This window comes from Bombina bombina, chromosome 1 (assembly GCF_027579735.1).
Source record: "Bombina bombina isolate aBomBom1 chromosome 1, aBomBom1.pri, whole genome shotgun sequence".
Classification (NCBI taxonomy): Eukaryota; Metazoa; Chordata; class Amphibia; order Anura; family Bombinatoridae; genus Bombina; species Bombina bombina.
The window spans coordinates 854,525,569-854,597,657 of record NC_069499.1 but is presented as its reverse complement, the minus strand read 5'-3'; the positions used below and the strand labels follow the sequence as shown (position 1 = coordinate 854,597,657).

General features: G+C 39.7%; 1 long non-coding RNA gene across 3 annotated transcripts; it reads right to left on the bottom strand.

Annotated features, from left to right (window-relative positions):
- Positions 1 to 40,794: 40,794 nt before the first annotated feature.
- On the bottom strand, positions 40,795 to 65,660 carry LOC128640167 (uncharacterized). 3 transcript variants are annotated; one of them, XR_008399302.1, is made up of 9 exons: positions 65,592 to 65,660; positions 62,726 to 62,867; positions 60,044 to 60,150; positions 56,981 to 57,064; positions 56,442 to 56,617; positions 56,009 to 56,084; positions 48,690 to 48,810; positions 42,389 to 42,476; positions 40,795 to 41,001 (listed from the first exon to the last, which is right to left on the bottom strand). It is a non-coding gene; the product is annotated as an uncharacterized LOC128640167 (long non-coding RNA). The 3 variants fall into 3 exon arrangements; XR_008399304.1 differs by having other exon boundaries at positions 56,509 to 56,617; XR_008399301.1 differs by lacking the exon at positions 56,442 to 56,617.
- Positions 65,661 to 72,089: the final 6,429 nt, after the last annotated feature.

The following is a 72,089-nucleotide window of genomic DNA, read 5'->3' as shown; positions in this document are numbered from 1 at the left end:
GATAGCTCCTGCATGGCCACGCAGGACTTGGTATGCAGACCTGGTGAATATGTCATCGGCTCCACCATGGAAGCTACCTTTGAGACAGGATCTTCTAGTACAAGGTCCATTCGAACATCCAAATCTAGTTTCTCTGCAGCTGACTGCTTGTAAATTGAACGCTTGATTTTATCCAAGCGTGGGTTTTCGAATTCTGTGATAGATACTCTGGTCCAAGCCAGAAAACCTGTGACTAGAAAGATTTTTTTTTTTTTTTTTGGTTTTAAAAAGCTTTATTAATGATTAGAAATATGAACAGTACATGCATTGAAAAAGAAACGGTAATGTACATAATATAAGAGCTCATTTTACATCCCTCTGTGTACAGCAGAACTGTGATAATCATGAAAAGTCCTTAAATAATGTGGAGATGATGAGCAGGGCGATACCAAGTCTAGTTTCGAGCTCATGCATGCATTGATGGGTAACAGACAGTAGGAAATAATTTTACAACTGTTTCATAAAACATATCATGAGCAAGTACGGGTAAGGTGAATAGAGAAGATGTGGGTCCCCATATCAGTCCTTGGGAACCCTAGGAGTGAAAGAGAAAAGAAAAGGAGAGAGAGAGAAAAAAAAAAAGGGGGGGAGCGAGGGTGGGGGGAGGTAGAGAGGGGAGGGGAGGTAGGTGGGGGCATCCGGGTTAACCATTGTGTGGCGATGACCGCCTACTAGTAGATTATCTGTGTTGTCTTTATGGATTTGCGTCAGGGGCCTCTTATGTTTGTTTCCAGCGATCTAACATATATTCATGAGTTTCTATCTTATCTGCTCTTAGGAATTTGTATCTCTCTAGCGATAAGTATCTTTCTACCTGGGAGGTCCACTCCCCAAATGTGGGGGCTGTGACGCTCTTCCATCTCCTCGGGATGAGAGACTTAGCGCTGTTGATCATTATGAAGAACAGCTGTTTTGTTGGTTTATCTCTGAATTTAGGGAGTGTGTGATATAGTAGCAGATTAGGTGACCTAGGTACAGGTGAGCCAAGTATCGTTTCCATTCTGTCCAAGATTGAGTGCCAGAATGGTTCTATGTGTTTACATGTCCACCAAATGTGTATGAGGGAGCTGCGCTCTCCACATCCGCGCCAGCACCTCCCATCTGTCTGTTTATATATTTTCTGTAATCTATCAGGTGTGAGGTACCACCCGGCTAAATATTTGTAGTTTGTTTCAAGAACTCTTGCCGAGATCGATGCTTTCTTATGGGCCCTAAAGATTTTGTTCCACTCATCAGCGGAAGGAGGTGGTGTGAGTTCCCTATTCCACCGTCTTGTGAACCCTGGAAGCGGCAAATCCCTGTGGGCAAGAAGCAAACGGTAAGCTATGGAAATCATGTGTCTAGGTATGTGTGGTAATAGGCAAAGTGATTCTAGTGTTGTCATTTGCCTGGCTATCTGTCTATTGTTTTTGCTGGTCGATAAAAAATGTTGGAGTTGCGTGTGAAAGTACCATGAGAGCTCTAGTCCCGAGTGGTCCAGTTCTGATCTACTCTTAAGTTTCTGGTCCGAGATTAGTCTTTGGAAGGACACCTGTGATATTTGTGTTTTATCAATTCTTGACTTTTGTGTATAAGTGAAGGGCAAGTCTGGGTTGTCCAAGAATGGTGTAAGGGGGGACGGATTCGAGGTTATATGAGGGTACTCTGTCATTATGCGGTCCCAACATACAAAGAATTCACGAAGGAGTGGGTAGTTGTGTATCAGTTTTGGCCTAAGTTTGGGTGATATCCAACCCAAGATGCCCACATTTTGTGTTCCTAGAATTGACTTGCAAATTTGGATCCAGGTTTTCTCTTTAGAATCATGACTCCACTCTACTTGATGTTGGAGTGTGATTGCTTTCCTGTATGTGACCAGGCTGGGGACTCCCAAGCCTCCCCTGTCCTTAGGCAAATACAGAGTTTTCCGCGCTACACGCGGTCTTATTCCCTTCCAGATAAACTCCTCTATCACGCCCTGCAGTTTGTTCAGGTAGTGAGTAGGCAGAGGTATCGGGAGGGTCTGGAGAACATACAATATTCTGGGCAGAATATTCATTTTAACTATGCTGATTCTTCCAAGCCAGGAGATCGGTTTGTTTCTCCAGGAAGACAGATCTCCCGTGATTATAGATAGTAGATTTAAGTAATTTGCTTCATAGAGTGTATCAACAGATGGGGTGAGGGAAATCCCTAAATATTTAAGGGAACGAGTCTGGATACGCAGGGGGCTCAGTGAGGCGACCTGACTGAGTTCTTGCTGCGAGAGATTAATGTTTAATAGTTCAGATTTAGTTTTGTTTAAAAGAAAATTTGAGAACCTACCGTATAACTCAAATTCTTTGAGCATTTCTGGGAGTGATATCAAAGGGTTCGATAAAGAGAGCAAAACGTCATCCGCATACATGGATAGTTTGTGCTCCTGGTCTCCTATTAGGATACCAGAGATATTATCGTTGTTCCTGATTCTCTGAGCCAATACCTCCATAACCAAGGCAAAGAGCAGTGGTGACATGGGGCACCCCTGCCTAGTGCCGTTTGAGATGTTAAGTGGGCCTGAGAGGATGTTATTAACTCTAATCTGTGCTGAAGGGGTTGCATAAAGTGAAAAAATTCTATGTATGAAGGCCGGACCAAACCCCATCTTCGACAGGACCGCCTTCAAAAAATTCCAGCTGATCCTGTCGAAGGCTTTCTCTGCATCCGTAGACACAAGAATCGCCGGGATCCCATTGTTTTGTGCAAAGTTGACAAGAAGGGCTGCTTTCATGGTGTTATCCCTGGCCTCTCGGCCAGGCACAAAGCCCACTTGGTCAGGTGAGATCAGTTGGGGCAAAAGTTTATTTAGTCTGTTGGAGAGAACTTTTGCAAATATCTTTATGTCTACATTTAGCAGAGAGATTGGTCGAAAGTTCTTGGGTTTGTTAGGTGTTTTACCTGGTTTTGGGATGGTCGTGATGTGAGCCATAAGCATGGAAGGGGGGAATCCCTGCAAAGTATCCACAGAGTTGAACAAGCGGGCGAGATGAGGTGATAGTATGGGTTTGAAAAGTTTGTAATATTTGGTACTGAAACCATCTGGGCCGGGGCTTTTGCCCACCGGTAGGTCGTCAATTACGTTGGAAACCTCCTCTGAGGTGATCAGAGAGTCAAGTGTCTCCCTATCCGTTAGTGAAAGTGATGGTAAAGTTATAGAGTTCAGGTAGGAATCTTGGTTTGGGAAAGGGCAGTCTCCACCTCCCTCCATGGAGGGACCTGGAGAGTTCTGGATGTTATAGAGTTCCTGATAGTAAGTACGAAGAGTTTCAGCAATATCTGGGCTGTTGGTATGTGTGGATTTATGTCTATCTTCTATGCAATGTATATGAGTTTTCAATGATTTTCTCTTAATGGCTCTCGCCAGAAGTTTTCCGGGTTTGTCCCCGAATTCATAATATTTCTGCTGGTTCCTAAGTGCCATCTTTTGGTACTCTATGGTATGTAGATTCTGAATTTCTTCCCTGGCCCCCCTCAACTCTGCCATTAATTGTGTGTCTGATGGTGATGTTTTGTGTTTTTTTTCTAGAGTGCGTATAGTAGATAGTAATGTTGAGAACTTGTCTCTAGTCTGTTTAGCCAAGAAGGCTTTTTGTTTAATTAATTCCCCTCGCAAAACACATTTATGCGCCTCCCAAATAGTGTGTGTTGGTAATTCACCGGTATCATTTAGGAGGAAGTAATCGGTGAGCGCAGTCTCCATCTTACCCTTAAGTGTTTGATTATTGAGCATGTAATCATCGAATTTCCAGAGAAAGGGGCGGTCCGGGGTCGTAGGCCAGTTTAGTTTACATAGGACAGGGGCATGGTCAGACCAGGTCATGGGAAGTATTTGTGTGTGTGCTATATGGGCTAATGTCAGTTGGTCAGTGAAAATGTAGTCAATCCTTGTGTACAGGTCATGAGGGTGTGAGAAAAACGTGTAGTCTCGTCTCATGGGATATTGGGTCCTCCAGACGTCGTGTATCGCTATCTCTTCTAGTCTGGCGTTACATTGTTTGATGATCTTTTTTGGAACTGAGGTTACTCCTTTAGAAGTATCGAGTTGTGGATCTAGTGGCATGTTAAAGTCTCCAGCAAGGAGCAAAGCTCCCCTCTGTAGCTCCAGAATTTTATTAGTTAATTTTGTCATAAATTTGTTTTGATCTTGGTTAGGGAAGTATGCATTCACTAAGGTCACAGGTTTATTATGTAGGGAACCCACTACTATCAGATATCGGCCCTCTGGGTCTCTTTCTTCGTGTGTCAACTGAAAAGCTGTCGAGTGTTTTATGAGAATTCCCACCCCATTTCTTTTAGTAGGGCCAGATGCAAAGAACATTAGTGGGAAAGTGAGTTTCTTGCAGGTAAATGATGTCACAGTGTAGTCTAGTCACATCTCTTATTAAATTAGATCTTTTTTCAGGTATGTTAATACCCTTAACGTTGAGTGTCAGAATAGTTAGGTTGTGTGCAGGTTGGGACGCCATCTTATATTGTGTATGTATGATTGAGGGGGTAGGGAGAAGCGGTGGGACAAAGGGAGAAAGGGTAAATGGGGAGATAAGAAAAAAAAAAAAAAGAAAAGAATTAAAATTAAAAAGTAAAGAAGTTCAGTAAGCCTGGAGAAATAAAACAAGAGGAAGGAGAGAGAAAAGAGAAAACACTCGTACTATTCTTCCCGTAGAAATATAGAAGAACAAGGAAGGATAGCAAAGTTGGCGTGGGGTCTGTATCCGCACGCCCGGTCAAAAAGTGAAGAAGAGAGGAAGAAAAGAAAAGAATGAACATTATCTCATCTCAGAGGAACAAATATCATAACAGGTGTATAAGACAACAGGAACAAACATATTCAACATTTCAGAGAGTAACCCCCCAGATAAAGCTGGGTAATCATTAGTCAAGCTGTTAAGAAACCTCAAAATTGGATTTTTCCCTCTCACTTAGTGGTGTTTTCAGTATTGGGTCTAATTTGTCCTTAATGTGTGTATACTGCATAATCTTAAGAGGTGTTACAGTGCTAGTTCCTTGTCCCCTTTGTGATGGTTGATTTATCTATTGTGGTATGGTGTAAATTGGTAGAGGTTATTTGAGTTCAGCTTTGAGGCAGTGTAGTAACATGAGATAAACATTAATAGGCATCTAAACAACACAACATGACATAACAATCCTATATTTCAGCATAACATAGTAATCTTATGTATCAGCAATTATAACAATACGTAGTTCCTCTCAGGAAAGTCAATTCTCCCATTTAGGGAGAGTGCCTGTAGGGCATCCTAAAAAAAAAGAAATACAAATAGAAAACCAAAAACGGACAGTCATACTTATCAGTGCCTCCTGGTGTGTCATTTAACTACAACAATGGGCTGACGGTTTTTCTCAAGTGTTCTGTGCCCGAGCAGTTTCTCCGGCTCTCTGTGGAGGAGCGCTGCAAGATGGTTGTTCTCCTTGCTCAGGGTGAAGAATGTTGATCCCAAGAGCTCTACAGAATTCTGGAAGGTCAGGTGGTGATCTGTAGATTGCCTGTGTTCCGTTTTTAGAGGCCACAATGCAAACCGGAAAACCCCATTTATATTGTATTCCATGTGCTTGAAGTTCGGCAGTTATGAATTTTAGGTCCCTTCTTTTTTGAAGAGTGAGCAAGCTTAAGTCCGAAAATATCTGTAGGGGGATCCCCGCATGTGTTACATTCTTGAGTGTTCTCGCCCTCTGGGTAATGGACTCCTTATCCTTGTAGCTTAGAAATTTGACAATAATGTCTCTTGGTGGGGCTTTAGGAGGAGGCCTAGGTCTCAAGGCCCTATGTGCCCTTTCAATAGGGATGTTTGCAGACTCCGGTGTCCCTTTTAGGGTACGAAATAGGTCCTGAAGGTATCCCTCCAGGGCCACATTAGAAACAGATTCTGGCACCCCCCTGATTCTGATGTTATTCCGTCTGCCCCTATTGTCTAGATCCTCCATCTTGGAGAGTAGGAATTGTATATGTTCTTCGTGTTCCTGGATCTGTTGAGAATTGTCTTTGACGGTACCCCGAAGAGATTCATGTTTGGTTTCTAGTGCCTGTACCTGTTGTGTAACTTGGGTGATGTCTTTTTTCAAATCCCCAAACAGGGATCTCATCTCAGAGAGGACTTTATCAATATCATCTTTTGAGGAAATAGTGTCAAGATCTCTTCGTGTAAGGTACTCCTGCTGTTGTGTGTGGTCAGGCAATGTCATGTCTGAAGTGCAGCTGACAGGGGATGGAGGCCCTGTATTTGATATTTCAGAAGGAGGTAGGGAGGCCTTAAGGTAGTTTGTAAGGCTTGTTGATTTATGTCCCTTCTCAGGTTTGTTATTTTTTCTTTGCGACATAATATGTGAGAGGAAGTGTCACAAAAAGCTTTTAATAAGATAGGTCTTTGTAATTAAGTGTCTTTAGTTAATATAAATCCTTGAATTATATGACTTATTGATCAAGGAGTCTCTAAGCTGGGTAATGTCACCACTAATTATATTTGCCTCCTATTGTAATCTGGCTGGGGTGTAATATTGAAGAGGGTACTTATTTAGTTAGCAAGAGTCGCACTGTTAGGTAAAGAATGGCGACAGGAGCAGTTTCTCTCCAGCGTTTGCAGCCATGTGGGTGTTCTCCTACAGGTGTCAGTGACTTTTACAACAGAAGTGAGGAGTAGAGCACCAATCCCCACAATCACTATCCCCCTTAGGTGAGATGATAAGGATTAAAGTTTACACTCACCAGTGATCTGTTTCGTGAGTGTAATTAGGAATGTCCTCCTCGTTGTTCCTCCTGTGCCGCCATCAAACTCTCGAGTTGTTTTTTGTTAGCTCACGCCTGCAGCCTGTGTCAGTGATGGCGTTCTTTGAATAGCGGTGCTGTCCGGGATTCTCCCCGCCGCTCAGGCAGAGAGGGCTATTGGGTCTCCCGCTGCGTGAGAACGGGTGTTCGGCAGTTCAGGTAAGGGCCGCAGGGTTTCTTTCAAGGGAGGTGGCAGGCAGCACAACGAGCTATACTTCCCCCAGGCCCCGCAAGTGTAAGCTGTCAGCGTCCCTCAGAGAGGAGTCAGATCTTCCAAGTATCAGGTTTTAAAGCTGCAGGGTACTATATGTATTAAGTTCCTGTGATTATATAGTAAAATTTATGGCATTATTCTCTTGTAAAGTGATTTTGACCGGGCGTGAGGCATCAGAGCAAATTTCTAGGCAGCCATCACCCTGCGTGGCCAAGCTCCGCCCCCCGTGACTAGAAAGATTTACCATAAAATATGGAAAAAATATATCTGCTGGTGTGAATCCAAGGGATTCTCCTGGAGTAAGATTAAAATTCCAAAGATTCTCTCCTTTCTCCAAGAAGGTTTGGATAAAGGGTTGTCAGCTAGTTCTCTAAAAGGACAGATTTCTGCTTTATCTGTCTTGTTACACAAACGACTGGCAGCTGTGACAGATGTACAAGCTTTTGTTCAGGCTATGGTCAGAATCAAGCCTGTTTACAGACCCATGACTCCTCCTTGGAGTCTAAATTTAGTTCTTTCAGTTCTTCAAGGGGTTCCATTTGAACCTTTACATTCCACAGATATTAAGTTATTATCTTGGAAAGTTCTGTTTTTGGTTGCTATTTCTTCTGCTAGAAGAGTTTCTGAATTATCTGCTTTGCAATGTAATCCACCCTATCTGGTTTTCCATTCAGATAAGGTTGTTTTGCGTACTAAGCCTGGTTTTCTTCCAAAAGTTGTTTCCAACAAGAATATTAACCAGGAAATAGTTGTTCCTTCTCTGTGTCCGAATCCAGTTTCAAAGAAGGAACGTTTATTACACAATTTAGATGTTGTTCATGCTTTAAAGTTCTACTTAGAAGCAACAAAAGATTTTAGACAAACCTCATCTTTGTTTGTCGTTTACTCTGGTAAGAGGAGAGGTCAAAAAGCTACTGCTACCTATCTCTCTTTCTGGCTGAAAAGCATTATCCGATTGGCTTATGAGACTGCCGGACGGCAACCTCCTGACCGAATCACAGCTCACTCTACTAGGGCTGTGGCTTCCACTTGGGCCTACAAGAACGAGGCTTCTGTTGATCAGATATGTAAGGCAGCGACTTGGTCCTCTCTGCACACTTTTGCCAAATTCTACAAATTTGATACTTATGCTTCTTCGGAGGCTATTTTTGGGAGAAAGGTTTTGCAAGCCGTGGTGCCTTCCATTTAGGTAACCTGATTTGCTCCCTCCCTTCATCCGTGTCCTAAAGCTTTGGTATTGGTTCCCACAAGTAATGGATGACGCCGTGGACCGGACACACCAATGTTGGAGAAAACAGAATTTATGCTTACCTGATAAATTACTTTCTCCAACGGTGTGTCCGGTCCACGGCCCGCCCTGGTTTCCTAATCAGGTTGAAATTTTTTTTCTTTATACACTACAGTCACCACGGCACCCTATAGTTTCTCCTTTTTCTCCTAACCGTAGGTCGAATGACTGGGGGGCGGAGCCAGAGGGGGAGCTATATGGACAGCTCTTGCTGTGTGCTCTCCTTGCCTTTCCCTGTGGGGGAGAATATTTCCCACAAGTAATGGATGATGCCGTGGACCGGACACACCGTTGGAGAAAGTAATTTATCAGGTAAGCATAAATTCTGTTTTTGTGGGATTTTGGTAATTTAGGCAATCACTGATTTCATTTAAATTATACCTAAGTTATTACATAGTGTAAATATTTGTGTTCAACACGAAGCTATCTTGGGACAACTCCACCAAATATTCAGATCTGACCCTCGTTCTCAGCCCTTCCTCCAGCATGCAGAGGAATGGGTTGGACACATTTGTGAAAGTCTTAAAGGAGTGTAGTGCCAGACTTTCTGCGTTTTATTAGCTGTAGTTTAAGTTTCGGAACAAGGCCAAGGATTTTATTTCATAATTTGCCATTATTTTCCAGTCTAATTATGTCTCTCAGAGTTCCTATTTTTAAAATAGTAGCAATCTGGACAATATTAACCCTTGTTTAACAAGGCCAATTTATGTGTATGTTTAATTTGAAGGATGCCTTCCTTCCTATTCCTAGTTTATCTCCAGCTTCTCAGAATCGCCTTTCAGGACAAACCTTTTCAGCTTGTGACTCTTCAGTGGCTCTATACCTGGACAACATATTTGTTCAGGCTCCATTTTTTCCTTCAGCTATATTTCAGGCAAACATTCTATTGTTTTATTCACATACATGGTTGGAGAATTAATTTAAAGGGACACTCAGGTTAAATTCATTTTTCATGATTCAGATACAGCATGTAATTTTAAACAACTTTCCAATTTACTTCCATTAAAAAAAATGTGCACAGTCTATTATATTTACACTTTTTGAGTCACCAGATCCTACTGAGCATGTGCAATAATTCACAGACTATACATATATGCATTTGTGATTGGCTGATTGCTATCATATGGTACAAGGGGAGTGGAAATATACATAACTTTGAAATTTGTTATAAAAAAATCTACTACTCATTTGAAGTTCAGACTAAGTGCTATTGCATTGTCTTGTTATCTTGCATTTGTTGATTATGCAAATCTAATGTGTTGACTGGTCCTTTAAAAGTGTTCTCTTTCTCATTTATCAAGTGTCTTTTTTCTTGGAGTCATTATAGACTACGTGATTATGCAGATTTCTCTCAGGGATAAAAGTTAGTCAGTTTGTTCATAACTACACTAAATTTCCAACTCATCTGTAGCTCAATGTATAGAAGTGTTAGGTCTGATGATTGTAGCATCAGATGTGGTTCCTTTTGCCCGTTCCAAATTAGACCTCTTCAACATTGCATGCTTCGACAATGGTGCAAAAATGTACTTAACTATATTAAATAACTATTATTCTGGATGCGTCCTTTATTCGTCCAACTTGGAAAATAACACCATTCTCTGGGATTGGGATTCAGTCTGGAGATCCAGGAGAGCACAGGGAGTTTGGTTTCCTTAGGAGGCAAGGTTACCAATAATTATATTGGACTCAATCCTATTCTGAAAGAAGAAACATATTAGAAACATATTGGAGTTTTAATTCAGACAAATGGTATAGCTGTAGCTTATATCCATCATCAAGGGGGAACATGCAGTTCCTTAGCAATAATTTAGGAAGTCTCAAGGCTTTTTGATAGCACACAACATTTTTCAAAATTTTGCACAGCAATTTTGGAAGCAGATTTCCTTAGTAGGTAATCCCTTCGACAGAAATGTTTTCTCCTTCAACTAGTTTTCTATTCGATTGTGGAACTTTAGAGTCTCTCAGAGATAGACCTGATGACCATAAATAAAAAGAGAGAAGAGCTCAACCAGGGAACGAACAATAGCATAATAGCTTGCTCTATGGCTAGTTACCACCCAAGAAGCAGCCTCTTTTCGCTCAAAATGTGCTTTTCACAGAGAAGAACTTTCCTGAAGCATATCAGTCTGATCCTGACTTCACAGTACAGTCCAGCCCCGAAATACCAGGCAATCCCTCTCTGAACAAGAGAAACAGCAAACCCCCAGACGTACATTTCGGCCTATTGTGGGCCTCGTCAGTGAGGTGCAGCCATATCCCTCTAGGCACACTGAGCAACGGGTCCACATCTGAATTCCCGCATCACACTTAGGGAGACTTCCCAAAATGTCATAATTTGCATAAATAAAAAGAGAAAAGCGCTCAACCAGGGAACGAACAATAGCATAATAGCTTGCTCTATGGCTAGTTACCACCCAAGAAGCAGCCTCTGTTTGCTCAAAATGTGCCTTTCACAGAGAAGAACTTTCCTGAAGCATATCAGTCTGATCCTGACTTCACAGTACAGTCCAGCCCCGAAATACCAGGCAATCCCTCTCTGAACAAGAGAAACAGCAAAACCCCAGACGTTGAGCAAAAAGAGGCTGCTTCTTGGGTGGTAACTAGCCATAGAACAAGCTATTATGCTATTGTTCGTTTCCAGGTTGAGCGCTTCTCTCTTTTTATTTATAGACCTGATGACATCTGTTTCCAAGAGTTATAGTTCAAATACAAAAGAACTTTCTTCATTAATCTTAATGCTCCAGTCAGACCCTGCAGAACTTGGTTTGGGAATCTGATTCTCCAATTATCAGGATCTCGAGTCTTGATGGATTATAGATTGTATATCTATTTTTTTATAATAAAGAGTTTTATTGATTTTGTATTTAACATCTGATATTAGGCCATAAAGTAAAATTTCTTAAATGATTTGGGAAGTTGTTGCTTTTAAAAACTAAGGTTTTAGCTGGCATTCTTTTAGAATTCCAAGAATTCTTCTTATTGTAAGTAAGTTCAGGACAACTGCTAAGTGTCTTGACATCAAGGCTTTGTTCATGCTTAAGGCCAGCAACGAAAGAAATCACACAAAATCTTTGGGATTTTTTTTTACCTTGAATTGTAACATAGGAGTCTCTGTTTCACATAAAGAACACTATATAGCAACATAAACATTTCTTAAGGGGGACGGAACTAGCAGCGAGAGTGAGCAGACATGTATCGGCTGAGCTCCGTCCATAACTAGCTTTCCTTTAGTTTTATTTTCATATATACTCTTGTTTATTCTTTTTTATCTTTGCCTGACAACACCCTGCATTCACTCTGAGATAAAAGAGACTGAGTTCGCAGTTACACAGCCCGTGAAGTGCTGCTACCTTCCAAGGCTCTCATCAAAGCTCAGGACAATCTACACTAGAGACTGCATATCAAATCCTACATCTACCTATTGGGCAAGAAGCTTGCCCCACTGCGGCCCAGAGGACACTTATTGCGGCCACTCTCTCCCCTCAGCATCCAGGAGGCTTCTATGGCAGGTCACAGAATAAGGCCTGGAACTACAGCAAAGCTTACACACTAAGGCCTAGATTTGGAGTTTTGTCGGTAATGACCCGCGTAGCTAACGCCGGCTTTTTTCTGGCCGCACCATAAAAATAACTCTGGTATTGAGAGTCCACATAAAGGCTGCGTTAGGATCCAAAAAAAGAGCGTAGAGCATTTTTAACGCAGCTTCAACTCTCGATACCAGAGTTGCTTACGCAAGCGGCCAGCCTCAAAAACGTGCTTGTGCACGATTCTCCCATAGAAAACAATGGGGCTGTTTGAGCTGAAAAAAAACCTAACACCTGCAAAAAAGCTGCGTTCAGCTCCTAACGCAGCCCCATTGTTTGCTATGGGGAAACACTTCCTACGTCTGCACCTAACACCCTAACATGTACCCCGAGTCTAAACACCCCTAACCTTACACTTATTAACCCCTAATCTGCCGCCCCCGCTATCGCTGACCCCTGCATATTATTTTTAACCCCTAATCTGCCGCTCCGTAAACCGCCGCTACTTACATTATCCCTATGTACCCCTAATCTGCTGCCCTAACATTGCTGACCCCTATATTATATTTATTAACCCCTAATCTGCCCCCCACAACGTCGCCTCCACCTGCCTACAATTATTAACCCCTAATCTGCCGAGCGGACCTGAGCGCTACTATAATAAAGTTATTAACCCCTAATCCGCCTCACTAACCCTATCATAAATAGTATTAACCCCTAATCTGCCCTCCCTAACATCGCCGACACCTAACTTCAATTATTAATCCCTAATCTGCCGACCGGAGCTCACCGCTATTCTAATAAATGTATTAACCCCTAAAGCTAAGTCTAACCCTAACACTAACACCCCCCTAAGTTAAATATAATTTACATCTAACGAAATTAATGAACTCTTATTAAATAAATTATTCCTATTTAAAGCTAAATACTTACCTGTAAAATAAATCCTAATATAGCTACAATATAAATTATAATTACATTGTAGCTATTTTAGGATTAATATTTATTTTACAGGCAACTTTGTAATTATTTTAACCAGGTTCAATAGCTATTAAATAGTTAAGAACTATTTAATAGTTACCTAGTTAAAATAATTACAAAATTACCTGTCAAATAAATCCTAACCTAAGTTACAATTAAACCTAACACTATACTATCATTAAATTAATTAAATAAATACCTACAATTACCTACAATTAAACCTAATACTACACTATCAATACATTAATTAAATACAATACCTACAAATAACTACAATGAAATAAACTAACTAAAGTACAAAAAATAAAAAAGAACTAAGTTACAAAAAATAAAAAAATATCTACAAATATAAGAAAAATATTACAACAATTTTAAACTAATTACACCTACTCTAAGCCCCCTAATAAAACAACAAAGCCCCCCAAAATAAAAAATGCCCTACCCTATTCTAAATTACTAAAGTTAAAAGCTCTTTTAGCTTACCAGCCCTGAACAGGGCCCTTTGCGGGGCATGCCCCAAGAAGTTCAGCTCTTTTGCCTGTAAAAAAAACATACACTACCCCCCCCAAACATTACAACCCACCACCCACATACCCCTAATCTAACCCAAACCCCCTTAAATAAACGGATGGAAGACCTCTTCTGCCCCGCTTGGATGAAGACTTCTACCGGATCATGGACATCTTCAGCCCCCCGCTTGGGCTTGGATCAGGACATCGGAGGAGCCCTTCAGGACCGATCGGTGAACCTGGTATGGTGAAGACAAGGTAGGAAGATCTTCAGGGGCTTAGTGTTAGGTTTATTTAAGGGGGGTTTGGGTTAGATTAGGGGTATGTGGGTGGTGGGTTGTAATGTTGGGGGTGGGTATTGTATGTTTTTTTTTTACAGGCAAAAGAGCTGAACTTCTTGGGGCATGCCCCGCAAAGGGCCCTGTTCAGGGCTGGTAAGGTAAAAGAGCTTTTAACTTTAGTAATTTAGAATAGGGTAGGGCATTTTTTATTTTGGGGGGCTTTGTTGTTTTATTAGGGGGCTTAGAGTAGGTGTAATTAGTTTAAAATTGTTGTAATATTTTTCTTATGTTTGTAAATATTTTTTTATTTTTTGTAACTTAGTTCTTTTTTATTTTTTGTACTTTAGTTAGTTTATTTCATTGTAGTTATTTGTAGGTATTGTATTTAATTAATGTATTGATAGTGTAGTGTTAGGTTTAATTGTAGGTAATTGTAGGTATTTTATTTAATTAATTTAATGATAGTATAGTGTTAGGTTTAATTGTAACTTAGGTTAGGATTTATTTGACAGGTAATTTTGTAATTATTTTAACTAGGTAACTATTAACCCCTTAATGACCACAGCACTTTTCCATTTTCTGTCCGTTTGGGACCAAGGCTATTTTTACATTTTTGCTGTGTTTGTGTTTAGCTGTAATTTTCCTCTTACTCATTTACTGTACCCACACATATTATATACCGTTTTTCTCGCCATTAAATGGACTTTCAAAATCTACAATTATTTTCATCATATCTTATAATTTGCTATAAAAAAAATACAAAATATGATGAAAAAAAAAAACACTTTTTCTAACTTTGACCCCCAAAATCTGTTACACATCTACAACCACCAAAAAACACCCATGCTAAATAGTTTCTAAATTTTGTCCTGAGTTTAGAAATACCAAATGTTTACATGTTATGTACTTTTTTGCAAGTTATAGGGCAATAAATACAAGTAGCACTTTGCCATTTCCAAACCACTTTTTTTCAAAATTAGCGCTAGTTACATTGGGACACTAATATCTTTCAGGAATCTCTGAATATCCATTGACATGTATATATTTTTTTTTAGAAGACATCCCAAAGTATTGATCTAGGCCCATTTTGGTATATTTCATGCCACCATTTCACCGCCAAATGCGATCAAATACATTTTTTTTTTCACTTTTTCACAAATTTTTTCACAAACTTTAGGTTTCTCACTGAAATTATTTACAAACAACTCATGAAATTATGGCATAAATGGTTGTAAATGCTTCTCTGGGATCCCCTTTGTTCATAAATAGCAGACATATATGGCTTTGGCTTTGCTTTTTGGTAATTAGAAGGCTGCTAAATGCCACTGCGCACCACACGTGTATTATGCCCAGCAGTGAATGGGTTAATTAGGGAGCATGTAGGGAACTTCTATGGTTAATTTTAGCTCTAGTGTAGTGTAGTAGACAACCCCAAGTATTGATCTAGGCCCATTTTGGTATATTTCATGCCACCATTTCACCGCCAAAAGCAATCAAATAAAAAAAAATTGTTCACTTTTTCAAACTTTAGGTTTCTCACTAAAATTATTTACAAACAGCTTGTGCAATTATGGCACAAATGGTTGTAAATGTTTCTCTGGGATCCCCTTTGTTCAGAAATAGCAGACATATATGGCTTTGGCGTTGCTTTTTGGTAATTAGAAGGCCGCTAAATGCACATGTGTATTATGGCCAGCAGTGAAGGGGTTAATTAGGTAGTTTGTAGGGAGCTTGCAGGGTTAATTTTAGCTTTAGTGTAGAGATCAGACTCCCACCTGACACATCCCACCCCCTGATCCCTCCCAAACAGCTCTCTTCCCTCCCCCACCCCACAATTGTCCCCGCCATCTTAAGTACTGGCAGAAAGTCTGCCAGTACTAAAATAAAAGGTATTTAAAAAAAAAAAAAAAATTTACATATGCTGCTATGTAGGATCCCCCCTTAGCCCCCAACCTCCCTGATCCCCCCAAAATAGCTCCCTAACCCTCCCCCTCTGCCTTATTGGGGGCCATCTTGGGTACTGGCAGCTGTCTGCCAGTACCCAGTTTGCAAATAAAAATGTTTTTTTATTATTTTTTTTTATTTGTTTCTGTAGTGTAGCTTCCCCCCCACAGTCCAATATCCCCCCAGCCAAACCGATCACCAAATAAAATAAAATCCCCCCCTTGATCCCCACTTCTAGGTAAAAATATTCTGTAGCGTAGTGGTTCCCACCCGCTCCCTCCCCGTGCACGCGTCCGCCCGGCCTCCCCGTGCGCGCCCCCCCGGTCGTCCCCGCCTCCTATCCCGCCCCCCTCCGCATCACAAAGGCCATCGATGGCCGCCACCCGCCTCCCACACCAGCTCCCACCCACCAACGAACTTAGCCGTTAATGTCCGGTGCAGAGAGGGCCACAGAGTGGCTCTCTCTGCATCGGATGGCTAAAAAAATGGTTATTGCAGGATGCCTCGATATCGAGGCATCACTGGAATAACCGGAAAGCAGCTGGAAGCGCGCAGGATCGCTTCCAGCTGCTTTCCACACCGAGGACGTGCAGGGTACGTCCTCAGGCGTTAACTGCCTTTTTTTTGAGGACGTACCCTGCACGTCCTCAGTCGTTAAGGGGTTAAATAGTTCTTAACTATTAAATAGCTATTGTACCTGGTTAAAATAATTACAAAGTTGCCTGTAAAATAAATATTAATCCTAAAATAGCTATAATATAATTATAATTTATATTGTAGCTATATTAGGATTTATTTTACAGGTAAGTATTTAGCTTTAAATAGGAATAATTTATTTAATAAGAGTTAATTAATTTCGTTAGATGTAAATTATATTTAATTTAGGGGGGTGTTAGTGTTAGGGTTAGACTTAGCTTTAGGGGTTAATACATTTATTAGAATAGCGGTGAGCTCCGGTCGGCAGATTAGGGGTTAATAATTGAAGTTAGGTGTCGGCGATGTTAGGGAGGGCAGATTAGGGGTTAATACTATTTATTATAGGGTTAGTGAGGCGGATTAGGGGTTAATAACTTTATTATAGTAGCGCTCAGGTCCGCTCGGCAGATTAGGGGTTAATAAGTGTAGGCAGGTGGATGCGACGTTGTGGGGGGCAGATTAGGGGTTAATAAATATAATATAGGGGTCGGCGGTGTTAGGGACAGCAGATTAGGGGTACATAAGGATAACGTAGGTGGCGGTCGGCAGATTAGGGGTTAAAAAAAATTAATCGAGTGGCGGCGATGTGGGGGGACCTCGGTTTAGGGGTACATAGGTAGTTTATGGGTGTTAGTGCACTTTAGAGCACAGTAGTTAAGAGCTTTATAAACCGGCATTAGCCCAGAAAGCTCTTAACTACTGACTTTTTTCCTGCGGCTGGAGTTTTGTCGTTAGATGTCTAACGCTCACTTCAGACACGACTCTAAATACCGGAGTTAGAAAGATCCCATTGAAAAGATAGGATACGCAATTTACGTAAGGGGATCTGCGGTATGGAAAAGTCGCGGCTGAAAAGTGAGCGTTAGACCCTATTTTGAGTGACTCCAAATACCGGAGGTAGCCTAAAACCAGCGTTAGGAGCCTCTAACGCTGGTTTTCACGGCTAACGCCAAACTCCAAATCTAGGCCTAAGACTCTACACAGCGGCTGATTGCGAACTGTAAGTGGGCACTGTGCCGACCTAAAAACCTGCCACCTAGTTAGCTCCAACAGGGAAAACGGCTACCTTACAAGTCCCCCCCCCCACACACTATATACCAAGGCCTACGTTAACACCGGCTACATGGGTCTGTTAGGCCTTAGAGCACAGCAGCATTAAATTAACATCAGCCTGATATTCTCAGCCCAGCAATAGTTGCCTACCCAGCTGTTGTTTATGTACCTCCCTATTTCCAGACAGGTCACTGCTACTGGAACTTTGATCCTAAAGCGCGGTCCGGTGCCTACAACTACAACAGCACTTCTAACTCTGTTCCTAGCTATCTTATGAGGACATCTGCACTTGAGAAGACACAATCCTATATATTCTATTATCTCATACATCACATAGATCACAAGTGTCTGGGAATATCAATGTGAGAGGCAGCTAACTCTCTGGACTGCAATCCACATGGCCTCAGTTTCTCTTACTCCACCTCAGCCTAATTCTACCTCTTTGCACAAGACCTGCAGTTTATGTAGTGATAACCTTTTGGTGACACAAGAGTCTGTCTCTACTATTTAAGCCACAAACCATTGCCAACTCTATTTTATTCTCGTGGCACTAGTGTCTGCTCTCACCCTTTCCCGCTCCACTAGTTGTAGCGGGTCATATCCACTTTCCATTTTCCGACTTCGTCCAATGGGGACATGATAACCTGAAAGGAGGCACATTATATTGAGCATATCTCAACATACTTGTCTGCACCCTTCTCTAATTTGTTTTTTATTTTTTCTTCAATGGAACATTCCAATAATACTAAGATTGCAGCCTAGACCGCTCTGGCATTTCCTACCTAGGGGACTACTCAATTGCCTCAGTGTTTAAAGTGACACAGTCACAGCTTCCACAATTCCGAAAAAGTCTCTGGCAAACCACTTCAAGATTACCCCTCAAACGGATAATACGTCTACTGCTGTAGACACAACCTTGCAGATTGCAGCTACAATTAATGCTTTGAGCTCTTCCCAACAACAGCTATGGAGGAGGTCGCTGCCACTGAAATTGTAGAAACACTGACCAAGAGGCTCAATACACTGCAGAACTCTCTCACTAAAGCTATTAGAGGTTCCGTTGCTGAGCTAAGGATGGACTAAGGAGCTATAAATAAACGCACAGAAGCTTTAGAGCGCAAGCAAGAAGATTTAGCGATTGAACAAGCAAACTTTGCGGCCCATTCCCAAAACCTAGTGGATCACATAGACTCTTTAGAGGCAAAAATTGCTGACCTAGAAGACCACTCATATCGCAATAATCTTAGATTCAGAGGAATTCCTGAAGACATCTTCTCTGAGTTAGAGGCCTTTATTCTAGAATATTGTCGACATTTGAAACCTCCAAAAACTCCATCTGAATCTTTGATTGACCGGATCCACAGAATTCCTAGAGGTAGGAATATTCCTGGTCGACAAACCATGCGATGTCATTGTGAGTTTCCACTACTTTACCTACAAGGAACAGCTCCTTAGTGCGGCCTTCTCTGCTCCATCCCTACCCACTGGAGTTCAGCATATCTAGATTTATCCTGACCTCTCTCAATTCACAATGAGGAAACAGGGAACTTTCCGAGAAATCACAGCGACCCTCAGACAGCGAGGGATGAGATATCGTTGGGGTTAGCCAACCAAACTACTAATACACAAAGATGGTCCTCTCATCTCTTTAGATTCCCTGGCCAAAGGCGGTGAACTGCTTAAACAATGTGAAATACCCTTACGTTCCCCACCAGACCTGCCAAGGCACAGAGAGGAATCATGTGATACCCCTATTTTGAGAAAAGAGGGACTTAGACCCACTGCTACAAAATGGAATCCCCTACCCCAGAGATCCCAATCAGCTAAAATACATAATTTGGGTATGGTCTCCTTACTTGATGATCCAAACTAAGCTATACCCTATATAGTATGTGTAATTTCAGCTATTGGTCTACCTAAAGGCTCTTAAATCTTTATAAAACATGCCATGTTTATTCTGTTCAATTTTTTACTACAAGGTGGCCATATTTCTGTTTAGTTATATGTTTATTAAAGGGACAGTCAACACCAGAATTTTTGTTGTTTAAAAAGAAAGATAATCCCTTTATTATCCATTCCCCAGTTTTGCATAACCAACACTGTTATAAAAAAAACAACACTTTTTACCTCTGTGATTACCTTGTATCTAAGCCTCTGCAAACTGCCCCCTTATTTCAGTTCTTTTGACAGACTTGCATTTTAGCCAATCAGTGCTCACTCCAGGGTAACTTCACGTGCATGAGCTCAATGTTATCTATATGAAACACATGAACTAATGCCCTCTAGTGGTCAAAATGCATTCAGATTAAAAGCAGTCTTCAAGGTCTAAGAAATTAGTATATAAACCTCATAGGTTTAGCTTTCAACTAAGAAACCAAGAGAACAAATCAAAATTGGTGATAAAAGTAAATTGGAAAGTTGTTTAAAATTACATTCCCTATTTAAATCATGAAAGTTTTTTTTGGACTTGACTGTCCCTTTAACTAATATACACTGTTACACCCCCAATATGTGGTCATTTCTCTTGCTTCGTTCAGGTTACACTACCAGTTATTACTTTAGTTACATGGTTTCTGAAGACCCCCATAGACAGATTTTCTCATAGATAAAAGCGACACCTCCATGCAAACCCCTCCACTATAGTGATTAACTATAAACTGTTAAACATGTTTTTAATTTTTTTCTCCTCTCTAGTGGATGTGGCTAGGAGTGTCAGGACGGGCCCTCTTTTTCTCCCTGCCGACCTTCCCCATTCCCTTCTCCCTCCCCCCTTTCTTTGTCTTTTCTCTCCAGTCCCTTTAACCCTACTAAAAGTCACACCGAAGCATCACATTTTAATTTTTCTCTACCTGGGAGATTGGCCTAACCCCTATTACATTTCACACTTCTCACCTACAGCTACCCAACCCAAACTACCAACCTCTGGTTGCTGGCCTGCCCCCCCCCCACCCCAAAAAAAACCAAAAAGAAAACAGCGTACTTGGTAAGCAAAGGAAAATATATCCTATGGATTTCTTGCATAGATGTTTGTTTGATTTTATACTGCTGAAACTATTGATCTACCTTAATTTCAGTGATTGTTTGTACATTATATAGTTTAAGCAAAGGTTCTAACTATATTTCTCTACAGGTGACTTACCTATTTGTAGCTAATACCTAACCGCTGCTCCTTAACTCGTATACCTCCTCTGAGGATGCAGACATCAATCTGCCTGATCTCAAATGATTGACACCCCCTGCTAGTGGCCAATTGGCCGTGAATCTGCAGGGGGCGGCATTGCACAAGCAGTTCACCTGAACTGCTTGTGCAATATTAAATGCCGACAGTGTATGATGTTGGCATTCAGCGATGTCGGGCGGACATAATCAGCTACAGCAGATCATGTCTGTCCGACTGTTAATAAATCGGCCCAGTGTCTACAAAATTATTAAACATTCTATACAAAACTACCTTTAGCTTGAGTGTATAAGCTGTATTATGACGTCATTATTGTCTACAAGACATAAGATGTTGTGTACACTTGGTTCCGTCACATCTCTAAACTGCCATTTTACACGTACAAACATACAAATATCTGATATGCAAACTTATTCTGGTCCCAAGCAGTTTGGATAAAGGGTTTTGTTTCTATTGTAAACTTACAGGCTTCTGCAGCAGGAAAACACAGTCAGTTAGAATACCTTAAAGGGACAGTAAAGTCAAAATGAAACGTTCATAATTCATATAGAGCATGGAATTTAAGTCCCCAATTGACTTCATATCTAATTTGCTTCATTCTTGTGATATGCTTTGTTGAAAAGCATGCCTAGGTAGGCTTATGAATGGCAATGCACTATTGGGGACTAGCTGCTGGAAAGTTATTTAAAATTGTATGTTCTATCTGAATCATGAAAGAAAGAATTTGGGTTCATTGTGCATTTAACCCTTTGAGTGCTAAGCACTTTCCCACCTGGGTGCTAAGATTTTTTTAAAGTTTTTTTAAATTTTTTTATTTTTTGCACAATTTTTTTTTAACTTTTTTTTTCTTTTTTTCAGACCCCAAGACTTACACTGTTGGAAAGGTTAGGCAATTACCAAGAAAGCAGTTAAGCAGTTGGTGGGTCTTGGGGGTCTGTAGCTGCTTAGATGCCTGAGATACAGGAAGCCCGGGTTTATGCCTGTCACTCTACAGGCACAATCGCCGGGGTAGGAGCGGGTGGGAGCCCCCAGATCTCCCTCAAGTTGGGAGAGTGCTAATGACGGCTCTGAGCCGTCATTAGCATCAGAGTGGGAAACTTTGTGAAGGCTCAGAGCCGACATTAGCACTCAAAGGGTTAAATATTTTTGTCAAATGTAGTTCATAATTAGTGTGTAATGATAACACTAGTTTAAAACTACAATCTCTTTCTGGTGTTTCTCACAAGAATCAATCCCTTCTGCTGTTTACCACAATATGAATGATGAAACCCCCGACTCCCACCACTGATCACCCTCCAGCCCAGTGTTTTTCAAACTTTTTTCCCCCCAAGACCCACTGACATGATACTACATACTTTCACAACCCTGATTTTATGCTTTGTCTGAAGAAATATACAACAAGATAGCTGCAATTTTTGGCAAAGTGACTAAAATTTGTGAGTACTTTATATATGATGGTAGTGAAACTTGAAAGTATTGTAAAAGGTAATAACACAAACACCACACTCTCATACAACATAAACAGCACACACCGTCTCATACAACACACACACCACACTCAAACACACACATCTACACACTCATACAACACACAGACTCTCATACAGCACACACACTACACACAATCATACAGCACACACACTCTCAAACAACACACACACCACACTCATAAATACACACATATACACGCTCATACAACACACAGACTCTCATACAGCACATACACTACACACAATCATGCAGCACACACACTCTTAAACAACACACACACCACACTCATAAACACACACATCTACACGCTCATATACAACTAACACACTCATACAACAAAAACAGCACACTCTCATACAACGCAAACAGCACACACACACCAAACTCATAAACACACTCATATACAACACAAACTCTCAAACAGCACACATCACACACTCTCCTATAACACACACACAAGTTACAACCCAGAAAACATGGTGTTGCGACCCAGAAATTTGTACCAACCCGTGGTTTGAGGAACCCTGCTCCAGCCGCTGTTTTGTTTGTGATGGGGTGACTGGCACTTACATTCAATAATGTCCAATGAATATGTAACTAACTGAATCACTTATATAGGCTATGGTTTAATTACTATTAGTTTGTAACTGTACAGTACTGTGTAGATGGAGAATAAAAACAGAGGCGCCACATGGCCTAATATCGCTAAAGGATATCGGAAAAGTGTGTAAATATTAAAGTATGCACTCACATTTGATGTTGCACCAAAGGATATTGGTGCAAATGAGCAGGCTGGATTCTCAAGGTCATCCAGCAAACCTAACTCCCGCAATCAGGAAACACAGAAAGTGGAAATATTCAGGTGGCGTCTCTCTTAAGTGGGGGAGTGGGGGAATGTAGCAAATGATATGATATAGCAAGTAGTAAGATAAAACTTACATTTATTAAAATAATGCTAAAAACAAGCAACGCGTTTCTCAGCTAGACAGGCCGTTTCAATAGGCTTATACAATTACAAATAAAACCTTGCTATATATAGCTAAACATATCATCAACCTCTAATACAGTGCTATGATGGCATAAAAATATTCAGTTAAAAAAAAACATATTGAGCATATCTACATATGCGCCATTTCAGTAAGTAGACTGTATCCCCATTAGAACTCAAGATACAGTTCAGTTCTTCCAAAGCAGCTAAGCAATTGGAATGCTAACATTCAAATAAGGCTTGTGGAATATCACTTTTGTTCCTTATTTCTGCATGATTTCCTTAGAATATGCTTTTTGCTATTGGATAGCTTTTAAATTATAGGCTGTGTTTTAAATACAGTACTAGAGAATCCACACAAACCAGCTATTTTGACGTTTTAAAGGGTCTCATCAGAGTGAGGTTGGATTCTAACTACAGCAATATAAAACTGTAGTGGGTACTCATTCCTACATCACTTACTGTTGTCAGCCAACAAAATTCCCAGCGATCCATTTTATCTGCTGGAGTTTATAAAATTGTTTACAAATAGCTACTTTACCTTTTTGCCGGTGGTATCCCTACCTATACTGAAAGTTTCTATACTTAAGTATTGGTTATAGAAAATCTGTATAAACATAGCCAGCAGAAGGAATTACACTCCTGTTGGGGGTTATGAGAGATAAGTAAAAAAATAATTATAAATTGTTCCCTCTAAATATTGGACTATGGACAGAGATAATATAAAGAAGCATGTATGTGTTTATATGTGTGTAAATATGTCTGTAAATACATACATACACATATAAAAAATGTATGCTTAACTGCTTTCTTGGCAGTGAGAGTCCACAAATTCATTCATTACCTATGGGAAATACTTCACCTGGCCATCAGGAGGCAGCAAAGACACCTCCAACAAAGCTTTATATATCCCTCCCACTCTCCCTACCCTCTCAGTAGTTCAAGACGAGGATAAGGAAAAGTAGAAAGATACAAGGGGAATAGAGGTGCCACCACTTTTATGCAAGGGTGGGCTCATGGACTCTCACTGCCAAGAAAGAAAATAATTTATCAGGTAAGCACAAATGACGTTTTCTTTCCAATGACAGTGAGTCCACAAATTCATTCATTACCTCTGTGAAACTAATACCCAAAGCTGTGAAGTACACAAAATGAATAGGGAGGGAAAGGTAGAGAAGGCAGTCGTATGCAATGAGGACTAAGTAGCAGCCTACATATCTGTTTAACTGAAGGCTCATTCTTAAACGTTCATGATTCAGATCAGCTAGAGCAGTGTTTTTCAACCAGTGTGCCGTGGCACACTAGTGTGCCGTGAGAGATCCTCAGGTGTGCCACGGCAGACTGACAACAGTGTGACATATTTTTTAAACTTTGCTTGTTTTTTACTCCCAGTGCAGGGATAGTTTGTAGGAGGCATGGCATAACAGCACAATACATACAGTATGTGTGTGTTTGTGTGTATGTGTATATATATATGCTGTATTAGGCTACAATGTGTGATTTTTTTTAAATGTTGGGATGGTGGTGTGCCACAGGATTTTTTAATGTAAAAAAGTGTGCCACGGCAAAAAAAAGGTTAAAAATCACTGAGCTAGAGCATGCAATTTTAAGCAACTTTCTAATTAAATCTTATTATAAATTGATAACAGAAGTAAATTAGAAAGTTGCTTAATATTGCATGCTCTATCTGAATCATGAAAGTTTATTTTGACTAGACTATCCCTTTAAGAAACTAGCCGATAGACCTTTCTCCAAATCACCCTGCCAGGGAAATCCCCGTTCCGCACACCAAGACAAATAAGTTCTCCACACTTTGTGGTAAATCCGCCTAGACATGGTAAACAAGGTTATTTTACCTGCTCCCATTCAAGTTAATCCTGAAAATCTGGCCTGTTAGGGAGGTCTGACATGTTAAAAATGATGGTAAACTCTCCCCTTTAAACAGATCCAGCACGTTAGCAATATTTTAGATGGAGATTAATTCATCAGTTGTAATGAAGATAGGCTTTAAATTACTTTTTAAAGTAGCGCTAAAATTCTAATACCCTGCGCTCCGTGTGCCCAATTCAAAACTATTTTTTTGTGATCTTAAAGGGACAGTCAACCTAAAAATAATGTTAAGTGATATATATATAAAATGTAAATCGATCATTATGTACAAATGTAGCCCAGTTTTGTGATCTTTATCGTTTGCAAGTAAAAGCACTTACTGATCGTGCCGCTGCCGTAAGAAAATGTCCGTTTGGCCCCTCCCCTATTTCATCATCCCCTACATCATCATTTTCATGGAATAGCAGTCACTTTGCGATCCTCCTCGTAACCTTCTTTAGCGCATGCGCAATGCGCCTATTATACTGAAGGGGGAACGTTTGAGTGCCAAAGGTTTGAAATGCCTTAGGGTGCAGCTTGTGATATTTATTTATGTATGGCATTCTGGGGCCGTTCTGGGAATCTTCCTCCATGGCAGCTATGTGTTAAATCATTCCAAACCCCTCTGAAAATCTGGTTGATTGTATAGTGTGAGTGTTAGTCCCAGTATTTAACACTATATTTGCACCCTAAGGCATTTTAAACCTTTGGCACTCACGAGGGGCCAAACGGACATTTTCAAATGGCAGTGGCGCGAACAGTAAGTGCTGGGCTACATTTGTTCATAATGATCGATTTACACTTTATATATATATATATATATATTTATATATATATAATCACTTAACATTTTTTTTTAGGTTGACTGTCCCTTTAAGATTTTAACTGTTTTCCAATCGATGCTCTAGCCATACGGCACTCACACCATTTTTTTTGTAGCTAAAGTGCCGATTGGAGAACAGTTCAAACTGTTAGCTCACAAAGAAAACTTAGGCCTAGATTTGGAGTTTTGCAATAGAAGGGGTGCGTTAGCTACGCATGCCTTTTTTTTGACCGCACCTTTTAAATACCGCTGGTATTTAGAGTTCACAGAATGGCTGGGTTTTCAGTGCGTTAGGCTCCAAAAAGGGAGCGTAGAGCATAATTTACCGCCACTGCAACTCTCAATACCAGCGGTGCTTACGGACGCGGCCAGCTTCAAAAACGTGCTCGTGCACGATTCCCCCATAGGAAACAATGGGACAGTTTGAGCTCTAACATCGCCGACACCTAACTTCAATTATTAACCCCTATTCTGCCGACCGGACCTCGCCGCTACTCTAATAAATGTATTAACCCCTAAAGCTAAGTCTAACCATAACACTAACACCCCCCTAAGTTAAATATAATTTAAATCTAACTAAATAAATTAACTCTTATTAAATAAATTATTCCTATTTAAAGCTAAATACTTACCTGATAAATAAATCCTAATATAGCTACAATATAAATTATAATTATATTGTAGCTATTTTAGGATTTATATTTATTTTACAGGCAACTTTGTATTTATTTTAACCAGGTACAATAGCTATTAAATAGTTAATAACTATTTAACCCCTTAATGACCACAGCACTTTTCCATTTTCTGTCCGTTTGGGACCAAGGCTATTTTTACATTTTTGTGGTGTTTGTGTTTAGCTGTAATTTTCCTCTTACTCATTTACTGTACCCACACATATTATATACCGTTTTTCTTGCCATTAAATGGACTTTCAAAATATACCATTATTTTCATCATATCTTATAATTTACTATAAAAAATATTATAAAATATGAGGAAAAAATGGAAAAAAACACACTTTTTCTAACTTTGACCCCCAAAATCTGTTACACATCTACAACCACCAAAAAACACCCATGCTAAATAGTTTCTAAATTTTGTCCTGAGTTTAGAAATACCCAATGTTTACATGTTCTTTACTTTTTTTGCAAGTTATAGGGCTATAAGTACAAGTAGCACTTTGCCATTTCCAAACCACTTTTTTTCAAAATTAGCGCTAGTTACATTGGGACACTAATATCTTTCAGGAATCTCTGAATATCCATTGACATGTATATATTTTTTTTTAGAAGACATCCCAAAGTATTGATCTAGGCCCATTTTGGTATATTTCATGGCACCATTTCACCGCCGAATGCGATCAAATAAAAAAATTATTTTACTTTTTCACAAATTTTTTCACAAACTTTAGGTTTCTCACTGAAATTATTTACAAACAACTCATGAAATTATGGAATAAATGGTTGTAAATGCTTCTCTGGGATCCCCTTTGTTCATAAATAGCAGACATATATGGCTTTGGCTTTGCTTTTTGGTAATTAGAAGGCTGCTAAATGCCACTGCGCACCAACCGTGTATTATGCCCAGCAGTGAATGGGTTAATTAGGGAGCATGTAGGGAGCTTCTAGGGTTAATTTTAGCTCTAGTGTAGTGTAGTAGACAACCCCAAGTATTGATCTAGGCCCATTTTGGTATATTTCATGCCACCATTTCACCGCCAAAAGCAATCAAATAAAAAAAAATTGTTCACTTTTTCAAACTTTAGGTTTTTCACTAAAATTATTTACAAACAGCTTGTGCAATTATGGCACAAATGGTTTTAAATGCTTCTCTGGGATCCCCTTTGTTCATAAATAGCAGACATATATGGCTTTGGCGTTGCTTTTTGGTAATTATAAGGCCGCTAAATGCTGCTGCGCATCACATGTGTATTATGGCCAGCAGTGAAGGGGTTAATTAGGTAGTTTGTAGGGAGCTTGCAGGGTTAATTTTAGCTTTAGTGTAGAGATCAGACTCCCACCTGACACATCCCACCCCCTGATCCCTCCCAAACAGCACTCTTCCCTCCCCCACCCCACAATTGTCCCCGCCATCTTAAGTACTGGCAGAAAGTCTGCCAGTACTAAAATAAAAGGTATAAAAAAAAAAAAAAAAAAATTTTTTTTAAGCATATTTACATATGCTGCTATGTAGGGTCCCCCCTTAGCCCCCAACCTCCCTGATCCCCCCAAAATAGCTCCCTAACCCTCCCCCTCTGCCTTATTGGGGCCATCTTGGGTACTGGCAGCTGTCTGCCAGTACCCAGTTTGCAAATAAAAATGTTTTATTTTTTATGTTTTACTTTTTGTTTCTGTAGTGTAGCTTCCCCCCCACAGTCCAATACCCCACCAGCCAAACCGATCACCAAAAAAACCATATTAACCCCTTTGATCCCCACTTCTAACATAAACATTTTCTGTAGGTAGTGGTTCCCACCCGCTCCCTCCCCGTGCACGCGCCCGCCCGGCCTCCCCGTGCACGCGCGCGCGTCCGTGCGCGTCCCCCCGGTCGTCCCCGCCCCCGATCCCGCCCCCCTCCGCATCACAAAGGCCATCGATGGCCGCCACCCACCTCCCATACCGGCTCCCACCCACCAACGAACGTAGCCGTTAATGTCCGGTGCAGAGAGGGCCACAGAGTGGCTCTCTCTGCACCGGATGGCTACAAATGGTTATTGCAGGATGCCTCGATATCGAGGCATCACTGCAATAACCGGAAAGCAGCTGGAAGCGAGCAGGATCGCTTCCAGCTGCTTTCCAAACCGAGGACGTGCAGGGTACGTCCTCAGGCGTTAACTGCCTTTTTTTTGAGGACGTACCCTGCACGTCCTCGGTCATTAAGGGGTTAATAGATACCTAGTTAAAATAATTACAAAATTACCTGTAAAATAAATCCTAATCTAAGTTACAATTAAACCTAACACTACACTAGCAATAAATTAATTAAATAAAACACCTACAATTAAATACAATGAAACCTAACACTACACTATCAATAAATTAATTAAATACAATACCTACAAATAAATACAATGAAATAAACTAACTAAAGTACAAAAAATAAAAAAGATCTAAGTTACAAAAAATAAAAAAATATTTACAAACATTAGAAAAATATTACAACAATTTTAAACTAATTACACCTACTCTAAGCCCCCTAATAAAATAACAAAGCCCCCCAAAATAAAAAAATGCCCTACCCTATTCTAAAATTAAAATAGAAAAGCTCTTTTACCTTACCAGCCCTTAAAAGGGCCATTTGCGGGGCATGCCCCAAATAATTCAGCTCTTTTGCCTGGAAAAAAAAACATACAATACCCCCCCTCCAACATTACAACCCACCACCCACATACCCCTAATCTAACCCAAACCCCCCTTAAATAAACCTAACACTAAGCCCCTGAAGATCTTCCTACCTTATCTTCACCACACCGGGTATCACACCGATCCGTCCTGGCTCCGATGTCTTGATCCAAGCCCAAGCTGGGGCTGAAGACATCCATCCTCCAGCTGAAGTCTTGATCCAAGCGGGCAGAAGAGGACATCCGGACCGGCAAACATCTTCATCCAGGCGGCATCCGATGACGAGCGGCTGATCTTCAAGACCTCCAGCGCGGATCCATCCTCTTCTTCCGACAACTAGATGAGGAATGAAGGTTCCTTTAAGGGACGTCATCCAAGATGGCGTCCCTCGAATTTCGATTGGCTGATAGGATTCTATCAGCCAATCAGAATTAAGGTAGGAAAATAAACGGTTAGATATGTATAGTGGTTATATACACAGTGAATCCTGAGGATAATTTGCTTATCCCGATGTTAAAATGTCCAAGTAACAAGTATATTTTTCTGCAATTTAGATTATCCTTTTCAATGTTCGCTTGAGCCCTTATTGGGACTGTTAAGTGTAATAAGCCCTATGTATTAAATATCACCACTACCTCTGATGAAGAAGTAAGTACATACTTCGAAACGCGTAAGGTGATACCCCAAAGTGTGACAGTGCAGTCTTCTCACATACTCTGTTGTGACCGGCTTTCTTTGGACTTTTAAATCGCTACATTCCTCCCACTCCTGACACGTACACCGCAATTCCTATGCTCACTAGGGAATGACTAGACTAGAATCCTCAATTTCGAATGCAATTAGGACTTTAAGTAAAGAACGAATAAATTCCATTTTAAATAAATATGAAGATTTATCAGCATCAACCTCTGAGACAGAATCCTCTGAATCAGAAGAACCAATATCAGTATCACAATGATGATGTTCATTTAAAAATTCATCTGAAAAATTAGAAGTTTTAAAAGACTTTTTACGTTTACTAGGAGGAATAACAGTCATAGCCTTCTTAATGGATTTAGAAACAAAATCTCTTATGTTATCAGGAACACTGAGTATTAGATGTTGACGGAACAGCAACAGGTAATGTAACAGTACTAAAGGAAATATTATCTGCATTAACAAGTTTGTCATGACAAACAGTACAAACAACAGCTGGAGGAACAGATACCAAAAGTTTACAGTAGATACACTTAGCTTTGGTAGCTCCAGCACCAGGCAGGGATTTTCCAGAAGTATCTTCTGACTCAGCTTCAACGTGGGACATCTTGCAATATGTAATAGAAAAAAAAACAACATATAAAGCAAAATTGATCAAATTCCTTAAATGACAGTTTCAGGAATGGGAAAAAAAATGCCAGTGAACAAGCTTCTAGCAACCAGAAGCAATAAATAATGAGACTTAAATAATGTGGAGACAATAGTGACGGCCATATTATTTTAGCGCCAAAAATGACGCCCACATTATTTGGTGCCTAAATGCTTTTGGCGCCAAAAATGACGCCAAATCCGGAACGCCGACACTTTTGGCGCAAAAGAACGTTAAAAATTACGCAACTTCCGGCGACACGTATGACGCCGGAAACAGAAAAAAAAAATTTGCGCCAAAAAAGTCCGCGCCAAGAATGACGCAATAAAATTAAGCATTTTCAGCCCCCGCGAGCCTAACAGCCCACAGGGAAAAAGTCAAATTTTAAGTTAAGAAAAAAATTGATTTATTCATATGCATTATCCCAAATATGAAACTGACTGTCTGAAATAAGGAATGTTGAACATCCTGAGTCAAGGCAAATAAATGTTTGAATACATATATTTAGAACTTTATAAAAAAGTGCCCAACCATAGCTTAGAGTGTCACAGAAAATAAGACTTACTTACCCCAGGACACTCATCTACATGTTGTAGAAAGCCAAACCAGTACTGAAACGAGAATCAGTAGAGGTAATGGTATATAAGAGTATATCGTCGATCTGAAAAGGGAGGTAGGAGAAGAAATCTCTACGACTGATAACAGAGAACCTATGAAATAGATCCCCTAGAGGAAGACCATTGAATTCAAATAGGCAATACTCTCCTCACATCCCTCTGACATTCACTGCACTCTGAGAGGAAAACCGGGCTCCAGCCTGCTGCAAAGCGCATATCAACGTAGAATCTAGCACAAACTTACTTCACCACCTCCATGGGAGGCAAAGTTTGTAAAACTGAATTGTGGGTGTGGTGAGGGGTGTATTTATAGGCATTTTGAGGTTTGGGAAACTCTGCCCCTCCTGGTAGGAATGTATATCCCATACCTCACTAGCTCATGGACTCTTGCTAATTACATGAAAGAAATTAGTCTGAAGGTTCCCTCTTTTTTGGGAACCACAGATTTGAGTAAAACCCCTGCCCCTGTTTTCGGAACTGGGCGGATCACTCCCATGGTATATAGGTCTTCTACACAGCGTAAGAATGCCTCTCTTTTTGTCTGGTTTGCAGACAGACAATTGATAAAGATGGAATCTCCCCCTTGGAGGAGAATCTTTGAAATCTAGAAGATACCCTTGGGTTACGATTTCTAAAGCCCAGGAGTCCTGAACTTCTCTTGCCCAAGCCTGAGCAAAGAGAGAAAGTCTGCCTACTAGATCCGGTCCCGGATCGGGGAACACCCCTTCATGCTGTCTTGGTGGCAGCAGCGGGCTTCTTGGCCTGTTTACCTTTGCTCCAAGTCTGGTTAGGTCTCCAGACCGACTTGGATTGAGCAAAATTCCCCTCTTGTTTTGCAGCAGGGGAAGAGGTAGAGGGACCACCTTTGAAGTTTTGAAAGGAACGAAAATTATTTTGTTTGGTCCTCATCTTACTCGTCTTATCCTGAGGAAGGGCATGGCCTTTCTCTCCAGTGATGTCTGAAATGATCTCTTTCAGTTCAGGCCCGAATAGGGTCTTACCTTTGAAAGGGATGGCTAAAAGCTTAAATTTTGATGACACATCAGCAGACCAGGACTTAAGCCATAACGCTCTACGCGCTAAAATGGCAAAACCTGAATTCTTCGCCGCTAATTTAGCCAGTTGAAAAGCGGCATCTGTAATGAAAGAATTAGCTAGCTTGAGAGCCCTAATTCTATCCAGAATATCATCTAATGGGGTCTCAACCTGAAGAGCCTTCTCCAGAGCCTCGAACCAAAAAGCAGCTGCAGTAGTTACAGGTACAATGCACGCTATAGGTTGGAGAAGAAAACCCTGATGAACAAATATTTTCTTTATGAGACCCTCTAATTTTTTATCCATAGGATCTTTGAAGGCACAACTGTCCTCAATAGGTATAGTTGTACGCTTAGCCAGGGTAGAAATAGGAAACATTTACTTAAAAGTAGGAGGGGGAGTGAACGGAATACCTGGTCTATCCCACTCCTTAGTAACAATGTGCGAAATCCTCTTAGGGACCGGAAAAACATCAGTGTAGGCAGGAACCTCTAGAAGTCGCTAAAACCTCCCTGAACAAGCGGAGGTGTTCTAGATTAAATGTAAAAGCCGTCATATCCGAGTCTGTCTGAGGGAACATCTCAGACAGCAAATCCCTCACCCCCAACTCAGAACATTGTGAGGGTACATCGGATATGGCTAATAAAGCGTCAGAGGGCTCAGCATTTGTTCTCACACCAGACCTACTGCGCTTCCCCTGCAACCCAGGCAGCTTAGATAAAACCTCTGTGAGGCTAGTATTCATAACTGCAGCCATATCTTGCAGGGTGAAAGAATTAGACGCACTAGAAGTACTTGGTGTTGCTTGTGCGGGCGTTAATGGTTGACACTTGGGGAGAATTAGATGGCATAACCCGATTCCCTTCTGACTGAGAATCATCCTGTGACATACTTTTAGTAGCTAAAATATGTTCTTTGCAATTTGACCTTTCAGTGCATGAGGGACACATTCTAAGTGGAGGTTCCACAATGGCTTCTAAACATATTGAACATTGACTTTCCTCAATGTCAGACATGTTGAACAGGCTAGTAATGACTACAAACAAGCTTGAAAACACTTTTAGTGGAAAAAAAAAATAACAATCTTTAAAAAAAAACGGTACTGCGCCTTTAAGAGAAAAAAAAAAAAGCATACAAGTTCTGCAAAACTGCTTTAAAATACACCAATCTTTTCAAATTTTTGATAGATTCAATTTGTGTAGTTAAGTTTGCCCCACAAGAAAAACAAACATTTAACCCTTTATTGTGCAAACCGGATAGATAATAGGCCTAAATAAAAAAAACACCCCCAGCACCTCGCCACAGCCCTGCTGTGGCGCTTACCTGCCCTCAGGGATTGGAAAAATGGGGTTAAAGCTTCGATTTGGCCCAAAACTTCCACAAGGGCTCTCCGGAGTTGGAGCTTGCTGCTTGCTAAGTGAATACAACTGCGCATCTGAGGAGCGAAAATAGGCCCCGCCCATCTCACTTGATGTCTTTACAGCCTTAAAGAACCGCACCAGAGCGGTTTTGAACTAGCCATGTGGGTTCTGAGACCTCAAAAAATAAGCTAAGTGTACCCTCAAAGTTGCCAAAAAAACGTTAACAGCACTCCCAGTTCACAAAACGTTTGCCCACATTCAAAAACTCAGTGTCAACCATTTTTTAATTAGCACCTTATGCAAGCTTAGTAATGCCCTTCTTTAGCTCTTAGGATTACTGCTTACCCTTACCCTCATGGGGATACCGTCAGCCTTTCTGAAATACAGTCTCTCCAGAAAAAATGACTGAACACACCACACTGCTATATAGCATGAAAACGTTCCTCACACTGAAGTTTCTTGTACCCCTCTGGTCTTCATCCATCTGCTGCCTGAGAGTAAATAGTACACAACGGTACCATTTAAAAACAAAACTCTTGCTTGAAGAAATTAAAAACTAATATTTTATCACCTCTTTCACTTTATCCTTCCTAGTACTTAGAGTAGGCAAAGAGAATGACTGGGGGTGGAGCTAAGGGAGGAGCTATATAGACAGCTCTGCTGTGGTGCTCTTTGCCACTTCCTGTTAGCAGGACAATATCCCACAAGGATGAATCCGTGGATTCGTCGTACCTTATAGAAGAAAACAGAATTTATGCTTACCTGATAAATTACTTTCTCCAACGGTGTGTCCGGTCCACGGCGTCATCCTTACTTGTGGGAATATCTCTTCCCCAACAGGAAATGGCAAAGAGTCCCAGCAAAGCTGGCCATATAGTCCCTCCTAGGCTCCGCCCACCCCAGTCATTCGACCGACGGACAGGAGGAAAAAATAGGAGAAACCATATGGTGTCGTGGTGACTGTAGTTAGAGAAAATAATTCATCGGACCTGATTAAAAAAACCAGGGCGGGCCGTGGACCGGACACACCGTTGGAGAAAGTAATTTATCAGGTAAGCATAAATTATGTTTTCTCCAACATTGGTGTGTCCGGTCCACGGCGTCATCCTTACTCGTGGGAACCAATACCAAAGCTTTAGGACACGGATGAAGGGAGGGAGCAAATCAGGTCACCTAAACGGAAGGCACCACGGCTTGCAAAACCTTTCTCCCAAAAATAGCCTCCGAAGAAGCAAAAGTATCAAATTTGTAAAATTTAGCAAAAGTGTGCAGTGAATACCAAGTCGCTGCCTTACATATCTGATCAACAGAAGCCTCGTTCTTGAAGGCCCATGTGGAAGCTACAGCCCTAGTGGAGTGAGCTGTGATTCTTTCAGGAGGCTGCCGTCCGGCAGTCTCATAAGCCAATCGGATTATGCTTTTAAGCCAAAAAGAAAGAGAGGTAGAAGTTGCTTTTTGACCTCTCCTTTTACCAGAATAGACGAAAAACAGAGAAGTTCTTCTGAAGTCTTTCGTAGCTTCTAAGTAGAATTTTAGAGCACGGACTACATCTAAATTGTGTAGCAAACGTTCCTTCTTTGAAACTGGATTCGGACACAAAGAAGGTACAACTATCTCCTGATTAATATTTGTTGGAAACAACCTTTGGTAGAAAACGAGGCTTAGTACGCAAAACAACCTTATCTGAATGGAACACCAGATAGGGTGGAGTACATTGTAGAGCAGATAACTCAGAAACTCTTCTAGCAGAAGAAATAGCAACCAAAAACAAAATTTTCCAAGATAACAACTTAATATCTACGGAATGTAAAGGTTCAAACGGAACCCCTTGAAGAACTGAAAGAACTAGATTTAAACTCCAGGGAGGAGTCAAAGGTCTGTAAACAGGCTTGATCCGAACCAAAGCCTGAACAAATGCTTGAACATCTGGCACAACTGCCAGTCGTTTGTGCAGTAGGACAGATAAAGCAGAAATCTGTCCCTTTAGAGAACTTGCAGATAATCCTTTATCCAAACCTTCTTGTAGAAAGGAAAGAATCCTAGGAATCTTTATCTTATTCCATGGGAATCCCTTGGATTCACACCAGCAGATATATCTTTTCCATATTTTATGGTAAATCTTTCTAGTTACCGGTTTTATGGCTTGAATCAGAGTATCTATCACGGAATCTGAAAACCCACGCACTTTGATAGAATCTAGCGTTCAATCTCCAAGCCGTCAGCTGGAGGGAGACCAGATTTGGATGTTCGAATGGACCCTGAACAAGAAGGTCCTGTCTCAAAGGTAGCTTCCATGGTGGAACCGATGACATATTCACCAGGTCTGCATACCAAGTCCTGCGTGGCCACGCAGGAGCTATCAAGATCACTGAGGCCCTCTCCTGTTTGATCCTGGCTACCAACTTGGGAATGAGAGGAAACGGTGGAAACACATAAGCTAGGTTGAAGGTCCAAGGCCCTACTAGTGCATCCACTAGAGTCGCCTTGGGATCCCTGGATCTGGACCCGTAGCAAGGAACCTTGAAGTTCTGACGGGACGCCATCAGATCCATATCTGGAATGCCCCATAGTTGCGTCAACTGGGCAAAGATCTCCGGGTGGAGTTCCCACTCCCCCGGATGGAATGTCTGACGACTCAAATAATCCGCTTCCCAGTTTCCCACACCTGGAATGTGGATCGCAGATAGGTGGCAGGAGTGATTCTCCGCCCATTGTATTATTTTGGTCACTTCTTTCATCGCCAGGGAACTCCTTGTTCCCCCCTGATGATTGAGATACGCAACAGTCGTCATGTTGTCTGATTGGAATCTTATGAATCTGGCCTTTGCTAGCTGAGGCCAAGCCTGGAGAGCATTGAATATCGCTCTTAGTTCCAGAATGTTTATCGGGAGAAGAGACTCTTCCCGAGACCACAGTCCCTGAGCTTTCAGGGATTCCCAGACCGCGCCCCAGCCCACTAGGCTGGCGTCAGTCGTGACGATGACCCACTCTGGACTGCGGAAGCTCATTCCCTGGGATAGGTGATCCTGGGTTAGCCACCAACGGAGTGAGTCTCTGGTCTTCTGATCTACTTGAATCACTGGAGACAAGTCTGTATAATCCCCATTCCACTGTTTCAGCATGCACAGTTGTAATGGTCTTAGATGAATTCGCGCAAAAGGAACTATGTCCATTGCTGCAACCATCAATCCTACTACTTCCATGCACTGAGCTACGGAAGGACGAGGAATAGAATGAAGAACTTGACAAGCGTTTAGAAGTTTTGACTTTGACATCTGTCAAGAAAATCCTCATTTCTAAGGAATCTATTATCGTTCCCAAGAAGGTAACTCTTGTCGACGGAGACAAGGAAATTTTTTCTATGTTCACCTTCCACCCGTGAGATCTGAGAAAGGCCAGAAAGATGTCTGAGTGAGCCTTTGCCTTTGAAAGAGACGACGCTTGTACTAGAATGTCATCCAAGTACGGTACTACTGCAATGCCCCTTGGTCTTAGAACCACTAGAAGGGATCCGACTACCTTTGTGAAAATCCTTGGAGCAGTGGCTAACCCGAATGGGAGGACCACAAACTGGTAATGTTTGTCCAGAAAGGCGAACCTTAGGAACTGATGATGTTCCTTGTGGATAGGGATATGTAGATACGCATCGTTTAGATCCACGGTAGTCATAAAATAACCTTCCTGAATTGTGGGTAGAAACGTTCGAATGGTTTCCATCTTGAACGATGGTACTCTGAGAAATTTGTTTAGGATCTTTAGATCCAGGATTGGTCTGAAAGTTCCCTCTTTTTTGGGAACCACAAACAGATTTGAGTAAAATCCCATTCCTTGTTCCGCCGTTGGAACTGGGTGTATCACTCCCATCATTAACAGGTCTTCTACACAATGTAAGAATGCCTGTCTCTTTATTTGGTTTGAGGATAAGTGAGACATGTGGAACCTTCCCCTTGGGGGTAGTTCCTTGAATTCCAGAAGATAACCCTGAAAAACTATTTCTAGCGTCCAGGGATCCTGAACATCTCTTGCCCAAGCCTGAGCAAAGAGAGAGAGTCTGCCCCCCACTAGATCCGGTCCCGGATTGGGGGCTACTCCTTCATGCTGTTTTGTTAGCAGCGGCAGGCTTCTTGGCCTGCTTACCCTTGTTCCAGCCTTGCATCGGTTTCCAGGCTGGTTTGGTCTGTGAGGTATTACCCTCTTGTTTAGAGGATGCAGAATTAGAGCCCGGTCCGTTCCTGAAATTACGAAAGGAACGAAAATTAGACTTATTCTTGGCTTTGAAAGGCCTATCTTGTGGGAGGGCGTGGCCCTTTCCCCCAGTGATGTCTGAGATAATCTCTTTCAATTCTGGCCCGAAGAGAGTTTTACCCTTGAAGGGGATATTAAGCAATTTTGTCTTGGATGATACATCCGCTGACCAAGACTTTAGCCAAAGCGCTCTACGCGCCACAATTGCAAACCCTGAATTTTTCGCCGCTAATCTAGCTATTTGCAAAGCGGCATCTAAAATAAGAGTTAGCCAACTTAAGTGCGTGAACTCTGTCCATAACCTCCTTATATGGAGTCTCTCTACTGAGCGACTTTTCTAGTTCCTCGAACCAGAACCACGCTGCTGTAGTGACAGGAACAATGCACGAAATGGGTTGAAGAAGGTAACCTTGCTGTATAAAAATCTTTTTAAGCAAACCCTCCAATTTTTTATCCATAGGATCTTTGAAAGCACAATTATCCTCGATAGGAATAGTAGTGCGCTTGTTTAGAGTAGAAACTGCCCGCCATAAGTCCTTTCTGGGGTTGACCATAGGAAATAATTTCTTAAATATAGGAGGGGGAACAAAAGGTATGCCGGGCTTCTCCCATTCCTTATTCACTATGTCCGCCACCCGCTTGGGTATAGGAAAAGCGTCTGGGTGCACCGGAACCTCTAGGAACTTGTCCATCTTGCATAATTTTTCTGGAATGACCAAGTTGTCACAATCATCCAGAGTAGATAACACCTCCTTAAGCAGTGCGCGGAGATGTTCTAATTTAAATTTAAATGTCACAACATCAGGTTCAGCCTGTTGGGGAAATTTCAGATTCAGGAAAAATTTCCCATCTGACAAAACCTCCCTCATGGCCCCTTCAGATTGGTGAGAGGGTATGACAGAACAATTATCATTAGCGCCCTCCTGCTCTTCAGTGTTTAAAACAGAGCAATCGCGCTTTCTCTGATATGCAGGCATTTTGGATAAAATATTTGCTATGGAGTTATCCATTACAGCCATCAATTGTTGCATGGTAATAAGCATTGGCGCGCTAGAAGTACTAGGCGCCTCCTGCGTGGGCAAAACTGGTGTAGACACAGAAGGAGATGATGTAGAACCATGTCTACTCCCTTCATCTGATGAATCATCTTGGGCAACTTCATTATCTGTGACAGTACTGTCCTTACTTTGTTTGGACGCTTTAGCACAATTATCACATAATTTAGAAGGGGGAGACACATTGACTTTCATACATATAGAACATAGCTTATCTGAAGGCACAGACATGTTAAACAGGCTTAAACTTGTCAGTAAAACACAAAAACCGTTTCAAATCAAAACCGTTACTGTCTCTTTAAATTTTAAACAGAGCACACTTTATTACTGAATATGTGAAAAAATATGAAGGAATTGTTCAAAATTTACCAAAATTTCACCACAGTGTCTTAAAGCATTAAAAGTATTGCACACCAATTTTCAGAGCTTTAACCCTTATAACGAAACCGGAGCCAGTTACAGTTTTAACCCCTCTACAGCCTTTGCTGCGACTCTACCAAACCCAGAGGGGAATAAGATACCAAATGACACCTTCTAGGAACTTTTCCAACTATTTTCAGGTCCTCACACATGCATCTGCATGTCTTGCTCTCAAAAACAACTGCGCAGTAATGGCGCGAAAATGAGGCTCAGCCTACAACTGGGAAGGCCCTTCCTGACTGGAAAAGGTGTCTAACATAGTGCCTGACGTTAAAAAACGTTCCCCAAGTTTATAAATGTGAAATACCAGCATAAACATGTATAAAATGCCCAAATAAAGCAATCGATTTTGCCCATAAAAGTGTCTACCAGTTTTATAGCCCATATTAAGCCCTTTATTCTGCTTGAGACTAAGAAAATGGCTTACCGGTCCCCATGAGGGGAAATGACAGCCTTCCAGCATTACATGGTCTTGTTAGAAATATGGCTAGTCATACCTTAAGCAGAAAAGTCTGCTAACTGTTTCCCCCAACTGAAGTTACTTCATCTCAACAGTTCTATGTGGAAACAGCAGAGGATTTTAGTTACTGTCTGCTAAAATCATCTTCCTCTCACAAACAGAATTCTTCATCTCTTTCTGTTTCAGAGTAAATAGTACATACCAGCACTATTTTAAAATAAACTCTTGATAGTAGAATAAAAAAAACCAACTAAACACCACATACTCTTAACCACCTCCGTGGAGATGTTGCCTGTGCAACGGCAAAGAGAATGACTGGGGTGGGCGGAGCCTAGGAGGGCTATATGGCCAGCTTTGCTGGGACTCTTTGCCATTTCCTGTTGGGGAAGAGATATTCCCACAAGTAAGGATGACGCCGTGGACCGGACACACCAATGTTGGAGAAATATATGTTACAGAAATCCCCCCTGTAGATTGTGAAACAAGCACACTTTCAAAACAAAAACAGGGGGTGTTCAACATCCCACAAGACATTTCATAATTACCTGTGAATCAGACAATTCTTAACTAGGAGTTGTCCTTTTCTTTAGGTCTACTCTCCCCCCTGCCTAGTTTTCCCTTGGGTCACCTAAAGCTTTACTCAATTTAAGTGGTCTGGTGCTCAAATATCCATGAAATATTTCCATGTGATCTCTTACCCCACATGTGACCCTGCACCTTACCCAGCTCTCTTACTGGGACACCAGGAACCTGGAAACCTTAAGCTGGCCGGTGATGTGGGTCCTGAATCTGTCCAAGCTGGAGACAAGGAGGAAAGCCATCAATGACTTATGATAGCAAACAACCTACCCTTATTACAAAGGGGTGACTTTTTGGACATGTACAATTTTGTTACCATCTATGGCTTATTGGATAATAGGGCTCTAAAAACCTGCTACTCCTCATCAATAACCACCCTGTTGCCTAAGGTTGCTGGTGATCCAGATTACAGCAATTCAACCTACTAAAAAAAGTCTGTTGTCCTCTATCAATTGTGGGTGCCTCATGACCCTCCAAATGCTCATGTTCCACCTCAAGCATGAGCCTCTGCCTTCATCCAAGTCCCCAATGAGTTAGATGTCATCATGGATCACCAGAATCTAGCAATGCAAATACTGATGTTCCTCGAGAGCAAGAGGTTTATAACTGTAGAACTTAAACATTTCATATTGTAAAGAGCCAAAAATAAACACACACCCATGTAAGAGAAGTCAAAGCTTTATTGACACACAGCAACACAACACTTAAAATAGCAGCCAGAGGTCATAAATCTCAATTACATCCATGTTTATCGTTCGAGGTAGTTGAAGAAAAATGCTGCACTTCTGCCATAACCTTTTATCCCTGTGCGCACCGTGTGTGTATATAAGTTTAATTGTTCATCTTTAAAGAGACAGCTATGAGAGAACCTGCAATAAATAAAAAAATTAAAATGAGCACATGGGACAAACATTCATGCCAAACAGAAGTTTCCATCCTACAATACAATCATCTGAGCAATAACATAGCTAAAAGGCCATTATAATCTAAAAATATGTTGTAATTTGAAAAGGGACAGTCAAGTACAAAATAAACATTCATGATTCAAATAGAGAATGTAATTTTAAATTTATCCCAATTTACTTTTATCACCATTTTTTTTGTTCTCTTGGTATTCTTAGTTGAAAGCTAAACCTAGGTAGGTTCATAAGCTAAACCTCTAATCTGAATGCATTTTGACAGTTTTTCACCACTTGAGGGCATTAGTTCATGTAAATAACATTGAGCTCACACACGTGAAGTTACCTAGGAGTGAGCAATGATTGGCTAAAATGCAAGTCTGTCAAAAACTGAAATAAGGGGGCAGTTTGCAGAGCTAATCAGAGGTAAAACGTGTATTTTATAAAACTGTTGGTTATGCAAAACTGGGGAATGGGCAATAAAGGGATTATCTACCTTTTTAAAAAAAAAAAAAAAAAAAAAAAATCTGGTGCGACCGTCACTTTACGACTAGCGACCCAGCACCTTAAGTATAAACTTATAGTGAAGTACCGCTTGGGACTCTTAGAGCACTGCTGGCTCAGAATGAAAGCTGCTACTGATCCTATCAAAAGCTCTCGTTACACAGCTGGGGTCGGGCAACTAGCACTTCCTGATGAGCAGCAGTTTGTGCCCAAGACCTGCAGTGCTCTTCAGTACTTCTAACCCCTTTGGACTGATATTCATTTTATTGCATAATTTATAATAAAATCAATTTATATTAAATTGTGCAATTTGTGCTTTGGCTAGCTCAAAGGGACACAAGTCAAATTTAAACCTTTATGATTCAGATAGAATATGTAATTTTTAACAACTTTCCAATTTACTACCATTAAGATGTGTAGTCTTTTTATATTTTCACTTTGAATCACAAGTAGCAATACAGTAAATACCATGGGCTGTTTGGATTAACTTGATTGGTTAAATATATTGTAATATAATTTGAATATACCTATTTATTTGCACTGCCAATTGTACCACAGTCTGCAACATTTTAAGAACCACTGTTCTAGACAACTAAACTTTTATAGGGTCCTCTTTTTAAAAAGGGATTATAAAAATAGGAATGTATATTTTTATTTCATTAGGACAACACATTTTATTTATCCTTCTAAAACAAACAAAAATCTGCACTTCCAGTCCAGTGCTTAAACAATACGCTGCATATTAAATAAGTCACTGCTGTGATCAGTCCGATTACAAAGCAAGTGAGCAAATATGCTATTAACCATTCCTGAATGTCAAAACACTACCAAACGCAAAACCGTTCATTCTTACCTAGCTTAATGTCACTGGGCTAAAGTCACAAGTTGTATTCCAATTATTCAATAGTTGCATAAAGGCGTTGGATTAGGTTCTCTGTAATCTGTGGAAAAAAACCAAAACACACACTTAGCGTAAGAAACCAGACAACTTGATGCTTTAGGTGCATCAAGTATACAAATGTACAGAGTTGTTGCCTTTCCCATATTAGCATAAAAAAAAAACATAACTTTATTTGAGAAATGTCCTCCGTCTGTTTTGCATGAAAATCTAAACGGTGAAGAATTCTATTTGAAGTGAAAAACAAGAATGAAGTGAAAAGTGATGGTATGGAAACCATTTATCTTTTGGGGACTACCTACCCAACTGCTAAGAATTCACAACACATGCTATCAGCTCATCACATAAATGGAAAATTGTGCCAAAGGCAACTTCCCTAACTATACATGGCCATAGGAACCGATTGCGCTCTGTTTCCACTTCCCATGATCACAGAATGTGGGAACAGCCGCACTCTGCTCCCACAGCCAGTAGACACAGTTGGCAGTCACAGAATGAAATGTTTACCTTCGGACCATGTTGAGAAGACATTTCCCTACCTATTTCCCTTAGGCTCAGAGAGATAGCACATGAAGTAAACATTAACTGGGTCAGCGCTCAAGTCATAAAAAAAACAAACAATATTGTACACAATATCGTATCAGAGGTGCAAACACAAATACAATATATGACAGACTGTAATATGATAGTACAATCAAAAAAGGCAAAACAAATGATCACATAATTGGGGGAAATTGATTAAAAAGTCAGTTGAGAAATATCTGTGACCAGACGATCTCAATCCAATTTTATGAGCAGTCTGTTCTCTTCGAATGGTAAAAAATACAAACAATGTCCTAAAAGACAAAAGTAGAAGAGACGCCTTATGCAGTCTCTTATACTTGGAGATTCACATGTATTCAATATACAGGGTACTCACAAGGAGAATGCAAGCCAAGGCTTCGGAGCCGCTCGGCTGATTCATCCTCTCCACCAAGGAGCATGAACGTGTGTCGATTCCTCACACCTATGAAAGCATAAGCACCGGGCAAAGAAAATGCCCAATTACACAAATTGAAGTATTTTCAGAGGATTTCTTGTAACTGTTCCATCAAGGTCAGTCACATCCTGAAGACCCCACCGGTAAAGAAATCTCTTTCAACCACTGAAGGTATGGAGAGACAAATGGAGGGACCATTTACCTTTTAGTCACTACCTACCCAATTGCTAAGAATCCACAACACATGCTATCAGCTCATCACATAAGGGAAAATTGTGCCAAAAGGCAACTTCCCTAACTATGCATGGCCAAAAGAACCAATTGCACTCTGCTTCCACTTCCCATGACCACAGAATGTGGGAACAGCCGCACTCTGCTCCCACAGCCAGTAGACACAGTTGGCAGTCACAGAATGAAATGTTTACCTTCGGACCACGTTAAGAAGAGACATTTCCCTAACTATTTCCCTTAAGCTCAGAGAGATAGCACATGAAGTAAACATTAACAACTGGGTCAGCGCTCAAGCCATAAAAAAATTAAAAAAACACAATATTGTACACAATATCGTATCAGAGGAGCGCACACAAATAAAATATATGACACTGTAAAATATGATAGTACAATCAAAAAAGGCAAAAAACAAATGATCACACAATTGGGGTAAATTGATGAAAAAAAAGTCAGTTGAGAAATATCTGTGACCAGATGATCTCAATCCAATATTATGAGCAGTCAGCTCTCTGAACAGTGAAAAATAAAAAGGTCCTAAAAGACAAAAGTAGAAGAGATGCCTTATTATGCAGTCTCTTATACTTGGAGATTCACATGTATTCAATATACAGGGTACTCACAAGGAGAACGCACGGTGCAATTCAGACAAGCCAAGGCTTCTGAGCCACTCGGCTGATTCATCCTCTCCACCAAGGAGCATGAACGTGTGTCGATTCCTCACACCTATGAAAGCATAAGCACCGGGCAAAGAAAATGCCCAATTACACAAATTGAAGTATTTTCAGAAGAAGATTTCTTGTAACTGTTCCATCAAGGTCAGTCACATCCTGAAGACCCCACCGGTAAAGAAATTTCTTTGAACCAGTGACAGTATGGAGAGACAAATAGGAGGGACCATTTACCTTTTGGTCACTCCCTACCCAATTGCTAAGAATCCACAACACATGCCATCAGCTCATCACATAAGGGAAAAATGTGCCAAAAGCAACTTCCCTAACTATGCATGGCCACAAGAACCGATTGCACTCTGCTTCCACTTCCCATGACCACAGAATGTGGGAACAGCCGCACTCTGCTCCCACAGCCAGTAGACACAGTTGGCAGTCACAGAATTAAATGTTTACCTTCTGACCATGTTGAGAAGACATTTCCCTACCTATATATCCCTTAGGCTCAGAGAGATAGCACATGAAGTAAACATTAACAACTGGGTCAGCGCACAAGCCATAAAAAACAAACAATATTGTACACAATATTGTATCAAAGGTGCGCACACAAATATATGAAACAGACTGTAAAATATGATAGTACAATCAAAAAAAAGGCAAAACAAATGCTCACACAATTGGGGTAAATAGATTAAAAAGTCAGTTGAGAAATATCTGTGACCAGATGATCTCAATCCAATATCATGAGCAGTCCGCTCTCTTCGAATGGTGAAAAATACAAACAATGCCCTAAAAGACAAAAGTAGAAGAGATGCCTTATTATGCAGTCTCTTATACTTGGAAATTCACATGTATTCAATATACAGGGTACTCAAAAGGAGAATACACACAGTGCAATTCAGACAAGCCAAGGCTTCGGAGCAGCTTGGCTGATTCACCCTCTCCACCAAGGAGCATGAACGTGTGTCGATTCCTCACACCTATGAAAGCATAAGCACCGGGCAAAGAAAATGCCTGATTGCTGTAATTGAAAGAATGTTTGCCACATCCTGAAGATCCCACCAGTAAAGAAATCTCTTTGAACCACAGAAGGTATGGAGACACAAATTATGACTATGTACCCAAATTGCTAAGAATTCAACACATGCTATCAGCTCATCACATAAGGAAAAAAGTGTGCCAAAGGCAACTTCACTAGCTATGCATGGCCAAAAGAACCGATTGCACTCTGCTTCCACTTCCCATGACCACAGAATGTGGGAACAGCCGCACTCTGCTCCCACAGCCAGTAGACACAGTTGGCAGTCACAGAATGAAATGTTTACCTTCGGACCACGTTAAGAAGAGACATTTCCCTAACTATTTCCCATAAGGTCAGAGAGATAGCACATGAAGTAAACATTAACAACTGGGTCAGCGCTCCAGCCATAAAAAAAAACAAACCAAAAAAAAAAAAAAAAAAAAACAATATTGTACACAATATCGTATCAGGAGGTGCACACACAAATAAAATACATGGAACGTAAGACTGTAAAATATAATAGTACAATCAAAAAAGGCAAAACAAATGATCACACAATTGGGGAAGATTAAAAAGTCAGTTGAGAAATATCTGACCAGATGATCTCAATCCAATATTATGAGCAGTCAGCTCTCTTTGAATGGTGAAATATACAAACAATGTCCTAAAAGACAAAAGTAGAAGAGATGCCTTATTATGCAGTCTCTTATACTTGGAGATTCACACGTATTAAATATACAGGGTACTCACAAGGAAAATGCACACAGTGCAATTCAGACAAGCCAAGGCTTCGGAGCCACTCGGCCGATTCACTTTCTCCACCAAGGAGCATGAACGTGTCGATTTCTCACACCTATGAAAGCATAAGCACCGGGCAAAGAAAATGCCCAATTACACAAATTGGAAGTATTTTCAGAGGATTTCTTGTAACTGTTCCATCAAGGTCAGTCACATCCTGAAGACCCCACCAGTAAAGAAATTTCTTTGAACCACTGACAGTATGGAGAGACAAATAGGAGGGACCATTTACCTTTTGGTCACTATCTACCCAATTGCTAAGAGTCCACAACACATGCCATCAGCTCATCACATAAGGGAAAAATGTGCCAAAAGCAACTTCCCTAACTATGCATGGCCAAAAGAACCGATTGCACTCTGCTTCCACTTCCCATGACCACAGAATGTGGGAACAGCCGCACTCTGCTCCCACAGCCAGTAGACACAGTTGGCAGTCACAGAATGAAATGCTTACCTTCGGACGTTAAGAAGAGACATTTCCCTACCTATTTCCCTTAAGCAAAACATCAACAACTGGGTCAGCGCTCAAGTCATAAAAAACTAAGAATATTGTACACAATATCGTATCAGAGGTGCGCACACAAATAAAATATATGAAACAGACTGTAAAATGATAGTACAATCAAAAAAGGCAAAACAAATGATCACACAATAGGGGTAAATTGATTAAAAAGTCAGTTGAGAAATTTCTGTGACCAGATGATCTCAATCCAATATTATGAGCAGTCAGCTCTCTTTGAACCGTGAAAAATACAAACAATGTCCTAAAAAGACAAAAGTAGAAGAGATGCCTTATTATGCAGTCTCTTATACTTGGAGATTCACATGTATTCAATATAAAAAGAGTACTCACAAGGAGAACGCACCCAGTGCAATTCAGACAAGCCAAGGCTTCTGAGCCGCTCGGCTGATTCACCCTCTCCACCAAGGAGCATGAACGCGTGTCGATTCCTCACACCTATGAAAGCATAAGCACCGGGCAAAGAAAATGCCCAATTACACAAATTGAAGTCTTTTCAGATGATTTCTTGCAACTGTCCATCAAGGTCTGTCACATCCTGAAGACCCCACTGGTAAAGACATTTCTTTGAACCACTGACGGTATGGAGAGACAAATGGAGGGACCATTTACCTTTTGGTCACTCCCTTCCCAATTGCTAAGAATCCACAACACACGCCATCAGCTCATCACATAAAGGGAAAAGTGTGCCAAAAGCAACTTCACTAACTATGCATGGCCAAAAGAACCAATTGCACTCTGCTTCCACTTCCCATGACCACAGAATGTGGGAACAGCCGCACTCTGCTCCCACAGCCAGTAGACACAGTTGTCAGTCACAGAATGAAATGTTTACCTTCTGACCATGTTGAGAAGACATTTCCCTAACTATTTCCCATAGGCTCAGAGAGATAGCACATGATGTAAACATTAACTGGGTCAGCGCTCAAGCCATAAAAAACAAACAATATTGTACACAATATCGTATCAGAGGTGCGCACACAAATAAAATATATGAAACAGACTGTAAAATGATAGTACAATCAAAAAAGGCAAAACAAATGATCACACAATTGGGGTAAATGGATTAAAAAGTCAGTTGAGAAATCTCTGTGACCAGATGATCTCAATCCAATATTATGAGCAGTTAGCTCTCTGAACAGTGAAAAATAAAGAGATGCCTTATTATGCAGTCTCTTATACTTGGAGATTCACATGTATTCAATATACAGGGTACTCACAAGGAGAACGCACACAGTGCAATTCAGACAAGCCAAGGCTTCTGAGCCGCTCGGCCGATTCATCCTCTCCACAAAGGAGCATGAACGCGTGTCGATTCCTCACACCTATGAAAGCATAAGCACCGGGCAAAGAAAATGCCCAATTACACAAATTGAAGTATTTTCAGAAGATTTCTTGTAACTGTTCCATCAAGGTCAGTCACATCCTGAAGACCCCACCGGTAAAGAAATTTCTTTGAAAAAGTGACGGTATGGAGAAACAAATAGGAGGGACCATTTACCATTTGGTCACTCCCTACCCAATTGCTAAGAATTCAACACATGCTATCAGCTCATCACATAAGGAAAAAGTGTGCCAAAAGCAACTTCCCTAACTATGCATGGCCAAAAGAACCGATTGCACTCTGCTTCCACTTCCCATGACCACAGAATGTGGGAACAGCCGCACTCTGCTCCCACAGCCAGTAGACACAGTTGGCAGTCACAGAATGAAATGTTTACCTTCGGACCACGTTAAGAAGAGACATTTCCCTACCTATATCCCTTAGGCTCAGAGAGATAGCACATGAAGTAAACATTAACAACTGGGTCAGCGCTCAAGCTATAAAATGCATGAGCACCGGGCAAAGAAAATGTTTGATAGCTGTAATTGAAAGTCTGTTTGCTGATGCAAACACAAATGTAAGTCTTGCCAGTGGTCTATTGACAACTGGTTGAACAGGAGGTCACAACAAATAAAATCTAGCAGTCACTGCAAGTTAATAACAATAAAGCATATGCCATATAGGAAAGGCAAGAGTAGCTCCAGTCTGCCCTTACCTGTAAACAGTCATCATGGTGCCATTGTAATGAGTGAGAATCATCTAGCGACAGCGTGGAAGCATTTCTTCTGCGTAAACAAGAGGTGAAGTGAGCATCTCTCCATACACGGTCACATATGCTGAGGAAGAAAAAAAAGAAAGCTTTAATGCTCTCGTAGTGCCATATAGATTTTACTGCAATTAGAAAATACCTCTCAAAACCACCTTGGTCCCACTAGAAACTAACAACCGTTATATTTTTCACCACAATAGCAAAATTAGCTTGCATTTTCTAAATACGCTTCCGTAAGTTGTGTCACCTTAAAAACAATGTTACATTTCAGCAGAGGGTATTAGAATACTTTTTTTTAGTGTTAAACAAAGTTATAAATTATAAAATGGAGCTCAAAATGTAAAATTTTGAATTAAAGAACCTGAAAGAATTTTATGGATAAAGTGAAAGTGCTCTCCCCAAGACCTTTTTGATTAGGGCACCAGGCTACTATTTTACTGACCCCAGATAAAATGTAAGCCAATATTAAGCTAAAATAGCCAATATTAATGTTTTCCAATGTTTTCTTGCCTAAAGTAAAAACTTTTATACAAAATTGTGCAATTAATGTGCGCTTTGTATTAAAACATTTTCTGCCATAGTATTGCACTGCCCCCACTCAGCAACTTCCTCATCCCACCAGGGTGGCTACATTTTCTGTGAGTGTTTTAGCCCTGTATCATAAAATCTATAACCTACAGTGCGCTTTACTTCATACACTACTCCCTTTTCTACAGTTAGTATTCCTTTCATGGGACTTATCTGTTAATATATTCACAATCAGAAGGGAGATTAAAGGGACAAACTTTTCTGGTCCAGTAATTTTAAGAGACTATTTCCATTTACTTATATTAACAAAATGTACTGTAAATAAACGTAGAAGTGCAAAAAGAGTTCAAGAGATTAAAGTGAACTTCACAATAGAGGAAGAACAAGAGCCTGATAAATAACCATGTACCCATCAAATGATGGTCCCTTTACACAAATACATTGGAATGGGTACACATCACAAAACAACAACACAAATGTATATTAGAAAGTGTTCTCAGGGCATATTTAGTGGGTACCACCAGCTAATTTTACTGACCACCTAACTAAAGCCAGTATTAAGATAAAATAAGCAAATAAATATTTGTAGTTCAGATTATCATTTAATCAACCTGTGTTAAACTCAGCAATTAATGTGCGATTGGATAGTTTAAAAAGGGACACTAAACCCATTTTTTCTTTCATGGATTAGATAGAGCAGCAATTTTAAGCAACTTTCTAATTTACTCCTATTCATTGTTCTTTGTTCTCTTGCTATCTTTATTTAAAAAGCAGGAGTGTAAGCTTACCAGCTGGCCCATTTTAAGTTCAGAACCCTGGATAGCGCTTGCTTATGGGTAAGTCGCCAATAAGCAAGCATAACCAAGGTTCTCAACCAAAAATGGACAGGCTCCTAAGCTAAACATTCCTGCTTTTTAAATAAAGATAGCAAGAGAACAAAGAAAAAGTGATAATGGGATTAAATTAGAAAGTTGCCTGCTCTAAATCATGAAAGCTTTTTTTTTTGGGGGGGGGGGGGAGGGAAATTTAGTGTCACTTTAAAGTAAATGTAAAGTTAAAGCGTTTACCTAAAGTGAAACGATAGAAGTTAAAAAAAAAATGAATTAGCGTTTAATTCATGAAATCTTTAAGATATACTTAACCTTCAGATATATTTCACTATAAACACTACACGGATAAGAGCTCAAGCTCCGGTCGCCATTTTCATCAATTGATTGACAGATGACTCATCTGCAATAAACTAATCGTTTTCCCCCGGGGCAGTGACAATTGTGCAAAGGGACTGAACGCAGATGAGTCATCTGTCAATCAATTGATGAAAATGGCGTCCGGAGCTTGCGCTCTTATCCGTGTAGCGTTTATAGTGAAATCTCTGGATAAGTATATCCTGAAGATTTCAAAAATGAAACTCATTCATTTACCTTCTATCGTCTCACTTTAGGTAAACGCTTTAACTTTACATTCACTTTAACCTTTTAACGCCGTTATGCCGTTCTATTCCGTCATATTTACACTGGGCTTTAAAGCCGTTATGACGGAATAGAACGTCATATCAAACGGCTGTCCTGAAGCCTTCTGCGCTTCAAGGACTTGATCGCGGTCTGGAGGGCGTTCCTAGGGTTGTAGGGACGCCCCCCAGATGCGATCCAATAATTGAAATCTCGCGATCGTATGCACGATCGCGTAGTTTCAATTTGTCTACATCGGAACAGGTGTTCCGATGTAGACACTTTAACCCTGTCACGAAAGGGTTAAGTAATATTTATAAATAACATCTTATGATGAAGGCTGCTAGACATGAAGCCAACGCTATTAGACAATAAGGGCGTTTAAATGACAAAATACTAATTGTGCAACATGTAATTCGGCTTCCTCTTATTTGCAAGGAGCACTGAAAGATGTTCCTGCAATTAAATATTGCTCGACTATATTTACATTTTGTAATCTAATACATTAACAATGATTTATTGCTAGGCTTAAACAATGCCCAATTTATATTTTTTGTGTAACAGCAAGTTGGAAAAAAACCCCAAAAACTTATACTTCTATTAGCAAATGTACTTTATTTTCATGCAATTCTTTAAGAGATACTTCTGTAGAAAGTGTGCACTTGTCTGGTAACTAGAAGGCAGCAGTTTTGCAACAATGCTTTTGAGCACTAGATGGCAGCAGACTACACACAATGTACAATATTGTTACAAGCATTTTTGTAAAACTCCTACAATATGGTTCTCCTGACACATGGATGCTCTCTATTGTATGAGTTAAAGTGAGGTGTAAGGAACAGGACCCAACATAACTGATTTGTGAATGTGCGCCGCTTATGTCACACAGGGTGCAAGAATACGAGAGATGGAAGCTTCATCAATTGGCACCACTAAAAGTTTAAAATAAAAAGTGCAGTTTTGAAGACCGCAGCCAGCACAGGAGGGAAAATAATGTCTTAGCGAGTATTAACCCACTACATGGTGCAGACACGTTAAAAGGGACACTAAACCCAATTTTTTTCTTTTTGTGATTCAGATAGATAATGCAATTTTAAGCAAATTTCTAATTTACGCCTAATATCAAATTTTCTTTGTTCTCTTGCTATCTTTATTTAAAAAGCAGGAATGTGATGCATAGGAGCCGGCCCATTTCTGGTTGAGAACCTGGGTTATGCTTGCTTATTGGTGGGTAAATGTAAGCTTCCAATAAGCAAGCGCTATCCATGGTGCTGAACCTAAAATGGGCTGGCACCTATGCATCACATTCCTGCTTTTAAAATAAAGATAGCAAGAGAACAAAGAAAAATTAATAGGAGTAAATTAGAAAGTTGCTTAAAATTCCATGCGCTATCTGAATCATGAAAGAAACCGTTTCGGTTCAATGTACCTTTAATAAGAAGCTACCTAGAACTAAATGCTAATCTGGATTAAGAATCTAACCCCCCCCCCCCCCAATTAAAAGTATACAGACTGCAAGCAGCAATATACATATGCTATGTTATATATCTAACACATACTACAAAGAAAACACCTACCTATGTATCTACTCAAAGAATACCATGAGAATGAAGCAAATTTGTGTGCAAAAAGAAATTGGAGAAGAGATTGTGGGTTTAATATCCCTTTTTAAAGGAATAGTAAGTGGTAGTATCCTTCACTTACAAATGTATACTACCACTTCCTATTCCTTTAAAAAGGGATATTAAACCCACAATTTCTCTTTTCCAATTTCTTCTTGCTCTCAAATTTGCTTCTCCTGGTATTCTTTGTTGAGTAGATACATAGGTAGGTGTCTGGAGCACTACATAACAGGAAATAGTGCTGCCATCTAGTGCTCTTGCAAATGGATAACATTCTTGTAAAACTGCTGCCATCTGGTGCTCTTGCAAATGGATAACATTCTTGTAAAACTGCTGCCATATAGTGCTCTTGCACATGGATAACATTCTTGTAAAACTGCTGCCATATAGTGCTCTTGCTAATGGATAACATTCTTGTAAAACTGCTGCCATCTATCTGGTGCTCTTGCTAATGGATAACATTCTTGTAAAACTGCTGCCATATAGTGCTCTTGCACATGGATAACATTCTTGTAAAACTGCTGCCATATAGTGCTCCAGAGCTTACCTCAGCTTAAAAAAAAAAAATATATATATTTTTTTTTTTTAAATATAATTTAATCCCTTCAATGCACAAAGGTGGGGAATCGCTGATCAAAATTGTTTTTTGGTAATCCCATGCACTGCAGGCCGGGGACCATTAGTGACCTAATGGACGGCACTCCCAGGCTTCACAGGAGTGCTGGTGATGTCACCACGTACGCACGTGATGACATCACAAAGGGGCTGAACCAGGATGCACCGGTAGCAGAAAGGGAGCTGGATGGGGAATTCCTAAAAACCCTAGAGAATAACACACAGTAGACATGGTGTACACTTTTCTCCTCAACGGCATCCATTTGAATAAGTTGTATTCAGGGAACACGTACACCTGGTATCAACTCATTCAGCAATATGCATTGTTTCCGTTTAAATCCTTAACGAACAGTGCCGTACAGGCGCAGTAGTTTATTAGCCCTAAAGGATGCCGCTGTCCTGGGCTTTCTGCGGCAATCTAGCTGACAGTGGCGAGATTGCTCTATTCTGCATGTCCCACTTGAGAAAAGAGAGCCGTGTGAATCCTACACTGCGCAAAAGGAAAAAAAAAACACTACAGCCACACTTAATCTTACAAGCTACATGATTAATCCTTACACTGTCAGGAATTTCATAAGTCTGTGCCAAGTTCATACTTTACTGTTATCTTGTGGGATTTAACAAGAAATTAATCATAGTAAACTTTCTTTAGCGGAGAACGGAAATAAAGGGACATCTAAGGCGCATGATCCCGTGCTAGTCCTGGGACATACAGATGCTTACATTTGGTCTATAATGGGATGAGGCTACCAAAGACACAGAGGTCACATACGGTCATATTTTACAGAGATACTAAGGTGATATTTTATCGTCAGCCTTTTACAGATTTGCTACATCACTTTCAAATGATTCAGCATTTGGTTGTTGCTTTAAAAGTACAACTCCATCAGATCTGAAACCGTTTGTCTTAATACAGAATTAAAGGGACACTCAAGTCAAAATAAACTTTGAATGATTCAGAAATGACATGCAGTTTTAAGACATCAAAATTTTGCAGTCTTTTTATATTCACACTTTCTAGGGGAACAAGCCCCTACTGAGCACGTGCACAAGCTCACAGGGTATATTTTCTTTTTAGGAGCATTTCCGTAGGCTCAAGAAGTATGTGCCCATGTATTAAGCACTGCATAGGCAAAAGGGTTTGCAACAATGCTCAAGACATCCGCTCGAGCCTACCTCATTATGCTCTTATGAAAAGAAGTTTAAGCAAAAAAAAAAAAGGGGGGGGGGGGAGTGTGAGGTACATTATAAAGAGAAGTAAAATAAAGCGTGAGGTACATTATAAAGAGAAGTAAAATAAAGCGTGAGGTACATTATAAAGAGAAGTAAAATAAAGCGTGAGGTACATTATAAAGAGAAGTAAAATAAAGCATGAGGTACATTATAGAGAAGTAAAATAAAGCGTGAGGTACATTATAGAGAAGTAAAATAAAGCGTGAGGTACATTATAAAGAGAAGTAAAATAAAGCGTGAGGTACATTATAAAGAGAAGTAAAATAAAGCGTGAGGTACATTATAAAGAGAAGTAAAATAAAGCGTGAGGTACATTATAAAGAGAAGTAAAATAAAGCGTGAGGTACATTATAAAGAGAAGTAAAATAAAGCGTGAGGTACATTATAAAGAGAAGTAAAATAAAGCGTGAGGTACATTATAAAGAGAAGTAAAATAAAGCGTGAGGTACATTATAAAGAGAAGTAAAATAAAGCGTGAGGTACATTATAAAGAGAAGTAAAATAAAGCGTGAGGTACATTATAAAGAGAAGTAAAATAAAGCGTGAGGTACATTATAAAGAGAAGTAAAATAAAGCGTGAGGTACATTATAAAGAGAAGTAAAATAAAGCGTGAGGTACATTATAAAGAGAAGTAAAATAAAGCGTGAGGTACATTATAAAGAGAAGTAAAATAAAGCGTGAGGTACATTATAAAGAGAAGTAAAATAAGTGTGAGGTACATTATAAAGAGAAGTAAAATAAAGCGTGAGGTACATTATAAAGAGAAGTAAAATAAAGCGTGAGGTGCATTATAAAGAGAAGTAAAATAAAGCGTGAGGTGCATTATAAAGAGAAGTAAAATAAAGCGTGAGGTACATTATAAAGAGAAGTAAAATAAAGTTGTACACAAATATTCTGACAGACTGAAGCAAAGAGTTAGTGATCATTACAGCATCCCAGAACCAGTTCTCACCTATAGAGGCAATAGGAAATTAAGTAACTGAACAAGGTACAGTTTATATAGAGGGTGTGCGAGTTCTAGACGTGTTACAATAGTCACATTTTATCTATACTCATGAACCTATGAGATGGTGACAAAACAAGACGAAATCCTTAAAAATGCCAAATGCTTCAGTTTTGTGATTTGGAAATAAACAATTTTAAAACAGCTTTCCTTATTACTTCTATTATGAAATTGGCTTCATTCTTTTGTTATCCTTTGCTGAAAGAACATTGCACTACTGGCAGCTAGCTGAACACATCTAGTTAGCCAATTACAAGAGACAAATGTCTGCAGGAACCAATAAGCAGCTAGCTCGCTTTACTGTAGGATATGTGCAGATTCTTTTTTTGACCAGAAATACCAAGAGAAAATTGAAGTGAATTTATTAGTGAGGTAGACATAGATATTCCTTCCACCTGGGCCATGTGAATTTTTAAACCCGGAACCTTAGTGACTTAGCATTAAGTGCCATTGCTATGACAATGAGACTTATGCAATTTTAACAAAACCAAATAAGCAGAACATAAAAGGGATATGAAACCCAAATGTTCTGGGTAGCGCTCGCCGATTGGTGGCTAAATATAGCCAATAAATCAGCAAACGCTACCCAGGGTTCTGAATCAAAAATGGGTGGCCTCCTAAGCTTACATTCCTGCTTTTTCAAATAAAGATTAAGAGAACAACAAAAATTTGATATGAGTAAATTGGAAAGTTGCATGCTGTATCTGAATCATGAAATAATAACATTTGGGTTTTTATATCCCTTTTAGATGCAGGGAAACAAAAATGCAAGCATTGAAAGTTGTAAATGCTACATCTTCACAACCACTTATGCTTACCTGGGCTGATGTAACAGAGAAATGTTTCATGTAGACATTTTGTCCAGTGCTTGAACATCTGTATATAAAACAAAATCTATATACAGAAAACAAAATTAGTGTAAGAAACTAGACAACCTGGTGCTCTAAATGCACCCAGTGTACAAAAAGTACAGAGTTAAAGTTGCCTTTCCCATATTTAAGCCAAACATATTATACATAATAAATTATACATAATTATAGATATTATACATAATTATAGAAATATTGTACAATAGATAACCAAACAAACTGAAATCCGATTAGCTTCCCATGATCACAGCCGCACGAGCCCATGAGCAGCCGCACTCTACTCTCACTATCCGTGAACACTTCAGCAGACACAGAATTCAATGTGTTCAGTTACCATACTACGAATTATAACTTTATACAGAATAATAATCAAACATTATACATATATATCAACGTAGCGTTCTGAACACGTCTGAGGACGGATGAATCTGGTTGAATCCTTGTCATACTTGAATGGTGTCCCAGCGTAGTCTCATCTTGTGCAGCAGAATGACGTAGCAGATCTTGTGCAGCAGAGGTGTCCTTCTCATGCAGCAAACAGCAGCTTGACCGGATAACCTTAAAGAAATGTTAATGGGAGATGCACAGGAGACAGAAATACATTCACAATAGACCAAGAAAAAAAAAAAAAAAAAAAAAAAGCGCCAAAAGGGCATTTGGAGGTACAGATTGGAATCTGCCTAGCTTTCCATGATCACGGGTGGTGAGAGCAGTCGGCCGCACTGTCCCCGCTGCCTATAAACACAGCTGTCAAACACAGAATACAATGTATACCTCATCCTGCCTTTGTTATGGCAAATGATAAAACCTTAGCTTAACAGCAGCATTAAGGTTTCTGCTTTATAATTTATAAAGCAGTTTGTTACAAAATTGAATCTAATATATGGGAAAGGCAACAGTAGCCCCAGTCTCTGTCCTTACCAACTTGCAGCCTGGATGTCAGCAGACGCAGTTGAAGTGAAGACCTCTCTGTATATTATGGCCTCTCGCTTCACATTGCTACATCTGTTGAGAGGAAACAAAGTTTCAGTTCTTGCACAGCAATACATAAGTAGCTATAAAAAGTAGTTATCCCTAAAAGGCAAATACAGAGAAGGGGGGTGTAGTGAAGTGTGCTTCTCGCACTGCATGATAAACACAAATAGGATCATTCATGTACAGATTATAAGAGCAACACTTCCCCCCCCACCAATCTCTGTCTAAAAGGTCATGAAAAGAAAGTATTTTCTATCTTTCACATCAGTTTCCTAACGGTGTGTATATAATATATATGTTAACATAACAAAAGTGACATAGGGACACAGAAAAAAAATTAAATAAATTACAACACAGAAGAAACGTAATATTTAAACTTAAACATGGTTTAAAATATAACTCTAGGATGCTTGACTTATAAATTAAACATTCACGATTCAGCTACAGTATAACAACTTTCCAATTTATTTCTATTACCAAATTTGCTTTGTTCTTTTTGGTATCCTTTGTTGAAGAATAAAGCCAAGTCGGCTGAAAGGAGCCCAGGAGTGTGCACGTAAAATACAAAGTCTGTCAAAAGAACTGAAATAAGATGGCAGTCTGCAGAAGCTTAGATACAAGGTAATCAGAGGTAAAAAGTATATTTAATATAACCGTGTTGGTTATGCAAAACTGGGGAATGGGTAATAAAGGGATTATCTATCTTTTTAAACCATGACAATTCTGGTGTAGACTATCCCTTTAACAAAAGGATACTAAGCAAAATTGATAACAGAAATAAAATAGGAAACTTGTTTAAATGGATTAGATAGTGATATTTTAAAAAGGACAGTTCACCTAAAAATGTTCTCCAATTTAAATTGTTTTCAATGATACCTTTTACCTGCTGGAGTGCATTTAATGGTTTCTAATTAACTCCTTTACCCCTATTTTGGCATTTGAAATAGCTTATTTAGCTGGTGGTTTCCCAACCTATACTAAAAGTTTTGATACTGGAGTCTCAGCTATTGCATAGCCTAAGTAAACACAGCCATCAGAAGAAATTACACTCACAGTGGGGTGCAGGATAGTAAAGTAATAAAATTATTATTTTCCATTGTTCCCTCTATGTATTGAGCTTTAGTTTTCCAGAGAAATATAAGATAAGGAAGCAAGTGTGTGTACACATCGTGATAACATAATGAGATCTGATATTAACTGAAACTCAACCCATTGTAATAGGCTGTGGTTTAAAAGCACAAAGCTACTTCATATACACAAATATACCTGAAAATGCAATTTCTCACATTTTATCTACTGCAGCTGGTATAAACAAGTCATTGATAATAAATTAATATAAAAACTATTTTAGTGTACTGTCCCTTTAACAGTTATATTTATATATATTTTAGCTCTGTGATTATCTTGCATCTAAGCCTCTGCAGACTGCCCCTTTATTTGTTCTTTTGACAGACTTGCAGTTTGTGTTATCTATATGAAAAACATGAACTAACACCCTCTAGTGGTGAAAAACTGTTAAAATGCATTCTTAAGAGGCGGCCTTCAAGGTCTAAGAAATTAGCATATAAACCTCCTGAGTTAAGCTTTCAACTAAGAATACCAAGAGAACAAAGAAAAATTGGTGATAAAAGTAAATTGGAAAATTGTTTAAAATTACATGCCCTATCTAAATCATGAAAGTTTTTTTTTGGACTAGACTGTCCCTTTAAGTTTAATTTTTTTTTCTACCACTGGCTGTTATTATGATCCCATGTGCAAGCAAGTACATTGAACATTTACATTAAAAAGGGACAGTCTAGTCAAAATTAAACTTTTATTATTCAGATAGGACTTTTAATTTTATTCAACTTTCCAATTTACTTTTATTATCAAATTTGTTTTGTTTTCTTCTTATTCTTGGTTGAAACTAAACCTAGGTAGGGTCATATGCTAATTTCTAAGCCCTTGAGGACTGCCTATTACCACATTTTTTAAATTGCTTTTAACAAGAGACTGTAGGCCAAATAGATAATACTGTGTTCAGGCACAAGGAGTTATTTAAGAGAGTTAGCACAGCACAATACTAAATGCAACTCAATAGATTTGATATAGTCACATTCATGTGATCAGGGGGGGATTTCAGAAGGTTCTTAGATAAAAAAAAATAATAAAAAAAATAAAAATAAGTATTAACACAACTGCTGGCTGCGCAAAACTGGGGGGGGGGGGGTGGGTAATAAAGGGATTATCTGTCTTTTAAAACAAGAATTCTATCGTAGACTGTCCCTTTAATAAATAGCTGCCTATGCTCGTCAATCTTGCTTAAGAAGCTAAAACACTGTTTTAGCTCAGAAAAAAAAAGCTATATTGCCCAACATCCTATTTAATGCCCCTTTAAGAGACAAGATAGATATACACTAGGACTATCAAATTCTTTCCCTATTCCTTTAAGGATAAAAGTACAGTCAGGCCTCAAAAAGACACTGCAAGGACAAGTGGACAACATTACAGGGTCATTATAGTGGTAAAATTACATTAGTTAGAATATGTAATTTTAAGACTAGTGATCCTGCACCACTGTGTGGGTTAACACACACAGTAGAAATACTGCTTGGGACCCCCAGAGCAGTGCCGGTCCCAATCAGCAGCGCTTTCTGCTTGGGACTAGCAGTGCTCTGTGGGTCTTGAGCAGGACATTGTCTAATGCTATGTGTTTAGTCCCAAGCAGATACAATCAGTAACACAACTCAGATGTTTAACTAGCGCCACCAATTGGGACCAGCACTGCTTCGCTGGTCCGAAGAAGTACTTCTACTCTGTGTTTACCCTTTTGCGGGTTAAAACACACAAAAATGCAGGGTCGCTAGTCTTAAAATTCCATTTGCTAATAACAAATTAGAGCATGTAATGGTTTGACTATCATCACCATTTAATTATACTAATTGTCTGCAACAAAAATGATCTATTGTTATACAGGAAACAGCTTGAATACTATGAATTTAATGTATTTTACAACAATTTAACTCTTACCTTGTTTAACAAAGGAGGCACAGACATTTCTTTTGACAATGAAGTAGACACTCTAAGTGTTGGCTGTATGTCACCTGGTGCTGTAGATCTGATAACTTTAGCATCACCTACAGATACGGGGGGAAAAAAATACATACTACTTAAAGGGACATTCCAGTCAAAATCTAAATGCACATAGATGAATTACATCTTTGAATAGAAACATATTTACAATATACATTTATTAGCAAAAATGTTTCTAGTAAAAGTTACTATTTTAGTGTTAATATTTTTCTCTGCACGTGCATGTGAAGCATTGCTAGATATTGTCACTATACCCACATTTAAATAATGCAGCTGCTCAGATCATCACTGGGGCTTGTATCATGTCAGCAATGAACAAATTGAGTAATTACCAGATGGTACCAGCACCTTAGACTCTCTAAGCAAGTGCTGTGTTTAAAATGCTGGTGCACAGTGCATACATAAATACACTTTGGAAACAGCTATAGCTTTTATTAGAAGCATTTTTGATAATGCATGTATATTACAAAATTGCTTCTGTTCAATACTGAAATGCATCCATGTGGATTCCAATTTTGGCTGGAATATCCCTTTAACGTAAGAAACAGGACATTGTGATAAATTTGCATTGCCTATAGTTAATACTCAAGTAGAAAATGCAGAGATAAAACACTTAGAAGAATGAACCTTAGATATGAACATAAAGTCTTAAGGTCTATATTATGGGCTGCACAGCATATCTATTTAGTGGGTTTAAGTGGTTAGCTATATGACCAAATGCTTCAAAACTACCACCTAACAGTCACTCCATATCATCATTTCATAAATGCAACAATTATAAAAAAAGAGCATAAGAAGGGAAAGAAGAGTAAGAAATCCAGGGGTCTGTGGAATGGTATAAAAGGATCAGGAATTGGATTAGTAAAGATTTGGTAATTATAGGCAGTGACAGAGCAATAATAAATACAACAAGAGTTTACCATGAATGTTAGTTGTGCATTTTCTAGGCTGGGCTTGCATGGGACATATGATGGGGAGCATGACCTAAGGCTGAGGAGACAAACTTGTAATGTACCACAGTATATAACTAGCCTTGGGTAGCTTCAGCAGGGGCCCGCTGCTTCCACTTCCCAAAGACACCGCTGCTATGAAGACCGTTTACTGTACCTACCGCTAATAAACATATGGAAGAGAGATCTTTGCCAAAGAGGAGTTACTTGGATATAGCATGTGTGAAGCAGTCATGTAGGAAAACAAGACAAGGGTCCTTAGAGTACTTTGAAAAGGAGAGATATAGTGGTCATGTACTTTAATAGGAGAAATGCATTAGGCTATTTTTTAATTTAATATAGACTATAAAGTCAGAAACTTTACTTTGAAAAATAGGGGAAAAAGGGAAAATTCAAAATGCTATATTAGGAGGTAAATTATTTTATTTTAAAATATCATGCTCATAGGCGTCAAGAGACAATTTACAATCCACCATAGCTTTACAGCTGTATCCATGGGCACAGGGAGCAGGCGCGCACTGCTCCATATGTCCAAAAAAACAGCTGCCACCATGTGCAGAGAGCTCACTGTAACATCTGCCAGTGATCATGTTGGGTCTAACAGGTCAGAAGAAAGTAAATTATGCTGTTAAGCAGCCATTGAAAATAAGGGGGGGGGGGGGGGGGGGATGCCATGCTAGAGGCAGTAATTTATTTTAGACTATACATGCCCAAAGGCTTCAGAAACAGTTTACACCCCACCATAGCCTTACAGCTGTAGCCACGGGCACCAGGAGCAGGTGCGGACTGCTCTTAGTGTCCGTAACTACAGCTGCCACCATGTGCAGAGAGCTCACTGTAACATCTGCCAGTAACCATGTTGGGACTATCAGGAGGGAAGAAAGTAAAATTATGCTGTTAAGCAGCCATTGAAAATAAGGGGGGGGGGGTGCCATGCTAGAGGCAGTAATTTATTTTAGACTATACATGACCAAAGGCTTCAGAAACAGTTTACACCCCACCATAGCCTTACAGCTGTAGCCACGGGCACCAGGAGCAGGTGCGGACTGCTCTTAGTGTCCGTAACTACAGCTGCCACCATGTGCAGAGAGCTCACTGTAACATCTGCCAGTAACCATGTTGGGACTATCAGGAGGGAAGAAAGTAAAATTATGCTGTTAAGCAGCCATTGAAAATAAGGGGGGGGGGGGGGGGGAATGCCATGCTAAAGGCAGTAATTTATTTTAGACTATACATGACCAAAGGCTTCAGAAACAGTTTACGCCCCACCATAGCCTTACAGCTGTAGCCACGGGCACCAGGAGCAGGTGCGGACTGCTCTTAGTGTCCGTAACTACAGCTGCCACCATGTGCAGAGAGCTCACTGTAACGTCTGCCAGTGACCATGTTGGGTTTTACGGGAGAGAAGTAAATTATGCTGTTAAGCAGCCTTTGAAAATAGGGGAAATACAATCCTAGAAGCAGAAATTATTTTAGACTAGTCACATGTCCAGAGGCTTCAGAAACAGTTTACTCCCCACCATAGCCTTACAGCTGTAGTCACGGGCACCAGGAGCAGGTGCGGACTGCTCTTAGTGTCCGTAACTACAGTTGCCACCATGTGCAGAGAGCTCACTGTAACATCTGCCAGTGACCATGCGACACCTACATATTAATAACCTGTACTTACCTGCAACCTGGTCTCACAGCCTTGTGGAAGAAAATTAAGCTGTCATATGCTTGAAGTTTCCATAAAACCATTCTGCCATCCAACACCGGTTTCTAACCGCTGGAGCCATTTTTGAGCTGGACAGATATTCCAAACAAGCCAGCTAGAAGAGACAAAACAGACTTAATACATTTATATTATAGATTCCAGAGAAGTAACCTAGCAGAGGTAGTCAGGCTATGGCAACAGTATACTAAGGGATTTATTATAATAATGAGAGAGAGAAAGAGAGAAAGAAAGAAAGAAAGAAAGAAAGAGAGAGAGAAAGAAAGAAAGAAAGAGAGAGAGAATATATACACACATTTTAAAAGTTTTTGGACTTAAAAGGACAGTCATTTTGGGAACAAAAACCATATACAAAAAAAATTTACTTGACATTTACATTTTTATAATTAAAATCCATTAATATTGTTTGTGCATTTCAAATTTATGAGCTTCCCAGGGCAGTCATACGACCCCTGTGTACACCTGCTCATGCAGACTGCCTGGCTTATTCATCCGCGCACAGAAACTGAGCAGTGTTTGAGAATGCTGGTGCACCGGCAACCAATCAGCCTTCTCTGCAAGCTGACATCTCCAAGGCAACCACAAAGCATCCTCCGTGTCTGCAGCTCAATTTGAGCAGATCTGCATGCAGTGGGTGTTTATTTTCTATTATGAGACCAGCAGAACTATAACAGCTATGTTTTAAATGAAAAGTGTCTGTTTTGTTTACCAAGCCCCTTACAGCGAGTGTCCCAGACTACCTCATCAACAGTGCTAAACTGGGAGCTCCCAAGTATGTTTGTAAAAGGTTTTATACTGGATTTTTAGATTAGTATCTGTGTATCTTATTCTTTATAGTAGTGTCTATTACATGAAGTTAAAGGGACACTGAACCCAAATTTTTTCTTTCGTGATTCAGATAGAGAATGCAATTTTAAGCAACTTTCTAATTTACTCATAAATTTTTCTTCGTTCTCTTGCTATCTTTATTTGAAAAAGAAGGCATCTAAGCTTTTTTTTTCGTTCAGAACTCTGGATAGCACTTTTTTTTTATTGGTGCATGAATTTATCCAATCAGCAAGGACAACCCAGGTTGTTCACCAAAAATTGGCCGGCATCTAAACTTACATTCTTGCATTTCAAATAAAGATAACAAGAGAATAAAGAAAATTTGATAATAGGGGTAAATTAGAAAGTTGCATGCTCTATCTGAATCACGAAAGAAAAATTTTGGGTTCAGTGTCCCTTTAAATGAAAATTGGTGTATACTGTCCCTTTAATGATTTCATATACTTGTAGTTGCTTAATCAAAATAAAAGCAATTAACTTGTAATGTGTTAGTAAAATATATTTTACATCATAATCCCTTTATTATCTATTCCCTAGTTTTGCATAACCAACGCTGTTATAGAAATATACTTTTTACCTCTGATTAACTTGTATCAATGCTTCTGAAGACTGCCTCCTTATCTCAGATCATTTGACGGACTTGCATGTCAGGCAATAAATGTGCTTACTCTTAAATAAATCCACGGCCACGTGCACAATGTTATTTATATGAAACACATGAACTAAAGCCCACTAGCAGTAAAAACTGTCAAATACATTCAGATAAGAGGCAGCCTCCAAGGGCTTATGAGCCTACCTAGGTTAGCTTTACACTAAGAATACAAAAACAAAGCAAATTGGAAAGTTGTTTAAAATTGCATGCACTATCTGAATCATGAAAGTTTAAGTCTGACTAGACTGTCCCTTTAAGTCCAAGTAATTGACAAACTATGTAAACACAGCCAGCAGAAGAAATGACACTCCTGGTGGGTAGAAGAGATAACTAAATAAAATACTTTTCCATTGTAAGTATTGGGGTTTGGTTTACAAACAAACAAGATAAGGAAGCAAATGTATGTACACAAACTGGTAACAGAGAGATAAATTGTACCTGCAAGGTCAGTCAACCAAGTTTAAAGCCAGAAATTTAATATCTTATAAATAAACCTGAAAATGCAATTCCCCATACACTTTATATACTCTGCAGCTGGTATAACAATCATTGGAAATACATTAAGCAAAAAACAATTTTACTGTATACTGTCCCTTTAAATAGAAAGGTAAAAACAGAAATGTACATCAATGCATTTAAATAGAAGCATTTACACAATACTGTATACAAAACATGCTCAAACACAAAGCCCACTGAATTAATTTAAAGAGTAATATACTAGCAGGCAAGTTTTTTCCTTTTAAAAAAAAAACTTCCTTGTGCAAGTGAGTAATACACCCATTTATTTAAAATGTTGTCTATTTCTATTGGATAATTCTAGAGACATTTACAGACTGATCTCTTACACTAAAATAATAATCTGCCATTGCAAGAGTTTCCGTTCCTTCCTAGCCTAATTATGTGCTTACCCACAAACAAGCTGCACATCCCATTCAGTCAGCACAAAGCAGTTTGTTTTTTACACTGCAGAGCTGTAACTCATTTACTTAGGAACTTTTTATCCACTGAAATCAAGAGAACTGTCTCTTATTTGTAATCTGAGCTATAGATCAAATCAATGCTACACAACTAAACGTTTATAAACATCAAGACATCTTTTGTAAAATGCAAAATGCTTACAGTATTAATGGAGAAAGCATACGTAATGAAGATAGTGCATTTATAGGTTTCTGCATTGCAGCTAAACAGTTTACTAGGTCACATTAAAAGCATAATAAGCAGACAATAATTATTGTCTCATATACACACTCATCTGCAGGCAAACACATGATATAAATATCACTGCTGAATATAAGATACAAATCACATATTTAACACAACACAAAGTAATGCAAATCTCACCTGGTAAACACACAAACATCTCACAATTTTTTTGGCGCAATTTCAGCCTTCCAGAAGCAACCTCATGGCTTTATGATCATGTGGCATACAGCAACCAATCAGAATAAAGGTTTTTTTTTTTCTTGTTTTTTTTTTTTAAACATGCTTTATTTGTATGTAACTACATGATGAAAAGTGAATTTCTGACTAAACAGTTCATTTGTATTGTTTTTTTTTCTAGCAGATTTAACAACATTTAATTAAATGTAAGTTATTTTCTTGGATATACAGCAATATTTTACTTTAACAATTGGTATGGGGTGACCAACAATAATGCAGGACTGGTTATATCTCCAAAAGCAAAAGGGAACAGTCTTAAAGGGACATGCACACACAGCCTTTAAATAGACAACTCATGTCACACACAGTCTTAAAGGGACAGATCACAGTATGTGAACACACTCTAAGTCTTAAAGGGGCAGGCACACACAATGCACACAGACTTAAAGGGACATGAAACATTTTTTTCTAACATGTTTCAGATAGAGAATACAATTTTAAACAACATTCCAATTTATTTCTATTATTTAATTTGCTTCATTCTTCAGATATCCTTTGTTGAATAAATATCAATGCACATGGGTGGGCAAATCAGCAGCTACTGAGCCTATTTAGATATACTTTTGAACAAAGGATATCAAAAGAATGAAGAAAATAAGATAATGGAAGTAAATTGGAAAAGTGTTTAAAATTGCATGCTCTTTCTTAATCATGAAAGAAAAATTGTGAGTTTCATGTACCTTTAAGGGGACAGCACACCACATGCATGCAATTATGGTACAGGCACACAAGAAACACTTAGTCTTAAAAGGATAGGCACACACACATTTTGCACACAGCCTTTAAAGGGACAGGCACACACACACAACACATACAGACTTAAAGGGGCAACACACCACACACATGCAATTTTAATGGCACAGGCAAACAACCAACCAAGGAACACTCCGACTTAAAAGGATAAATGCAACACAATGCACACAGCCTTTAAAGGGACATGCACTCACACAATGCACACAGACTTAAAGGGGCAACACACCACACATGCAATCTTAATGGCATAGGTGCACAAGCACCCAAGGAACACTCAGTCTTAAAGGGATAGGCGCAGACACACATAATGCACACAGCATTTAAAAGGAACATGCACACACACAACGTACACATACTTAAAGAGGCAACACACCACACACATGCAATCTTAATGGTACAGGTTTACAAGCACCCACGGAACACTTAGTCTTAAAGGGATAGGCACAGACACACAATGCATACAGCTTTTAAAGGGACAAGCACACACACAATGCACACAGACTTAAAGGGACAGCACACCACACGTATGCAATCTATTTAGTACAGGCACACAACCACCCAAGAAACACTCGGTCTTAAAGGGGTATGCATACACACAGCTTTTAAAGGGACAAGCACACACAACGCACACAGACTTAAAGGGACAACAAACCACACGCACGCAATCTTAATGGTACAGACGCACAAGCACCCAAGGAACACTCGGTCTTAAAGGGACAGGCACACACACAATGCGCACAGCCTTTAAAGGGACAGACACACATACACAACACACACAGACTTAAAGGGGCAACACACCACACGCATGCAATCTTAATGGTATAGGCGCACAACCACCCAAAGAACACTCAGTCTTAAAGGGGTAGGCATACACAAATAATGCATACAGCCTTTAAAGGGACAGGCACAACACACACAGACTTAAAGGGATAACAAACCACATGCATGCAATCTTAATGGTAAAGGTGCACCCAAGCAACAATCAGTCTTAAAGGTGCAGACACACAACACACACAGCCTTTAAAGAAACTGGCAGACACAACACAGACTTAAAGGGGCCACACACATGCAATCTTAATAGTACAGGCGCACAACCACCAAAGGAACACTCAGTCTTAAAGGGGTAGGCATACACACAATGCACACAACCTTTAAAAAGGGACAGATCACCGTATGTGCACACACACAACCTTGCACTCTCTCAAAGCAATGCACTCAGCCTTAAAGGTTCAGACACGTACACTCATGCACACAACTCATTCATCCTTTAAAGGGACTTTAAACACTTGTCCTTAGGATTTTGTGTTTTTTTATTCATAAAGTTTTTTTAGTTTTTAAAATGCAAATCCCTTTTTTTTTATTATAGGTGTTCCAATTTGTGTTTTTTTTTGCATTTACTTGCGCTTTCTGAGCGCTCCATGCCGAATCCGTGCAGACATGGCTGTGAGTGGACAAAACCGGACGTCTGTGCTTATTGCTGTGAGTGCACAGGAATGTAGACACCGCGCTCACAGCATAACTAAAAAACTACTGCTGCTATAAAGTTTGCAGCTATTATCTTTATTTTTTTTCTCAAGAATATCTTTTAAACCGGCATCAGCTAGTGTTTGCTATATAGCTATAGCTAATACACTTGTAAGCTAATCATTCTTTTTTACTCTATTCATAATGTAAAATTCATTCTTGTGGTGTGAGCGAAAGAGGGATGGGTAGGGATCGCCCAACACACTGTTCCATCGGCGAGGCGGCTGCTGTCTCAAATTTATTCTGGTATCTTCAACACTAAGCTGTGTCACCCTTCTACCCCTCTCCTTTCTCTCCAAGCTCCCGGGGTCCCCCTCAAGCCATACATTTTTTTTTCTTTCCTATACCTTTCAGAGTTTGTTTAGATCGGACCCTTTGCAAATCTTCTCCTTAGTTTTTTTATTTGCGCCTTTGACCAGCAGCTCACGCTCTCTGTGCTCCTCATGTTATAGCATCAGTGGCTTGTCTAATTAGCAGGTATTAGGAAGATCATAAAAGATAATGTAGGTAATGCTTCATTTGTCTTGTTTAGGGGTAGGGAGAGGTCAGCTATAGTGTAGTGTTCTGTGCACACCATGGATAATAATGATCAGGCAGCCATATGATCATTATTATCCATGGTCAGCATACAATTTTAGACAATTACTTCTATTATCAAAATTGATTAATTCTCTTGGTATAATTTGTTGAAGGAGCAGCAAAGCACTATTGGGAGCTAGCTGGACATATTGCATCAGTCAATAACAAGATGCATATAAGTGCAGCCACCAATTAGCAGCAAGCTCCCAGTAGTGCATTACTGCTCTTGAGCCTACCTAGTTATGCTTTTAAAATAAGGATTCAAAGAGAACAAATTAGATAATAGAAGTACAATGTAAAGCAGATTAAAATGGCATGTTCTATCTGAATCACAAAAGTTTAATTTTGAATTTACAGTCCCTTTAATCCCATAGTTCCTCTGCAATTCTATGTAAATAGAATCAACCCCTTACTAAATTTCAAGAAGCACAATGAATAGAATTTTGTTTGGATTGGGACAGATGTGCACAAGGACCTAAGTGTGAGGAGGGAGGGGCAAGCAGTAAAAATTAAAATGAAACTTAATTATTTTAAACTTTATTATTCTATTTATTTTAATTGTTTTTTAAGACAATTATTATTTTTCTTTGCTGAAAAAGTTGATCAAATATGAACAATTGACTTATTAAATTAGAGATAATTCATCTCCCAATAATTTCATAATACAACTGGAAAAAAAAAAAATCTGAAAACCATGTAGAAAACCATGATTTAAATTGAGTCTGACTCTAGTGATTTCAATTGTGGTTTAAAAATGTGTAATTCGGGATTGAAATGAATTTGATTTTCTTTTTGTCTGGTTATATTGATGTAATGCAGGTTAAATAATTGTGCTCTTCATTGGCTGCCTTATCCCGACTCAAGCATATAATTAGCATAGGAAGAATACTTTTCCAACAAGAACAAAGTCAATTATGAACAATTCGGAATCTGTATAGCAGGACACCACAAAGCATCCTGGTTTATATGATGTTACACATCCTGAAATTATGCATGAGGAAGGGCTGAGCTAGGCCCGAAACGTTTCAGATATTTGTTGACTCATGTTGTAATATTAATAAAGGTCTTTTATTATTGGAAGTGCTGGAGGACTTGTTGCTTTACATATGATTTGAGACTTGGTAAGTCTCCTCCGGGCACTCAGTTTAACCCTTTAACGCCGTTAGGACATTGTATTTTGTCCGAATTTTGCTGGTGCTTTAGCGTCGAAGGACGAAATACAACGTCCTAACTGCTTTCCCGAAGCCACTGGCACTTCCCGATCTGGAGGGCGTGCCTAGCATCATGGGGACGCCCCCTGATGCGATCCCATCATTGAAATCTTGTGATCACTTGCACGATCGCAAGATTTCAATTTGTTCCGATGAAGACAAGTTAACCCCGGCAGGAAAAGGGTTAAAAAGTGCTGTTCCTATTCCTGGATTGCTTACACATCCTGAAATTAGTCAGTGTTATTACCTCAGTATGTTTAACCTGCTAACCTACTCCTGTCATTGGGCTGTAGTAATCAAGAACAATATATACACACGTTTTTGTTTATGTTTTACTTCTGCTGAAACAGTAAATGAGCATTTAACAAGTAGGCACCATTTTATGAGGTAAATAGTCATTTTGCTGCTGCAGTGATAGAAGATTTTAATTCAGTTCTCTGAATCAGTGGGATGTGGCGGTTGGGAGGTCACTGCTGGGGATCCACTGCCAAAAACTCTGTAGGCAGCAGCGGTGTCCATAGGAGACCATAAGCACTGGCCCCATAAAGCTAGCTCAAAGATGGGCCTAGAAAACAATTACATTACCAGCACACAAAGAGTCTGATATCTTAAAGGGACATAAGACCAAATGTTTTTCCCTTTCATGATTCAGATAGAGAATGTACTTTTAAACAACTTTCCAGTTTACTTCTATTATCTAATTTGTTTTAATCTCTTGAAATCATATGTAAAAAAGGGATACCTAGGTAGACTCAGAGGCTGCTGATTGGTGGCTGCTCATATATGCCTCTATATATGGCTCTCCCATTGCATTCAGCGTCCTCCCAGTAGTGTGTTGCTGCTTCTACAACAAAGGATACCAAGAGAATAAAGCAAATTGGATAATAAGTGAATTGGAAAGTTATTTAACATTGTATTCTTTCTCTGAATCATGAAATAAAATTTTGCATTTCATGTCCCTTTAAACCTTGCTAAGCCCTGAAATGAGCCGAACAGCATGAGCGGCCGCCTACTTCTTCATTCCGATCCTCACAAAGGATCTGAGTGAACATATCTAGACTAGGGTTCCCCCCTCAGTCATGTTTTCCTGTACACTTATGAGTTACACATACTGCAGGGTGTGCAGTAGACAACATGCATTGCACACCTAAACATCACACGAATAGTGACCCTAGAAAGCACTATTCATGTTCCTACCTGCAACATGTGTAACTCATAAGTGTCCAGGAAAGCATGGCTGAGGTGTCAACCATATTCTAGCCTATATATATGTCAATTAAAGTGATATAAAACAGTTGCAACAATCATTTTAATAAAACATATCTTATTTGCTCGTACATCAACTGCACAGCATGGTAAAAAAAATGTGCATTTTATGCAGTTTATTACCTATATATTCTCCTTTGCTAGCAGGCTCCATAGCTTCTGGTAGCAGCCCTGCAAAGGGGCTGGGAGCTGTACAGGAAGTGGGCGGTGCTAACAAGTGCACAGAGACTTATTTAAAAAGAACTTTAAGTTAAAATTAAATAAATATTGTTTATAAGCTTTACATTAAAAAAATATATGTATTGCCTTCTGTCTTACAGTAGTGGTGTGTGTAGTGCTCAACTTACAGTTGAGGTGGTAATTTTTAAAAAAAATCACCATATCCAAAAACAGAGAGGGACTGGTCCGGGGTAGGGTGGTAATTGCCTCCTGGTCACTATTTATGGACCAAATCAGGGCCAATTGTTAAAGGGACACTCAAGTCAAAATTAAACTTCATTATTCAGATACAGCATGCAATTTTAAACAACTTTCCAATTTACTTCCATTAACAAAATGTGCACAGTCTTTTTATATTTACACTTTTTCAGTCACCAACTCCTACTGAGCATGTGCAAGAATTCACAGCATATACGTATATGCATTTGTGATTGGCTGATAGCTGTCACATGGTACAGGGGGAGTGGAAATAGACATAACTTTTCAATTTATTTAACAAAAATGTACTATTAATTTGAAGTTCAGACTAAGTGCTATTGCATTGTCTTCTTATCATGCCTTTGTTGATTATGCAAATCTACAGTGTTGACTGGTCCTTTAATAAAAAATGTGTACTGTTTGCTTTTTTTGGTGTGTGTGTCAGCAGCCACGATTAGGGTTGCCAGCTGTCCTTCAAAAAAATACTGGACAGCCAGCAGATAACGGGGGGGGGGGGGGGGGGGGGGGGCACACACATACATTTATTTGAGATATATATATATATTGTCAATTATTTGCTGTCATTTGCAACTTCACAAAATATGTTATAGGGATAGCCTGGCTGGATCCGAATACACACAAGACATAC